The 67833-nt window shown below is 38.6% G+C and overlaps 3 protein-coding genes across 3 annotated transcripts; all 3 read right to left on the reverse strand.

The window, feature by feature from the left end:
- Positions 1 to 918: 918 nt before the first annotated feature.
- LOC311085137 (myelin-oligodendrocyte glycoprotein-like) lies at positions 919 to 4003 on the reverse strand. The gene is made up of 4 exons (XM_084117571.1): positions 3855 to 4003; positions 2337 to 2377; positions 1942 to 2262; positions 919 to 1789 (listed from the first exon to the last, which is right to left on the reverse strand). The coding sequence occupies exons 1-4, from the start codon at positions 3866 to 3868 to the stop codon at positions 1593 to 1595; spliced, it is 573 nt and encodes a 190-aa protein (XP_083973697.1). The 5' UTR covers positions 3869 to 4003; the 3' UTR covers positions 919 to 1592.
- Positions 4004 to 15404: 11401 nt separating this feature from the next.
- Positions 15405 to 18491, reverse strand: LOC311084572 (myelin-oligodendrocyte glycoprotein-like). Its single transcript, XM_084116711.1, has 4 exons — positions 18344 to 18491; positions 16823 to 16863; positions 16428 to 16748; positions 15405 to 16275 (listed from the first exon to the last, which is right to left on the reverse strand). The coding sequence occupies exons 1-4, from the start codon at positions 18355 to 18357 to the stop codon at positions 16079 to 16081; spliced, it is 573 nt and encodes a 190-aa protein (XP_083972837.1). The 5' UTR covers positions 18358 to 18491; the 3' UTR covers positions 15405 to 16078.
- An 11428-nt stretch (positions 18492 to 29919) lies between these two features.
- On the reverse strand, positions 29920 to 33064 carry LOC311085229 (myelin-oligodendrocyte glycoprotein-like). Its single transcript, XM_084117664.1, has 4 exons — positions 32932 to 33064; positions 31338 to 31378; positions 30943 to 31263; positions 29920 to 30790 (listed from the first exon to the last, which is right to left on the reverse strand). Exons 1-4 carry the CDS (start codon positions 32943 to 32945, stop codon positions 30594 to 30596), a joined length of 573 nt encoding a protein of 190 aa, XP_083973790.1. The 5' UTR covers positions 32946 to 33064; the 3' UTR covers positions 29920 to 30593.
- Between the last annotated feature and the right edge of the window lie 34769 nt (positions 33065 to 67833).

Consider the following 67833-nt stretch of genomic DNA (forward strand, 5'->3'; position numbering starts at 1 on the left):
CCATTTATGACTCAAACATCTCCTGATGAGCATACTGACACCTTGTCAGCTCACAGTGGGTGCACCTATAAGCCTGTATCCTATTTTTCCTATTTTCTGTCGGGTCGGATTTTTTGCGCGCTGTCTGCGGATGTGACGTCAAGCGCGTTCATGTTAAACGTTTCAGATCACTCTGCCACCACCGCTAGTTAGCAAACAAACTTAGTTTCTCAAACAATATATGTATTTGACTGTTCTTACCTCTGTAAACATAATGTTGACTTCTTTGCAGCGGATGACTTGTGAAGTGTGCACGTACGAGAGCGAGCAGAAAGGAAGAGCAGTTCCGTTTTTTGGCCACAGGTGTCAGTCGCGAGTTTAAATTTCAGAAAATCGCATGTAGCCTCTTTAAACTGGTGTCGTAAAACATGTAAATGAACAATCTGCTGGAGTCGTGCACATGATGCAAATGTGTTAAAGGTTAAAGACAAAGACTCCATGTACTCATTTGTGGAGTGTGTTTAGTGTAGTTGTGTTCTTCTGACATCAGTCAGATCTCAACCATTTATCTTGTGCACTCTGTATGTACACAGAAAGAAAGAAATTAAATTATGTGATATGTTGAATGTTGAATCTGAAAAAAACATTATCTGATATTTCTGATGGCAACATTCTTCTCATTTGAGAAAATGAAAAATGTTTACTTTTCCAGATGTTTACTTTTAGTAAAAAAAAAAAAAAAAAAAATTATTTTGTTAGTTTAAATAGATTCCCCTCCTGAAGTTCTGTTTGCTTCCGTGTGTTAATAAATTTAATTTTATTTTGTATCAACAATGTTGTTGTGTGTTGTTCCTCCTTTCCCCACAATGTTCTTTATTGCTCCTTCCTATCCCTAGACTGGGAATGAACGTAATATATGTGATAACAGGAATCAATGAATCAGATTTAGTAAAATAAATTTTTATCAAACATAAAATAATACATAAAGAGTACAAAATCCATTTAATACTGGCAAACAATCATTGCGAGTGCGAAGAAGTCAGAAATGACAAAGGTGTGAAAGAAATGACAGAGAAGATTCTTGATGTTAACATTCCATTGTCACCTTTACTTTTTCTATTACATTTGTTTCCTAAGGAGATCAAGTTAAAAAAGAAAGAGTATAAATATGCATTATTCAAACAAAATGGCTTATTTCTTTAAATTGGAAAAATATTTGAGCACCAAGTAGGACGTTGGCTAAAAGAAATGGTAACAAATATGTCAATGGAAAAGATGACTTATATTTTAAGGGACAAATATACAGTTTTTGATGGAGTTTGGGGACCTTTCAGATTGTTCTTAAAATGTGGTGGACTTGGAAAGGTGTTAATAAAAGACTAAGAAAAGAGGAGGTATATAAAATCAATGTAAAATACTGAGAGGCTTTTTGTTTTGTTTTGTTCTTGCTTTCTGTTACATGTAAATGTATATGTTCATGTGTATAGTTAAAAAGTAAAAAAAATACTGGCAAACACAACATGATGAAAGAACACTTGGTGCAGAATTGTTCAGGCAGAAATACACTGACAGTCTCGTTCATTATTATCTTGAGCAAAACATCAGAAAAGCTTTTAGACCTGACTTGTCATTTCTGTCTCTGTTGGTTGTTGTTCAGAAGAGGATAAGGCAGCGTGGATTCTTTTTCTCAAGAGAAATGTGATTAAACCAGCTATAAGCACTATTAACACTACAGGTAATACAATGTAAACCCAGAGCAAAGGCGATGATGTCACCTCATCTGAACCTGTTTCTTCTCTTTCTGATGATTCTGCAACAACAAAAGTGAAGAAAAACAACATTACCGCACTGTAATAAAGACAACAGATCCGGCTATAATTTATATACAGCAGCATTCAGACTGGAGAATCACTAGTGAACATCAACTTTTTAATCATATATTAATAAACAAGATTCACACACCATTGATGATCAGCTGTATAATCCTATGTTCAGATGAGTGTGAGATGAGGCAGCTGAACTCTCCTGCATCAGTGTAAGTGAGACTGTTGAGTTTGATGGAGAAGTTTCCTCTCTCATACTCATCAGGGAATGTTTCAGCTCTGTTCTTGTAGTCTGGGTCCTGTGTCTCTGAATGACGGCCTCCAATTATATCACACACAATCTTGCTGCCATTGTGTCTCCAGTGTACATTAATGTCTTTAAGTTTAAAAACTTTAGTGGAAGAACACGGCAGGAGAACAGAACCGCCAATAACAGCCTCTACTGTTTCCTGCAGAGACACTGAAATCACACAAACATTACTGGAAACACACAGTCTACCATTTATACAGTTTAAGTGTTTGTTTCATCCTCACCTTTATTTATCAGCACTGCAAACACACAGATGAAGCTGAAACTGCAGAAACACACACAAAAAAACGATTTACTTAACCTCAACCAGAAGAGCATTTTGCTAGCAACTTTTAAACATTCATAGAAAGCTCACGCACCCAAATGAATGAAAACCAGGTGCAAGAAAATAGAAGGCACTAAATCTCATCTCAACACAATCATTGAATGGTTTTGCTCTTATTAATCAGAACATCAATATTTGTAAGATTTATTCTATCTGAACAGTTATTGGGTCATTGGGTAACAGTGATCTGTGAATTTGACTGTTTGTGGACAGTTTTTCATGTAGATTTTGTAAAAAAAAAAAAAAAAAATTATATATATATATATATATATTGTTTTTATTTTGAAGTGAACTGTTATGTAAGATTCCCCATCACAACTGGGGCAGAATGTCTTCATTTAAAGTTGGCATGAAACGGAAGTTGCGACAATCTTTTCTTTCTTATTGTGACGTATATGAGTGAAATGGCTTCTCGAATTAAAAAAAAAATGATTTAGTAGGATTTTGTCCATAGGGAATTGATTGTGGGTGGTTGTGGTTTGCTATTGGTCGAACTTATGTGAGTGACAGTTTGTTCTGCCCTCACACAAGGAAACATGAATTTTAAAATAATGATGTGCATGGATGATTCATTTATAATAAATACTGTAATATTACATACAAAAATAAGAACTGTCAATTTTGGTTCCATGGTGAATTTAATCAATACTTATTATAATCCATGTAGTTATTATTTATATTTAACTTTTTCATTAATCATCTTCACCTATGTATAGGCCAACTAAATGGAAACATTCATAGTCTGTTGCTATTATTGATAATTATTTTCATTAAAAAAATATAAAACATATGCCTATAACCTAACTCATATAGTGTGCTTCAGATGAATCTCTCTTTGAATGCATTCTGCCATTTGACCATCATTATTCAACTAAACTGTTAAAATCCATAAAATTACAACTAATTTAGCAAATATTCTAATTATTCCCTTAATACTATATTGGATGTTGCATCATCATCATGTACAGGTTAAAATCTATAAATTGTTGCAGTTTAGCAGTTGATCTTAAGTTGGCTCTTCACCCATCTTACCTTTTTGGAAAACCTGAAATGCACTGTAATGCTAGGCAAATCAAAAATATATATATTAAAACTAACTGCACATGCACTGAGAACGGTAGGCTAATACAAAATGCTAACACTAATGCTAATTTACTAAATTTAAATGTTAGTAGCTTTACTGCAGATACACCTCTTTATAAACCAAGCCATGTTAATGTATTCATGACGTTCAATGCGGTCACCGGTAAAGGTTTGTTTAAACAAAACAGTCGATGGCCAAAGCAGACAAACCAGACCAAAAGCGAAAGCAAACACCAGCGCTTCAGTGCTGTCTAGAAGGATAGGATATAACCTTAAACCTATAGGCTACTACACGCCTTTGTCCAAACAGCGTTTCATTCAGAAATCATCCTACCTGGTGATCATCATAGTGCCCTGTAATTATTCACATACATTGTTTTAAAATATATAACGTATAAATATTTATGAAATTAGGATCAGATGCTACTTTTAAACAGAAAGTAGGCTATCCCAAAACTTCCGCATTAATATTCCATGAGTCATTTCTATGGTCATTTCGTAAGTGACGTCAACCTGACTTCAACGCACACAGATTAATATCAAGTGTTTTACCATCCATCACGTCCAACACATTAACCATATTGTAGCCTATATTATATGTAAATTATAAAATGTGGCTAAAACCAGATTAATTGCTTCCTTGGTCAACCAGCATTTTTTTTTAAAAGACAATCACGTCGACAAGATGACTTGAGTGTGAGAGGGAAGCTTCGTAGACTCATCTGAGAAAACAAGAAAGAAAGACAACAATATTGGAAGTCTTCCATGAATTTGCCTTTCAAATTTTTCTTTTCTTTATTGATATTTACAGATGCAGCTGATAAAAGATAAAACAGCACTCAAGGAAGAAAGAAAATAAATAAAGGCTAACATAAGAACTTACATGTAGGCTATTTATTTTGTGTTGTTTTTGTTTTTTCATTTCTATAGACTCAATCCAGAAAGATTTGCCTCATATCCTCTTGCTTTTCATTCTGATGTGCTGTAAGTGCTGTAAGCATCTGAACTTTCTCTGAAAATGAACAAAATACAATAGTGCACATGTGCACACACAAATATAGTTATCTCACAGGACAAGAATGCAGTGACGCCCTCATTCTTGAGCTACAGGTGAACTGAAAGAGAGAGAAGCATAACAAACATACAGCATGGACTAATTTGCATTTCAAATTGTAGACATACAGGCTTCTTTCAGAAAAAAATATGTATGCATACAGGTTTGAATGCATGTGTTTGCTAGTGTTTTAACTGTTTGGCACATAAATATTTGCTTTTGTTATTTAATTATTTATTCATTCATTTATAATTTTAACACACACACACACATAATTATTTAAGTCATTATTTAAAGTAGATACTGCAGTTCTCTGCTGCCCTCTAGAGGCTGAAAACTGCAGTTCTCCACTCGATCCACACACTGGAGATCTCTGATCTCACCACTGGATGGCAGCTGTTACTGACTGACTCTCTCTGTGTTTCATGTGATTGGCTGTTAAGTGTAAAATATCACAATTTCATGCGCACACACTCACTCAAGATTCATCATATACACAAGATCAAACCTTGAGTTGACAGAGAACGTTTATGAAACGTGACCCACACCATGTTGGATTAGTTTGGTCTTGTCTACCAGCTCAGTAACTGTGAGTTTGTTCACTCCACAGAATCAACAATGAAGTTTTGTGTGACAGTAACAGATCCAGATCTGGAATCAGGAGATTTAGTCGATGTTTCTCTCAGTTTAATTAAACACAAACATGTCACTATAATATGATTAACAATATCAAAGGTCTTATGAAAACAGTTATTAAAGCACAAAAATAATTTTGAGAAGTGATAATGGGGCATTAGATGTTGTGGTCAGAGTTTTTGACTTCCTCTGCTTGATGTGGAAGGTTTTTGTCTTCCTGTGTTTTCTTCAGAGCTGCAGTAGATTCATCTTAATGTTGTGTGGAGGGAAACAGAATCATTCTGAAGTGTTTTAATCAAGACAAGAACAACATGAAGATCATTCAGCTTCAGCTCTGTGAGTTTATATGAATATATTTACATATGCTTTGTCATTCATTGTTTTGTTATTGGTTTACAATGATCTTAATTATAATGCTATTGTATTTTTTATCTTATAGATGTATTAATCTGTTGTCGAGCTGCAGTCTCAGATCAACTCACTGATTTGGGATCAAATGTGACCATAAATTGTGATCTTGATGAAAATGAGGTTTATTGGATTTTACTGAAAACACCAGATCCTCCAACAGTGATTCTAATGTCAAATCCAACAGGAGCTTTTTACTTTAAGAAAACATTCAGAAAGAAATATTCAGTACAATTTAAAAACTGTCTGTTTATTAATAATGTGACTGCTGATGAATTAGGATTTTATTACTGTATGAACACACGCACACCTCCAAAACTCAGCAACAGCACCAGACTGCACTTCACCGGTGAGTTCATTTACTCCTCTATTGATCATAATGATGATTATTTTTTTACACATGAACAACATAATTATTTATTTTCATTGGTTGTTCCTCACAGATATTAATATAGTATAAGCTAGATATTATATTCAGATGTTTAAAACAGTTGCTGTGCTCCAGACTGTTACTGTAATTATGAACACTTTCTTTCCAGAATCAACTCAACTAACTGAGTGTCACAATCACACAGCGCTGGAGTTTATTGATCAGAATCAGACACAATGTCAGATTATTATCATCATATCTGCTCTGATGAATGGGCTTCTGCTCATTGTGCTGATCGGTGAGTGACACTTAAATATTAAATATAAACATGCCATTTATAAAATAAAAAAATATCAATATGATTCTCCTCTCCAGTGAGTGGCGATTTAGTTATTGCGTAAAAGTTCTTTGTTTTTGTTTATTTTGACTATTCAGCAATTAATTTGGCAGTTTTGCGTATTCAAATACAACGTTTTATTTTAAGAAAGAATAATTCAACATTTGGTAAATATTGAATCTAATTTTGCTGTTTTATTTTTAGGACTATTAAAAGTTTTTGTTGTTGGAAACAGAAGATCTGCTGAACGATCACAACTCAACACTGATCTACAGCAGACGCGAGTTATACAGCATCAGGAGGACTTACAGGTGAAATATTGCAAACCATCATTAGAACTCAAATTTATTTCTGTCTTGATAATTATTGAGAATTCTTGTTGACTTGCTGTATTTCAACACTGTCAAAAGTGTTCAGTTCACTTACTTAAAATTCAGTTAACCCATTGCCTTAAAATTATTAAGTAAATAAAATGAATGCTTAATTGAAAAAATTAAGTTATGTGAACTTGACAATTCCACATTAATTAATGTTTTCGATTAAGCATGAGGTTTATTTACTTAATAATTTTAAAGCAACGGTTTTCCTAAAAAAATTTAAGTTAAGTCAACTGATCACTTTTTACAGCGAACAAACTTATTGTTTAGATTATGAAATTCATTTCAATTCAGCAACAACTGCAGCTGATCTACTAATACTGTCTTCCTCTTTGCTCTTTCAGTATGCTGAGGTGGATTTTACCAAGATCCGGAGAAATATTCACTCCAGCCAAATCAACAGCACATAACCTGCCGCTCTAAACAGCTCTAAACCTGCCGAAGTCATGAACACACGAGTATGACTGATCTATATCACAAGCTGAAAATGCAAGTTTTTGTTGTTTTTTACAACTTAAAACAGTGTGTGCATTCATTCTAAGTGGTACTTTGGAAATCTATTGTTCTTTGTCGTTTACTCAAACATGTTCATGTTCATCTGGGTGAGATTTCATGCAATCTTTAGAATATTATTACAATTATTATAATTATAATTATTACTGAAATATTTACTTTAACAAAAATCATTCAAATGTAGTGACAAGAAAATGTTTTCAGTACTTCGAGATCTCAGAGAGATAATTGCTGGAATATGAAGCAGTGATTCATGATTATTTATTCATCTGGGTTTTTTCTCTCTCTCTCTAATGTTTGCATATCATCCTTATGACAAAAACATTTTTCAAAAATGTTCTTCAGCCTTGTGACATGAATGAACACTGCACACTTTTGCACGAATTGGTTTTTGTATACTGGTAACTTTTTTTTTTTTCAGTAAAATTGTTTAAATGATTTACTATATTTTAGTATATAATTTAAATTAGTGTATTGATATCTTGTTTTTTGAAATCACCAAGAGCTTGCAAAGTCCACAGTGGTGTAAATCCAATTATTATTTTGTCTTGTGGAATATAATGTGAATATCTGTTATGTGAAAGAGTATTAAATAAAAAACATAATGCAAGTTTTATTTTTTAAAATGATCATACTTATTATATAAATGTTTTTACATTCAAAGGCTAAACCGTGTGGTTAAACTGAAGTGCTAAACCGAAACCACTAAACGTGCTAAACGTGCTAAACGTGCTAAACATTCCACTGGTTTGGTCACTAAACAACCAATAACAAACAGAGTCTCTCACCTTTGTGTAGAGTTGAGGTTGTTTAATCATGAACCGAGTGCAGTGTTTCCCCAATACCTTTATGTGTTCATGTATCTCAGTTCTCACAGTTGTATACACCTCAAATGGAAACAACAGCACTGCACTACGTCTGCTGGGGTTTAAACACTCTTTGTCTGAATATCTATAGATCAACCCATTTAATATCCAGAGCATCAGACAACTGTGTTGTAACATGAAAAGCACCTTCACACTTGAAAGTTTCTATGGCTGTGAATGGTAAGACTGCAGTCAGTCTGCAAATGTCAAAGCGGTAACACTTTATAATAACATTCAGTTGTAAGTCATTTATAAGTGGTTAGTTAAAGATGAACTAATAATTTACAGAACATTCATAAATGATTAGCAAGTGATATGCTAACATGTTATTTATGTTTTGTAAATTCTGTTACAAGTCATTTACAAGTGATTAGTAAATGATTAACTAATCATTTATGAAACATGACTATGCATTAAAAAATTAAGTAATATGTTCATTATTTTATGTATGTTTTGTAGATTCAGTTATAAGTCATTTACAATTAATTAATTTACAAAATACAACTAATCATTTACAAAACATGACTTATGCGTTTCATAAATGTTTAATAAATGATATAAAAAAAATTTGTATGTTTTGCTCACATCAGCTGCACAGTGGTTAAAGACTCCATGTGTTTCAGAGAAGACAGCTGTCTATACCCTCAACAGTCAGCACTTACACTGCACTACACACTACCGTGTTCAACACCTGTTATAGATGTGTAAACGCATGAATAAATCATTTACAACACTTTCTGCATCCCCTAATCTAAAGTGTAAACTATTCATCTCTTGTAAATGTGTTACACATCATTCGTAGATTACCACTTCAAGAATCAATAAGGCATAAGATCTACAAATGTTATCTACGAATGATGTGTAACACATTTACAAGTGATGAATTGTTTACACTTTAGATTAGGGGATGCAGAAAGTGTTGTAAATGATTTATTCATGCGTTTACACATCATTGTGTTGAACACTGTTACTTACCTATTACAAATTATCTGTACGTGTATACAAGGCATTTACAACACTTTCTGCACCCTCTAATTGCTACATACATACAAAAAAATAACAATTTATTAAACATTTATGAAACGCATATTCATGTTTTGTAAATGATTAGTTAATCATTGACTAATCAATCGTAAATGACTTCTAACTGAATCTACAAAACATGCATAAAATAATTAACATATCACTTATTAATCATTTATGAATGCATAGTGATGTTTCGTAAATAATTAGTTAATCATTTACTAATCACTTGTAGATGACTTACAGAATTTACTAAACATACATAAAATGTTAGTGTATCACTTGCTAATCATTTATGAATGTTTTGTAAATGATTAGTTCATCATTAACTAACCACTTATTGATGACTTACAACTGAACGTTATTTTAAAGTGATGCGGGAAAACGCTCTCGGTTACTAACGTGACCTCGGTTCTCTCTAGATGAGGGAACGAGTGTTGCGTAAGCTAGCTTACGCTACAGGAAAATCCCTTTTCTCGAGAATACTGAAGCCAAAAAATTATCCTTAATTTTTGCATTAATTTAAAACGCATTGCTGCACAAGCAGACCTAGGCGAGGCAGCTCGCGCACCTATTGGTTGCTCTGCAGCAACTGCTGCAACCTATAGAGGGACTGCTCGTGGCGTAAGCACCAATGAGGGCGTGGGCACCCGTGCACGTCACGTCCCGACAGAATGGGCGTGGCTATGTCTATATAAGCTGAGTGCGGATAGGTTGTTCTTTGGTTTTTCATACTGCAGCGAAACCAGAACGTAGCACAAGCACGGCAGGGTTACGCAACACTCGTTCCCTCATCTAGAGAGAACCGAGGTTACGTTAGTAACCGAGAGCGTTCTCTTACGAGAGTACTCTCGTGTTGCGTAAGCTAGCTTACGCTACGGGAACCCAATGTAAAACGCCGTGCGTGCTAGTGTCGTCCACGCATATATTACCAAGGGCATGTGCCCGGGGTACACATAATAGTGGGTAACATCTAGGCCAACGGAATGTGGGCCTTAGAATATAACATAACCATCCCTGAGATAATGGAATGGGTGCTTAGCACAGTATAACAATCAGGATCGACATCAGTCAGCCTGAACTGCATGATAGAATGATTTAATACATTTTTGTCAATCAGGTGGGACATCTGAGCCGACGGGACAGATGTAAGTATAGAATTACAGTCAGGAAGGACCTAAGTCAGCCTGATCTGTCGGTTTTAGTCCCGTGCTGGCAGCACGCTTATAATATACAGTCTACGCTGCGCTGAATCGAGCAGAGCAGTGGATATTACGTTTAGACTGACAACAGCTTAGCCTGTAAGGCAGGAACTTCCAGGTTGTAAAACCTCATAAATGTAGACGGAGAGGCCCAGCCTGCCGCCATACAAATATCCTGGAGTGAAACTCCACTGGACCAGGCCCATGAAGAGGCCATGCCTCTGGTGGAATGGGCTCTGATGCCCAGAGGACATTGAAGGCCCTTAGACTCATAAGCCAGAGCAATAGCGTCAACTATCCACATGGAGAGGCTCTGTTTCGACGTGGCTAGCCCTTTAGTGCGGCCACCAATTAGAATTAGCCAGTCGTCCAAATAATTCAGTATTCGCATCCCCTGTTGTCTTAGGGGAGTGAGCGCCGCGTCCATGCACTTCGTGAATGTACGAGGTGCTAAAGATAGACCGAACGGCAGGATGGTGTACTGATAGCTCTGGCCCTCGAAGGCGAATCGCAAGAAAGGCCTGTGATGGAGCGTTATTTGAATCTGAAAATAGGCATCCTTCAGATCCACTGAGATAAACCAGTCCCTCGGGCGAATTTGCGCGAGGATTTGTCTGGTCGTGAGCATTTTGAACGATCTCTGCATGAGGGCTTTGTTCAATTGCCTGAGATCTAGGATGGGTCTGAGACCGCCATCCTTTTTGGGGACGAGGAAATACCTGCTGTAGAAACCTGACTGGCTCTGCATCAGAGGGACGGTTTCTATAGCCCCTTTGTACTGACTAAACGAAGTCTAGTACTGGTTGCTAATACAGCTGATTAATTTTAGACGTGTGCCCGTACACCTCACACAAAACAAACGGAAAATTCAGTAATGTTAAGTATTATCTAGCAAGTTTATTTTCCTCCATATATCATACAGCGGCAATATCTTAACTCATAATACATGTAACAAAAACAACAAACCGTATTGTTCACCACAAAGGCAAGGCACAAAGGCACAGTCGAAAAACTGTTTGCTTACCAATCAAATCAGCAACACCTGTGTCTGGGTTTCCTCTAAGTTAAATGGCCTACCCGGGCTGATCCGAGATCAGCTGAGCCAACAAAGCACATAAAGCCACCTGGTGGCACAGGACAAAATTACATAAAATACAAAATGAATATGGCTCATACACCCTTTTTTCAGCAGTTTTGCTATCTCGGCACGAAGTAGATGTGCTACTTCGTCTTTCACCGTAGTTTCGACCCTGGCTCGAGAGCGTGGGGGTCTGCGAGCGAACTGCAGCGAATAGCCTCGCTTTATAGTGTTCAGCACCCATTCTGACACGCCCGGGATCATTTCCCATGCTTTCATACTTAAAGCTAGAGGGAGAATGGTATCTGGGCTCTGGTCGCTGTGTGTGTGTGGCGCATAGCATGCAGTATTTGCTAGTGGGCGCGCGCTCTCTACACACAGAACACATTTTGTGTTTATTGATGGGGGCTCTGAGTGAGTGTGTGTCACAGAGCGACCAGTGTTTGTGAGTAGGAGTGAGCACTGTACAGTGGGCACATTTTTATTGATGTGGGCCGTGAATGAGTGTGTAACACTGAATGGGCCGTGCTTATGTGCAGGGGTGAGCACTGGGAAGTGGGCACATTTCCTACATTTATAACACATTCAGCGTGAGCCAGCCAGACAGATATAATGCTCTTTTTGAGATTTATCTGGGTGGCCTTGAAAACGGCCTTTGGGTACAGGCGAGCAGGTTGTGTAACGGGCTCGTTGGCTGTAAAATACACTTCTCCAGTCGCCTCTATTGAGGGAACTGAGAGAGCGAAACGTGCTGTCTTTGATGGCGGTCTGGCCGCGGCGGGACTCGACCATCTTCGTCTTCTCAGTGTGGTCAGGAAGACTTTGAGGGCTCAGGTTTCAGCGCTATTTTGGGCCTGGGTCCCCGGGGGGGGAGGCGGCCTGTGGAGGCTTGAAGAGCGCGAGCGCTGCTGAGACTCTCTCGGCTGACGGCGCTGTGAAGCTGGCGGCGGAGGCGGCGGTGGCGCTGTGTTCTGGTTAGGCGGCTGCTTTTTTGAGCGACCTGTCGCGGAACTAGAGCGTCTTGGAATGGCTTGCGGCATTTTCTGCACTTCTGAATAACGCTCCGCGAAGCCTTTGACTGCCAGGCCGAAGAGATCGGATGGAGACACAGGCGCAGGAAAGTGCACAGGAGAGTGGCTCTGTCGGACTCTTTCATGTCGGACAAGGTTAACCACAAGTGTCTCTCGGTGACGGTGAGAGACGCCATATTTCTCCCGATGGCCTTGTCTTTCGCGCCGTCAACGTTAGAGAGCGTCGAAGAGACAGATGGCCACAGCCTGGCAGAAAATGCCGCCCTCCAGCTTTTAGATAGTTTCTCGTGGAGTTCCAGCAGGAAGGGAGCGGGCCTTGTGTGAGGCGTCGAGCGTCGCCCGAGCAGAAAACAGCCATCAAGCCTGCTGGGCGCGGGTTCCTCAGGCAGAGACCAATCGAGGCCAAGGTCCTCCACGGCCTTGGTGAGGAGGCGGAGAAGTTCAGCGTCGAAGCTAGCCCGCACACCGCTCGACTCTTGCAGAGAAAGGGCGGGGTCCGGATTGGAGCCCGACCATCCTTCACTCTCCTAAGTGAGAAGAGAGCAGCTGTCCTCTTCCGCGTTGTCCCCGTCAGACTCGTGATGCACGGCGGGGGCGGTAGGGCACTGGCCGGCCGTGAACGAGGTGGGGGACTCAGGGAGCAATGCACACGGGGAGTTAGCCGGCATGCTATCGCTCACAGGGATGACCTCTGGCGTTCTCTGTGAATGGCACTTTTTACGGCGCGGCCCAGACGAGAGAAGCGGAGGGGCGGGGTCCACGTCGAAGGAGGCTAGTCGAGCCCGCAGGGTCGACATAGCCATGTCCTCGCATTCCGGGCAGCCGCCCTTGGAAAGCGCGTGGTCCGCATGGTTCCATCCCAGGCAGGGAACGCACAGGATGTGGCGGTCCCCGTCGCTGAGGGTGGCTCGGCAAGAGCCGCACTTGGAAAAATGAGGCATTTGCAACAACGCCTCAGCTCTTTTAGGAAGACGTGTGTCGCGGGGCGAACACACTCAATGCAATACAATAGTAGGAAAGGATATGGGCACCGGATAGCGCAGCAGGAACGGCGGCTGAAGTGGCGAGAAGATGGCCGGCTTCTGGTCTGCGAAGCAGATGGCTCGTCCCGCTGAAAAGGCTCGTCGACGGCGCAGGCTTCTTCCAGAGAGCAGCGATGTGATGTGTACACTTCGCTGAAGAGATGAAAATCAAAGAACAACCTATCTGGACTCAGCTTATAAAGACATAGCCACGCCCATTCTGGCGGGACGTGACGTGCACGGGCGCCCACGCCCTCATTGGTGCTTACGTCACGAGCAGTCCCTCGATAGGTTGCAGCAGTTGCTGCAGAGCAACCAATAGGCGCGTGAGCTGCCTCGCCTAGGTCTGCTTGTGCAGCAATGCGTTTTAAATTAATGCAAAAATTAAGGATAATATTTTGGCTTCAGTATTCTCGAGAAAAGGGATTTTCCCGTAGCATAAGCTAGCTTACGCAACACGAGAGTACTCTCATAAGAGAACTGCTGTAGCACGTCAATAGTAACTGGTCTCAAAAAGCTTTTCAAATGTGATTAATAAGTAAAAATGCATAAAAGTCTTAAAGACTGTATATTGATATTTATTAAGTAAGGGATAATGTAGAGCGAGGCGGTTGTTATAGCGAATACAACCCCGAATCAGCCTGAAGGGGTTGTATTCGCTATAACAACCGCCTCGCTCTAGATTATCCCGCTTATTAGCCTGAAGGGGTTGTATTCGCTATAACAACCGCCTCGCTCTACATTATCCCGCTTATTACATGGCTACATACCAAATAAATAAATAATTTGACATAAAATATTGATTTAAAAACGATTGTATTGCTTCTGCTAAAGAAAATAGTCTGTTCCGTCTCTGCGGTTAGAATCCTGCGTCCATAGCAACGCTCTGTTTTTCATGGCAACGTTGTGTTATACTTCGCAGCGGTCTGTTATCAAGAAATATGACCGCATTCTATATTGGAATTCAACCAAGCCATGTAATAAACAAGGTTAAAGAGGCTACATGCAACTTTTTCCCCAAAATAAACGTAACAATAGCCTTTTTATTTGACCATTTATGACTCAAACATCTCCTGATGAGCATACTGACACCTTGTCAGCTCACAGTGGGTGCACCTATAAGCCTGTATCCTATTTTTCCTATTTTCTGTCGGGTCGGATTTTTTGCGCGCTGTCTGCGGATGTGACGTCAAGCGCGTTCATGTTAAACGTTTCAGATCACTCTGCCACCACCGCTAGTTAGCAAACAAACTTAGTTTCTCAAACAATATATGTATTTGACTGTTCTTACCTCTGTAAACATAATGTTGACTTCTTTGCAGCGGATGACTTGTGAAGTGTGCACGTACGAGAGCGAGCAGAAAGGAAGAGCAGTTCCGTTTTTTGGCCACAGGTGTCAGTCGCGAGTTTAAATTTCAGAAAATCGCATGTAGCCTCTTTAAACTGGTGTCGTAAAACATGTAAATGAACAATCTGCTGGAGTCGTGCACATGATTCAAATGTGTTAAAGGTTAAAGACAAAGACTCCATGTACTCATTTGTGGAGTGTGTTTAGTGTAGTTGTGTTCTTCTGACGCCAGATCTCAACCATTTATCTTGTGCACACTGTATGTACACAGAAAGAAAGAAATTAAATTATGTGATATGTTGAATGTTGAATTTGAAAAAAACATTATCTGATATTTCTGATGGCAACATTCTTCTCATTTGAGAAAATGAAAAATGTTTACTTTTCCAGATGTTTACTTTTAGTGAAAAAAAAAAAAAAAATTCTTTTGTTAGTTTAAATAGATTCCCCTCCTGAAGTTCTGTCTGCTTCTGTGTGTTAATAAATTTCATTTTATTTTGTATCAACAATGTTGTTGTGTGTTGTTCCTCCTTTCCCCACAATGTTCTTTATTGCTCCTTCCTATCCCTAGACTGTGAATGAACGTAATATATGTGATAACAGGAATCAATGAATCAGATTTAGTAAAATAAATTTTTATCAAACATAAAATAATACATAAAGAGTACAAAATCCATTTAATACTGGCAAACAATCATTGCATGGCAGTGCGAAGAAGTCAGAAATGACAAAGGTGTGAAAGAAATGACAGAGAAGATTCTTGATGTTAACATTCCATTGTCACCTTTACTTTTTCTATTACATTTGTTTCCTAAGGAGATCAAGTTAAAAAAGAAAGAGTATAAATATGCATTATTCAAACAAAATGGCTTATTTCTTTAAATTGGAAAAATATTTGAGCACCAAGTAGGACGTTGGCTAAAAGAAATGGTAACAAATATGTCAATGGAAAAGATGACTTATATTTTAAGGGACAAATATACAGTTTTTGATGGAGTTTGGGGACCTTTCAGATTGTTCTTAAAATGTGGTGGACTTGGAAAGGTGTTAATAAAAGACTAAGAAAAGAGGAGGTATATAAAATCAATGTAAAATACTGAGAGGCTTTTTGTTTTGTTTTGTTCTTGCTTTCTGTTACATGGAAATGTACATGTTCATGTGTATAGTTAAAAAGTAAAAAAAAATACTGGCAAACACTACATGATGAAAGAACACTTGGTGCAGAATTGTTCAGGCAGAAATACACTGACAGTCTCGTTCATTATTATCTTGAGCAAAACATCAGAAAAGCTTTTAGACCTGACTTGTCATTTCTGTCTCTGTTGGTTGTTGTTCAGAAGAGGATAAGGCAGCGTGGATTCTTTTTCTCAAGAGAAATGTGATTAAACCAGCTATAAGCACTATTAACACTACAGGTAATACAATGTAAACCCAGAGCAAAGGCGATGATGTCACCTCATCTGAACCTGTTTCTTCTCTTTCTGATGATTCTGCAACAACAAAAGTGAAGAAAAACAACATTACCGCACTGTAATAAAGACAACAGATCCGGCTATAATTTATATACAGCAGCATTCAGACTGGAGAATCACTAGTGAACATCAACTTTTTAATCATATATTAATAAACAAGATTCACACACCATTGATGATCAGCTGTATAATCCTATGTTCAGATGAGTGTGAGATGAGGCAGCTGAACTCTCCTGCATCAGTGTAAGTGAGACTGTTGAGTTTGATGGAGAAGTTTCCTCTCTCATACTCATCAGGGAATGTTTCAGCTCTGTTCTTGTAGTCTGGGTCCTGTGTCTCTGAATGACGGCCTCCAATTATATCACACACAATCTTGCTGCCATTGTGTCTCCAGTGTACATTAATGTCTTGAAGTTTAAAAACTTTAGTGGAAGAACACGGCAGGAGAACAGAACCGCCAATAACAGCCTCTACTGTTTCCTGCAGAGACACTGAAACAACACAAACATTACTGGAAACACACAGTCTACCATTTATGCAGTTTAAGTGTTTGTTTCGTCCTCACCTTTATTTATCAGCACTGCAAACACACAGATGAAGCTGAAACTGCAGAAACACACACAAAAAAACGATTTACTTAACCTCAACCAGAAGAGCATTTTGCTAGCAACTTTTAAACATTCATAGAAAGCTCACGCACCCAAATGAATGAAAACCAGGTGCAAGAAAATAGAAGGCACTAAATTTCATCTCAACACAATCATTGAATGGTTTTGCTCTTATTAATCAGAACATCAATATTTGTAAGATTTATTCTATCTGAACAGTTATTGGGTCATTGGGTAACAGTGATCTGTGAATTTGACTGTTTGTGGACAGTTTTTCATGTAGATTTTGTAAAAAAAAAAAAATAAATTATATATATATATATATATATATTGTTTTTATTTTGAAGTGAACTGTTATGTAAGATTCCCCATCACAACTGGGGCAGAATGTCTTCATTTAAAGTTGGCATGAAACGGAAGTTGCGACAATCTTTTCTTTCTTATTGTGACGTATATGAGTGAAATGGCTTCTCGAATTAAAAAAAAAATGATTTAGTAGGATTTTGTCCATAGGGAATTGATTGTGGGTGGTTGTGGTTTGCTATTGGTCGAACTTATGTGAGTGACAGTTTGTTCTGCCCTCACACAAGGAAACATGAATTTTAAAATAATGATGTGCATGGATGATTCATTTATAATAAATAAATACTGTAATATTACATACAAAAATAAGAACTGTCAATTTTGGTTCCCTGGTGAATTTAATCAATACTTATTATAATCCATGTAGTTATTATTTATATTTAACTTTTTCATTAATCATCTTCACCTATGTATAGGCCAACTAAATGGAAACATTCATAGTCTGTTGCTATTATTGATAATTATTTTCATTAAAAAAATATAAAACATATGCCTATAACCTAACTCATATAGTGTGCTTCAGATGAATCTCTCTTTGAATGCATTCTGCCATTTGACCATCATTATTCAACTAAACTGTTAAAATCCATAAAATTACAACTAATTTAGCAAATATTCTAATTATTCCCTTAATAATATATTGGATGTTGCATCATCATCATGTACAGGTTAAAATCTATAAATTGTTGCAGTTTAGCAGTTGATCTTAAGTTGGCTCTTCACCCATCTTACCTTTTTGGAAAACCTGAAATGCACTGTAATGCTAGGCAAATCAAAAATATATATATTAAAACTAACTGCACATGCACTGAGAACGGTAGGCTAATACAAAATGCTAACACTAATGCTAATTTACTAAATTTAAATGTTAGTAGCTTTACTGCAGATACACCTCTTTATAAACCAAGCCATGTTAATGTATTCATGACGTTCAATGCGGTCACCGGTAAAGGTTTGTTTAAACAAAACAGTCGATGGCCAAAGCGGATAAACCAGACCAAAAGCGAAAGCAAACACCAGCGCTTCAGTGCTGTCTCTGGAAGGATAGGATATAACCTTAAACCTATAGGCTACTACACGCCTTTGTCCAAACAGCGTTTCAGAAATCATCCTACCTGGTGATCATCATAGTGCCCTGTAATTATTCACATACATTGTTTTAAAATATATAACGTATAAATATTTATGAAATTAGGATCAGATGCTACTTTTAAACAGAAAGTAGGCTATCCCAAAACTTCCGCATTAATATTCCATGAGTCATTTCTATGGTCATTTCGTAAGTGACGTCAACCTGACTTCAATGCACACAGATTAATATCAAGTGTTTTACCATCCATCACGTCCAACACATTAACCATATTGTAGCCTATATTATATGTAAATTATAAAATGTGGCTAAAACCAGATTAATTGCTTCCTTGGTCAACCAGCATTTTTTTTAAAAAGACAATCACGTCGACAAGATGACTTGAGTGTGAGAGGGAAGCTTCGTAGACTCATCTGAGAAAACAAGAAAGAAAGACAACAATATTGGAAGTCTTCCATGAATTTGCCTTTCAAATTTTTCTTTTCTTTATTGATATTTACAGATGCAGCTGATAAAAGATAAAACAGCACTCAAGGAAGAAAGAAAATAAATAAAGGCTAACATAAGAACTTACATGTGGGCTATTTTTTTGTGTGTTGTTTTTGTTTTTTCATTTCTATAGACTCAATCCAGAAAGATTTGCCTCATATCCTCTTGCTTTTCATTCTGATGTGCTGTAAGTGCTGTAAGCATCTGAACTTTCTCTGAAAATGAACAAAATACAATAGTGCACATGTGCACACACAAATATAGTTATCTCACAGGACAAGAATGCAGTGACGCCCTCATTCTTGAGCTAAAGGTGAACTGAAAGAGAGAGAAGCATAACAAACATACAGCATGGACCAATTTGCATTTCAAATTGTAGACATACAGGCTTCTTTCAGAAAAAAATATGTATGCATACAGGTTTGAATGCATGTGTTTGCTAGTGTTTTAACTGTTTGGCACATAAATATTTGCTTTTGTTATTTAATTATTTATTCATTCATTTATAATTTTAACACACACACACACATAATTATTTAAGTCATTATTTAAAGTAGATACTGCAGTTCTCTGCTGTCCTCTAGAGGCTGAAAACTGCAGTTCTCCACTCGATCCACACACTGGAGATCTCTGATCTCACCACTGGATGGCAGCTGTTACTGATTGACTCTCTGTGTTTCATGTGATTGGCTGTTAAGTGTAAAATATCACACTTTCATGCGCACACACTCACTCAAGATTCATCATATACACAAGATCAAACCTTGAGTTGACAGAGAACGTTTATGAAACGTGATCACCGTGTTGGATTAGTTTGGTCTTGTCTACCAGCTCAGTAACTGTGAGTTTGTTCACTCCACAGAATCAACCCTGAAGTTTTGTGTGACAGTAACAGATCCAGATCTGGAATCAGGAGATTTAGTCGATGTTTCTCTCAGTTTAATTAAACACAAACATGTCACTATAATATGATTAACAATATCAAAGGTCTTATGAAAACAGTTATTAAAGCACAAAAATAATTTTGAGAAGTGATGATGGAGCATTAGGTGTTGTGGTCAGAGTTTTAGACTTCCTCTGCTTGATGTGGAAGGTTTTTGTCTTCCTGTGTTTTCTTCAGAGCTGCAGTAGATTCATCTTAATGTTGTGTGGAGGGAAACAGAATCATATTGAAGTGTTTTAATCAAGACAAGAACAACATGAAGATCATTCAGCTTCAGCTCTGTGAGTTTATATGAATATATTTACATATGCTTTGTCATTCATTGTTTTGTTATTGGTTTACAGTGATCTTAATTATAATGCTATTGTATTTTTTATCTTATAGATGTATTAATCTGTTGTCGAGCTGCAGTCTCAGATCAACTCACTGATTTGGGATCAAATGTGACCATAAACTGTGATCTTGATGAAAATGAGGTTTATTGGATTTTACTGAAAACACCAGATCCTCCAACAGTGATTCTAATGTCAAATCCAACAGGAGATTTTTACTTTAAGAAAACATTCAGAAAGAAATATTCAGTACAATTTAAAAACTGTCTGTTTATTAATAATGTGACTGCTGATGAATTAGGATTTTATTACTGTATGAACACACGCACACCTCCAAAACTCAGCAACAGCACCAGACTGCACTTCACCGGTGAGTTCATTTACTCCTCTATTGATCATAATGATGATTAGTGCAGTTATTTACTTACTTATTCACTACTTCAGATTTTTTTTACACATGAACAACATAATTATTTATTTTCATTGTTTGCTCCTCACAAATATGAATATATTATAAGCTAGATATTATATTCAGATGTTTAAAACTGCAGTCGTTGTGCTCCAGACTGTTACTGTAATTATGAACACTTTCATTACAGAATCAACTCAACTAACTGAGTGTCACAATCACACAGCGCTGGAGTTTATTGATCAGAATCAGACACAATGGCAGATTATTATCATCATATCTGCTCTGATGAATGGGCTTCTGCTCATTGTGCTGATCGGTGAGTGACACTTAAATATTAAATATAAACATGCCATTTATAAAATAAAAAAATATCAATATGATTCTCCTCTCCAGTGAGTGGCGATTTAGTTATTGCGTAAAAGTTCTTTGTTTTTGTTTATTTTGACTATTCAGCAATTAATTTGGCAGTTTTGCGTATTCAAATACAACGTTTTATTTTAAGAAAGAATAATTCAACATTTGGTAAATATTGAATCTAATTTTGCTGTTTTATTTTTAGGACTATTAAAAGTTTTTGTTGTTGGAAACAGAAGGTCTGAACGATCACAACACAACACTGATCTACAGCAGACGCGAGTTATACAGCATCAGGAGGACTTACAGGTGAAATATTGCAAACCATCATTAGAACTCAAATTTATTTCTGTCTTGATAATTATTGAGAATTCTTGTTGACTTGCTGTATTTCAACACTGTAAAAAGTGTTCAGTTCACTTACTTAAAATTCAGTTAACCCATTGCCTTAAAATTATTAAGTAAATAAAATGAATGCTTAATTGAAAAAATTAAGTTATGTGAACTTGACAATTCCACATTAATTAATGTTTTCGATTAAGCATGAGGTTTATTTACTTAATAATTTTAAAGCAACGGTTTTCCTAAAAAAAATTTAAGTTAAGTCAACTGATCACTTTTTACAGCGAACAAACTTATTGTTTAGATTATGAAATTAATTTCAATTCAGCAACAACTGCAGCTGATCTACTAATACTGTCTTCCTCTTTGCTCTTTCAGTATGCTGAGGTGGATTTTACCAAGATCCGGAGAAATATTCACTCCAGCCAAATCAACAGCACATAACCTGCCGCTCTAAACAGCTCTAAACCTGCCGAAGTCATGAACACACGAGTATGACTGATCTATATCACAAGCTGAAAATGCAAGTTTTTGTTGTTTTTTACAACTTAAAACAGTGTGTGCATTAATTCTAAGTGGTACTTTGGAAATCTATTGTTCTTTGTCGTTTACTCAAACATGTTCATGTTCATCTGGGTGAGATTTCATGCAATCTTTAGAATATTATTACAATTATTATAATTATAAGTATTACTGAAATATTTACTTTAACAAAAATCATTCAAATGTAGTGACAAGAAAATGTTTTCAGTACTTCGAGATCTCAGAGAGATAATTGCTGGAATATGAAGCAGTGATTCATGATTATTTATTCATCTGGGTTTTTTCTCTCTCTCTCTCTCTCTAATGTTTGCATATCATCCTTATGACAAAAACGTTTTTCAAAAATGTTCTTCAGCCTTGTGACATGAATGAACACTGCACACTTTTGCACGAATTGGTTTTTGTATACTGGTAACTTTTTTTTTTCAGTAAAATTGTTTAAATGATTTACTATATTTTAGTATATAATTTAAATTAGTGTATTGATATCTTGTTTTTTGAAATCACCAAGAGCTTGCAAAGTCCACAGTGGTGTAAATCCAATTATTATTTTGTCTTGTGGAATATAATGTGAATATCTGTTATGTGAAAGAGTATTAAATAAAAAACATAATGCAAGTTTTATTTTTTAAAATGATCATACTTATTATTAAAATGTTTTTACATTCAAAGGCTAAACCGTGTGGTTAAACTGAAGTGCTAAACCGAAACCACTAAACGTGCTAAACGTGCTAAACATTCCACTGGTTTGGTCACTAAACAACCAATAACAAACAGAGTCTCTCACCTTTGTCTAGAGTTGAGGTTGTTTAATCATGAACCGAGTGCAGTGTTTCCCCAATACCTTTATGTGTTCATGTATCTCAGTTCTCACAGTTGTATACACCTCAAATGGAAACAACAGCACTGCACTACGTCTGCTGGGGTTTAAACACTCTTTGTCTGAATATCTAGATCAACCCATTTAATATCCAGAGCATCAGACAACTGTGTTGTAACATGAAAAGCACCTTCACACTTGAAAGTTTCTATGGCTGTGAATGGTAAGACTGCAGTCAGTCTGCAAATGTCAAAGCGGTAACACTTTATAATAACATTCAGTTGTAAGTCATTTATAAGTGGTTAGTTAAAGATGAACTAATAATTTACAGAACATTCATAAATGATTAGCAAGTGATATGCTAACATGTTATTTATGTTTTGTAAATTCTGTTACAAGTCATTTACAAGTGATTAGTAAATGATTAACTAATCATTTATGAAACATGACTATGCATTAAAAAATTAAGTAATATGTTCATTATTTTATGTATGTTTTGTAGATTCAGTTATAAGTCATTTACAATTAATTAATTTACAAAATACAACTAATCATTTACAAAACATGACTTATGCGTTTCATAAATGTTTAATAAATGATATAAAAAAAATTTGTATGTTTTGCTCACATCAGCTGCACAGTGGTTAAAGACTCCATGTGTTTCAGAGAAGACAGCTGTCTATACCCTCAACAGTCAGCACTTACACTGCACTACACACTACCGTGTTCAACACCTGTTATAGATGTGTAAACGCATGAATAAATCATTTACAACACTTTCTGCATCCCCTAATCTAAAGTGTAAACTATTCATCTCTTGTAAATGTGTTACACATCATTCGTAGATTACCACTTCAAGAATCAATAAGGCATAAGATCTACAAATGTTATCTACGAATGATGTGTAACACATTTACAAGTGATGAATTGTTTACACTTTAGATTAGGGGATGCAGAAAGTGTTGTAAATGATTTATTCATGCGTTTACACATCATTGTGTTGAACACTGTTACTTACCTATTACAAATTATCTGTACGTGTATACAAGGCATTTACAACACTTTCTGCACCCTCTAATTGCTACATACATACAAAAAAATAACAATTTATTAAACATTTATGAAACGCATATTCATGTTTTGTAAATGATTAGTTAATCATTGACTAATCAATCGTAAATGACTTCTAACTGAATCTACAAAACATGCATAAAATAATTAACATATCACTTATTAATCATTTATGAATGCATAGTGATGTTTCGTAAATAATTAGTTAATCATTTACTAATCACTTGTAGATGACTTACAGAATTTACTAAACATACATAAAATGTTAGTGTATCACTTGCTAATCATTTATGAATGTTTTGTAAATGATTAGTTCATCATTAACTAACCACTTATTGATGACTTACAACTGAACGTTATTTTAAAGTGATGCGGGAAAACGCTCTCGGTTACTAACGTGACCTCGGTTCTCTCTAGATGAGGGAACGAGTGTTGCGTAAGCTAGCTTACGCTACAGGAAAATCCCTTTTCTCGAGAATACTGAAGCCAAAAAATTATCCTTAATTTTTGCATTAATTTAAAACGCATTGCTGCACAAGCAGACCTAGGCGAGGCAGCTCGCGCACCTATTGGTTGCTCTGCAGCAACTGCTGCAACCTATAGAGGGACTGCTCGTGGCGTAAGCACCAATGAGGGCGTGGGCACCCGTGCACGTCACGTCCCGACAGAATGGGCGTGGCTATGTCTATATAAGCTGAGTGCGGATAGGTTGTTCTTTGGTTTTTCATACTGCAGCGAAACCAGAACGTAGCACAAGCACGGCAGGGTTACGCAACACTCGTTCCCTCATCTAGAGAGAACCGAGGTTACGTTAGTAACCGAGAGCGTTCTCTTACGAGAGTACTCTCGTGTTGCGTAAGCTAGCTTACGCTACGGGAACCCAATGTAAAACGCCGTGCGTGCTAGTGTCGTCCACGCATATATTACCAAGGGCATGTGCCCGGGGTACACATAATAGTGGGTAACATCTAGGCCAACGGAATGTGGGCCTTAGAATATAACATAACCATCCCTGAGATAATGGAATGGGTGCTTAGCACAGTATAACAATCAGGATCGACATCAGTCAGCCTGAACTGCATGATAGAATGATTTAATACATTTTTGTCAATCAGGTGGGACATCTGAGCCGACGGGACAGATGTAAGTATAGAATTACAGTCAGGAAGGACCTAAGTCAGCCTGATCTGTCGGTTTTAGTCCCGTGCTGGCAGCACGCTTATAATATACAGTCTACGCTGCGCTGAATCGAGCAGAGCAGTGGATATTACGTTTAGACTGACAACAGCTTAGCCTGTAAGGCAGGAACTTCCAGGTTGTAAAACCTCATAAATGTAGACGGAGAGGCCCAGCCTGCCGCCATACAAATATCCTGGAGTGAAACTCCACTGGACCAGGCCCATGAAGAGGCCATGCCTCTGGTGGAATGGGCTCTGATGCCCAGAGGACATTGAAGGCCCTTAGACTCATAAGCCAGAGCAATAGCGTCAACTATCCACATGGAGAGGCTCTGTTTCGACGTGGCTAGCCCTTTAGTGCGGCCACCAATTAGAATTAGCCAGTCGTCCAAATAATTCAGTATTCGCATCCCCTGTTGTCTTAGGGGAGTGAGCGCCGCGTCCATGCACTTCGTGAATGTACGAGGTGCTAAAGATAGACCGAACGGCAGGATGGTGTACTGATAGCTCTGGCCCTCGAAGGCGAATCGCAAGAAAGGCCTGTGATGGAGCGTTATTTGAATCTGAAAATAGGCATCCTTCAGATCCACTGAGATAAACCAGTCCCTCGGGCGAATTTGCGCGAGGATTTGTCTGGTCGTGAGCATTTTGAACGATCTCTGCATGAGGGCTTTGTTCAATTGCCTGAGATCTAGGATGGGTCTGAGACCGCCATCCTTTTTGGGGACGAGGAAATACCTGCTGTAGAAACCTGACTGGCTCTGCATCAGAGGGACGGTTTCTATAGCCCCTTTGTACTGACTAAACGAAGTCTAGTACTGGTTGCTAATACAGCTGATTAATTTTAGACGTGTGCCCGTACACCTCACACAAAACAAACGGAAAATTCAGTAATGTTAAGTATTATCTAGCAAGTTTATTTTCCTCCATATATCATACAGCGGCAATATCTTAACTCATAATACATGTAACAAAAACAACAAACCGTATTGTTCACCACAAAGGCAAGGCACAAAGGCACAGTCGAAAAACTGTTTGCTTACCAATCAAATCAGCAACACCTGTGTCTGGGTTTCCTCTAAGTTAAATGGCCTACCCGGGCTGATCCGAGATCAGCTGAGCCAACAAAGCACATAAAGCCACCTGGTGGCACAGGACAAAATTACATAAAATACAAAATGAATATGGCTCATACACCCTTTTTTCAGCAGTTTTGCTATCTCGGCACGAAGTAGATGTGCTACTTCGTCTTTCACCGTAGTTTCGACCCTGGCTCGAGAGCGTGGGGGTCTGCGAGCGAACTGCAGCGAATAGCCTCGCTTTATAGTGTTCAGCACCCATTCTGACACGCCCGGGATCATTTCCCATGCTTTCATACTTAAAGCTAGAGGGAGAATGGTATCTGGGCTCTGGTCGCTGTGTGTGTGTGGCGCATAGCATGCAGTATTTGCTAGTGGGCGCGCGCTCTCTACACACAGAACACATTTTGTGTTTATTGATGGGGGCTCTGAGTGAGTGTGTGTCACAGAGCGACCAGTGTTTGTGAGTAGGAGTGAGCACTGTACAGTGGGCACATTTTTATTGATGTGGGCCGTGAATGAGTGTGTAACACTGAATGGGCCGTGCTTATGTGCAGGGGTGAGCACTGGGAAGTGGGCACATTTCCTACATTTATAACACATTCAGCGTGAGCCAGCCAGACAGATATAATGCTCTTTTTGAGATTTATCTGGGTGGCCTTGAAAACGGCCTTTGGGTACAGGCGAGCAGGTTGTGTAACGGGCTCGTTGGCTGTAAAATACACTTCTCCAGTCGCCTCTATTGAGGGAACTGAGAGAGCGAAACGTGCTGTCTTTGATGGCGGTCTGGCCGCGGCGGGACTCGACCATCTTCGTCTTCTCAGTGTGGTCAGGAAGACTTTGAGGGCTCAGGTTTCAGCGCTATTTTGGGCCTGGGTCCCCGGGGGGGGAGGCGGCCTGTGGAGGCTTGAAGAGCGCGAGCGCTGCTGAGACTCTCTCGGCTGACGGCGCTGTGAAGCTGGCGGCGGAGGCGGCGGTGGCGCTGTGTTCTGGTTAGGCGGCTGCTTTTTTGAGCGACCTGTCGCGGAACTAGAGCGTCTTGGAATGGCTTGCGGCATTTTCTGCACTTCTGAATAACGCTCCGCGAAGCCTTTGACTGCCAGGCCGAAGAGATCGGATGGAGACACAGGCGCAGGAAAGTGCACAGGAGAGTGGCTCTGTCGGACTCTTTCATGTCGGACAAGGTTAACCACAAGTGTCTCTCGGTGACGGTGAGAGACGCCATATTTCTCCCGATGGCCTTGTCTTTCGCGCCGTCAACGTTAGAGAGCGTCGAAGAGACAGATGGCCACAGCCTGGCAGAAAATGCCGCCCTCCAGCTTTTAGATAGTTTCTCGTGGAGTTCCAGCAGGAAGGGAGCGGGCCTTGTGTGAGGCGTCGAGCGTCGCCCGAGCAGAAAACAGCCATCAAGCCTGCTGGGCGCGGGTTCCTCAGGCAGAGACCAATCGAGGCCAAGGTCCTCCACGGCCTTGGTGAGGAGGCGGAGAAGTTCAGCGTCGAAGCTAGCCCGCACACCGCTCGACTCTTGCAGAGAAAGGGCGGGGTCCGGATTGGAGCCCGACCATCCTTCACTCTCCTAAGTGAGAAGAGAGCAGCTGTCCTCTTCCGCGTTGTCCCCGTCAGACTCGTGATGCACGGCGGGGGCGGTAGGGCACTGGCCGGCCGTGAACGAGGTGGGGGACTCAGGGAGCAATGCACACGGGGAGTTAGCCGGCATGCTATCGCTCACAGGGATGACCTCTGGCGTTCTCTGTGAATGGCACTTTTTACGGCGCGGCCCAGACGAGAGAAGCGGAGGGGCGGGGTCCACGTCGAAGGAGGCTAGTCGAGCCCGCAGGGTCGACATAGCCATGTCCTCGCATTCCGGGCAGCCGCCCTTGGAAAGCGCGTGGTCCGCATGGTTCCATCCCAGGCAGGGAACGCACAGGATGTGGCGGTCCCCGTCGCTGAGGGTGGCTCGGCAAGAGCCGCACTTGGAAAAATGAGGCATTTGCAACAACGCCTCAGCTCTTTTAGGAAGACGTGTGTCGCGGGGCGAACACACTCAATGCAATACAATAGTAGGAAAGGATATGGGCACCGGATAGCGCAGCAGGAACGGCGGCTGAAGTGGCGAGAAGATGGCCGGCTTCTGGTCTGCGAAGCAGATGGCTCGTCCCGCTGAAAAGGCTCGTCGACGGCGCAGGCTTCTTCCAGAGAGCAGCGATGTGATGTGTACACTTCGCTGAAGAGATGAAAATCAAAGAACAACCTATCTGGACTCAGCTTATAAAGACATAGCCACGCCCATTCTGGCGGGACGTGACGTGCACGGGCGCCCACGCCCTCATTGGTGCTTACGTCACGAGCAGTCCCTCGATAGGTTGCAGCAGTTGCTGCAGAGCAACCAATAGGCGCGTGAGCTGCCTCGCCTAGGTCTGCTTGTGCAGCAATGCGTTTTAAATTAATGCAAAAATTAAGGATAATATTTTGGCTTCAGTATTCTCGAGAAAAGGGATTTTCCCGTAGCATAAGCTAGCTTACGCAACACGAGAGTACTCTCATAAGAGAACTGCTGTAGCACGTCAATAGTAACTGGTCTCAAAAAGCTTTTCAAATGTGATTAATAAGTAAAAATGCATAAAAGTCTTAAAGACTGTATATTGATATTTATTAAGTAAGGGATAATGTAGAGCGAGGCGGTTGTTATAGCGAATACAACCCCGAATCAGCCTGAAGGGGTTGTATTCGCTATAACAACCGCCTCGCTCTAGATTATCCCGCTTATTAGCCTGAAGGGGTTGTATTCGCTATAACAACCGCCTCGCTCTACATTATCCCGCTTATTACATGGCTACATACCAAATAAATAAATAATTTGACATAAAATATTGATTTAAAAACGATTGTATTGCTTCTGCTAAAGAAAATAGTCTGTTCCGTCTCTGCGGTTAGAATCCTGCGTCCATAGCAACGCTCTGTTTTTCATGGCAACGTTGTGTTATACTTCGCAGCGGTCTGTTATCAAGAAATATGACCGCATTCTATATTGGAATTCAACCAAGCCATGTAATAAACAAGGTTAAAGAGGCTACATGCAACTTTTTCCCCAAAATAAACGTAACAATAGCCTTTTTATTTGACCATTTATGACTCAAACATCTCCTGATGAGCATACTGACACCTTGTCAGCTCACAGTGGGTGCACCTATAAGCCTGTATCCTATTTTTCCTATTTTCTGTCGGGTCGGATTTTTTGCGCGCTGTCTGCGGATGTGACGTCAAGCGCGTTCATGTTAAACGTTTCAGATCACTCTGCCACCACCGCTAGTTAGCAAACAAACTTAGTTTCTCAAACAATATATGTATTTGACTGTTCTTACCTCTGTAAACATAATGTTGACTTCTTTGCAGCGGATGACTTGTGAAGTGTGCACGTACGAGAGCGAGCAGAAAGGAAGAGCAGTTCCGTTTTTTGGCCACAGGTGTCAGTCGCGAGTTTAAATTTCAGAAAATCGCATGTAGCCTCTTTAAACTGGTGTCGTAAAACATGTAAATGAACAATCTGCTGGAGTCGTGCACATGATTCAAATGTGTTAAAGGTTAAAGACAAAGACTCCATGTACTCATTTGTGGAGTGTGTTTAGTGTAGTTGTGTTCTTCTGACGCCAGATCTCAACCATTTATCTTGTGCACACTGTATGTACACAGAAAGAAAGAAATTAAATTATGTGATATGTTGAATGTTGAATTTGAAAAAAACATTATCTGATATTTCTGATGGCAACATTCTTCTCATTTGAGAAAATGAAAAATGTTTACTTTTCCAGATGTTTACTTTTAGTGAAAAAAAAAAAAAAAATTATTTTGTTAGTTTAAATAGATTCCCCTCCTGAAGTTCTGTCTGCTTCTGTGTGTTAATAAATTTCATTTTATTTTGTATCAACAATGTTGTTGTGTGTTGTTCCTCCTTTCCCCACAATGTTCTTTATTGCTCCTTCCTATCCCTAGACTGTGAATGAACGTAATATATGTGATAACAGGAATCAATGAATCAGATTTAGTAAAATAAATTTTTATCAAACATAAAATAATACATAAAGAGTACAAAATCCATTTAATACTGGCAAACAATCATTGCATGGCAGTGCGAAGAAGTCAGAAATGACAAAGGTGTGAAAGAAATGACAGAGAAGATTCTTGATGTTAACATTCCATTGTCACCTTTACTTTTTCTATTACATTTGTTTCCTAAGGAGATCAAGTTAAAAAAGAAAGAGTATAAATATGCATTATTCAAACAAAATGGCTTATTTCTTTAAATTGGAAAAATATTTGAGCACCAAGTAGGACGTTGGCTAAAAGAAATGGTAACAAATATGTCAATGGAAAAGATGACTTATATTTTAAGGGACAAATATACAGTTTTTGATGGAGTTTGGGGACCTTTCAGATTGTTCTTAAAATGTGGTGGACTTGGAAAGGTGTTAATAAAAGACTAAGAAAAGAGGAGGTATATAAAATCAATGTAAAATACTGAGAGGCTTTTTGTTTTGTTTTGTTCTTGCTTTCTGTTACATGGAAATGTACATGTTCATGTGTATAGTTAAAAAGTAAAAAAAAATACTGGCAAACACTACATGATGAAAGAACACTTGGTGCAGAATTGTTCAGGCAGAAATACACTGACAGTCTCGTTCATTATTATCTTGAGCAAAACATCAGAAAAGCTTTTAGACCTGACTTGTCATTTCTGTCTCTGTTGGTTGTTGTTCAGAAGAGGATAAGGCAGCGTGGATTCTTTTTCTCAAGAGAAATGTGATTAAACCAGCTATAAGCACTATTAACACTACAGGTAATACAATGTAAACCCAGAGCAAAGGCGATGATGTCACCTCATCTGAACCTGTTTCTTCTCTTTCTGATGATTCTGCAACAACAAAAGTGAAGAAAAACAACATTACCGCACTGTAATAAAGACAACAGATCCGGCTATAATTTATATACAGCAGCATTCAGACTGGAGAATCACTAGTGAACATCAACTTTTTAATCATATATTAATAAACAAGATTCACACACCATTGATGATCAGCTGTATAATCCTATGTTCAGATGAGTGTGAGATGAGGCAGCTGAACTCTCCTGCATCAGTGTAAGTGAGACTGTTGAGTTTGATGGAGAAGTTTCCTCTCTCATACTCATCAGGGAATGTTTCAGCTCTGTTCTTGTAGTCTGGGTCCTGTGTCTCTGAATGACGGCCTCCAATTATATCACACACAATCTTGCTGCCATTGTGTCTCCAGTGTACATTAATGTCTTTAAGTTTAAAAACTTTAGTGGAAGAACACGGCAGGAGAACAGAACCACCAATAACAGCCTCTACTGTTTCCTGCAGAGACACTGAAATCACACAAACATTACTGGAAACACACAGTCTACCATTTATGCAGTTTAAGTGTTTGTTTCATCCTCACCTTTATTTATCAGCACTGCAAACACACAGATGAAGCTGAAACTGCAGAAACACACACAAAAAAACGATTTACTTAACCTCAACCAGAAGAGCATTTTGCTAGCAACTTTTAAACATTCATAGAAAGCTCACGCACCCAAATGAATGAAAACCGTGCAAGACACAAAATAGAAGGCACTAAATTTCATCTCAACACAATCATTGAATGGTTTTGCTCTTATTAATCAGAACATCAATATTTGTAAGATTTATTCTATCTGAACAGTTATTGGGTCATTGGGTAACAGTGATCTGTGAATTTGACTGTTTGTGGACAGTTTTTCATGTAGATTTTGTAAAAAAAAAAAAAAAAAAAAAAATATATATATATATATATATATATATATATATATATATATATATATATATATTGTTTTTATTTTGAAGTGAACTGTTATGTAAGATTCCCCATCACAACTGGGGCAGAATGTCTTCATTTAAAGTTGGCATGAAACGGAAGTTGCGACAATCTTTTCTTTCTTATTGTGACGTATATATGTATATAGTGAAATGGCTTCTCGAATAAAAATAAAAATGATTTAGTAGGATTTTGTCCATAGGGAATTGATTGTGGGTGGTTGTGGTTTGCTATTGGTCGAACTTATGTGAGTGACAGTTTGTTCTGCCCTCACACAAGGAAACATGCATTTTAAAATAATGATGTGCATGGATGATTCATTTATAATAAATACTGTAATATTACATACAAAAATAAGAACTGTCAATTTTGGTTCCATGGTGAATTTAATCAATACTTATTATAATCCATGTAGTTATTATTTTAATCAATACTTATTATAATCCATGTAGTTATTATTTATATTTAACTTTTTCATTAATCATCTTCACCTATGTATAGGCCAACTAAATGGAAACATTCATAGTCTGTTGCTATTATTGATAATTATTTTCATTAAAAAAATATAAAACATATGCCTATAACCTAACTCATATAGTGTGCTTCAGATGAATCTCTCTTTGAATGCATTCTGCCATTTGACCATCATTATTCAACTAAACTGTTAAAATCCATAAAATTACAACTAATTTAGCAAATATTCTAATTATTCCCTTAATAATATATTGGATGTTGCATCATCATCATGTACAGGTTAAAATCTATAAATTGTTGCAGTTTAGCAGTTGATCTTAAGTTGGCTCTTCACCCATCTTACCTTTTTGGAAAACCTGAAATGCACTGTAATGCTAGGCAAATCAAAAATATATATATTAAAACTAACTGCACATGCACTGAGAACGGTAGGCTAATACAAAATGCTAACACTAATGCTAATTTACTCAATTTAAATGTTAGTAGCTTTACTGCAGATACACCTCTTTATAAACCAAGCCATGTTAATGTATTCATGACGTTCAATGCGGTCACCGGTAAAGGTTTGTTTAAACAAAACAGTCGATGGCCAAAGCAGACAAACCAGACCAAAAGCGAAAGCAAACACCAGCGCTTCAGTGCTGTCTGTAAGGATAGGATATAACCTTAAACCTATAGGCTACTACACGCCTTTGTCCAAACAGCGTTTCAGAAATCATCCTACCTGGTGATCATCATAGTGCCCTGTAATTATTCACATACATTGTTTTAAAATATATAACGTATAAATATTTATGAAATTAGGATCAGATGCTACTTTTAAAACAGAAAGTAGGCTATCCCAAAACTTCCGCATTAATATTCCATGAGTCATTTCTATGGTCATTTCGTAAGTGACGTCAACCTGACTTCAACGCACACAGATTAATATCAAGTGTTTTACCATCCATCACGTCCAACACATTAATCATATTGTAGCCTATATTATATGTAAATTATAAAATGTGGCTAAAACCAGATTAATTGCTTCCTTGGTCAACCAGCATTTTTTTTAAAAAGACAATCACGTCGACAAGATGACTTGAGTGTGAGAGGGAAGCTTCGTAGACTCATCTGAGAAAACAAGAAAGAAAGACAACAATATTGGAAGTCTTCCATGAATTTGCCTTTCAAATTTTTCTTTTCTTTATTGATATTTACAGATGCAGCTGATAAAAGATAAAACAGCACTCAAGGAAGAAAGAAAATAAATAAAGGCTAACATAAGAACTTACATGTGGGCTATTTTTTTGTGTGTTGTTTTTGTTTTTTCATTTCTATAGACTCAATCCAGAAAGATTTGCCTCATATCCTCTTGCTTTTCATTCTGATGTGCTGTAAGTGCTGTAAGCATCTGAACTTTCTCTGAAAATGAACAAAATACAATAGTGCACATGTGCACACACAAATATAGTTATCTCACAGGACAAGAATGCAGTGACGCCCTCATTCTTGAGCTAAAGTTGAACTGAAAGAGAGAGAAGCATAACAAACATACGGCATGGACTAATTTGCATTTCAAATTGTAGACATACAGGCTTCTTTCAGAAAAAAATATGTATGCATACAGGTTTGAATGCATGTGTTTGCTAGTGTTTTAACTGTTTGGCACATAAATATTTGCTTTTGTTATTTAATTATTTATTCATTCATTTATAATTTTAACACACACACACACATAATTATTTAAGTCATTATTTAAAGTAGATACTGCAGTTCTCTGCTGCCCTCTAGAGGCTGAAAACTGCAGTTCTCCACTCGATCCACACACTGGAGATCTCTGATCTCACCACTGGATGGCAGCTGTTACTGATTGACTCTCTCTGTGTTTCATGTGATTGGCTGTTAAGTGTAAAATGTCACACTTTCATGCACACACACTCACTCAAGATTTATCATAGCCTATACACAAGATCAAACCCTGAGTTGACAGAGAACGTTTATGAAACGTGACCCACACCATGTTGGATTAGTTTGGTCTTGTCTACCAGCTCAGTAACTGTGAGTTTGTTCACTCCACAGAATCAGCCCTGAAGTTTTGTGTGACAGTAACAGATCCAGATCTGGAATCAGGAGATTTAGTCGATGTTTCTCTCAGTTTAATTAAACACAAACATGTCACTTTAATATGATTAACAATATCAAAGATCTTATGAAAACAGTGGTTATTAAAGCACAAAAATAATTTTGAGAAGTGATGATGGAGCATTAGGTGTTGTGGTCAGAGTTTTAGACTTCCTCTGCTTGATGTGGAAGGTTTTTGTCTTCCTGTGTTTTCTTCAGAGCTGCAGTAGATTCATCTTAATGTTGTGTGGAGGGAAACAGAATCATTCTGAAGTGTTTTAATCAAGACAAGAACAACATGAAGATCATTCAGCTTCAGCTCTGTGAGTTTATATGAATATATTTACATATGCTTTGTCATTCATTGTTTTGTTATTGGTTTACAGTGATCTTAATTATAATGCTATTGTATTTTTTTATCTTATAGATGTATTAATCTGTTGTCGAGCTGCAGTCTCAGATCAACTCACTGATTTGGGATCAAATGTGACCATAAACTGTGATCTTGATGAAGATGAGGTTTATTGGATTTTACTGAAAACACCAGATCCTCCAACAGTGATTCTACGGTCAATGTCAACCACGCCATCACCTTTTTACTTTAATCCAACATTCAGACAGAAATATTCACTGCAATTTAAACATCGTCTGGTTATTAATAATGTGACTGCTGATGAATTAGGAGTTTATTACTGTATGAACATACGCACACCTCTAAAACTCAGCAACAGCACCAGACTGCACTTCACCGGTGAGTTAATTTACTCCTCTATTGATCATAATGATTTATGAGGATTTATAATGATCATAATTTACTTATTTATTCACTACTTCAGATTTTTTTTTACACATGAACAACATAATTATTTCTTTTCATTGGTTGCTCCACACAGATATGAAAATATTATAAGCTAGATATTATATTCAGATGTTTGAAACTGCAGTCGCTGTGCTCCAGACTGTTACTGTAATTATGAACACTTTCATTACAGAATCAACTCAACTAACTGAGTGTCACAATCACACAGCGCTGGAGTTTATTGATCAGAATCAGACACAATGTCAGATTATTATTATCATCATATCTGGCCTGTTGATCGGGCTTCTGCTCATTGTGCTGATCGGTGAGTGACTCTTCTTTAGTTTTGAAAATTAAATATAAACATGCCATTTGTAAAAAAAAATATCAATATGATTCTCCTCTCCACTGACAAGTGGCGATTTAGTTATTGTGTAAAAGTTCTTTGTTTTTGTTTATTTTGACTATTCAGCAATTAATTTGGCAGTTTTGCGTATTGAAATATGACTTTATATTTTAAAGAATAATACAACCTTTTGTAAATATTGAATCTAATTTCGCTGTTTTATTTTTAGGACTAGTGAAAGTTTTTATTGTTGGAAACAGAAGGTCTGAACAATCACAACTCAACACTGATCTACAGCAGACGCGAGTTATACAGCATCAGGAGGACTTACAGGTGAAATATTGCAAACCATCATTAGAACTCAAATTTATTTCTGTCTTGATAATTATTAAGAATTCTTGTTGAGTTACTGTATTTCAACACTTTAGAAAGTGTTCAGTTCACTTACTTAAAAAAATTAAGTAAACCCGTTGCCTTAAAATTATCAAGTAAATAAACGTAATGCTTAATTGAAAAAAAAATAAGTTATGTGAACTTGACAATTCCACATTTCTGTTTTTGATTAAGCATGAGGTTTATTTACTTAATAATTTTAAGGCAACGGTTTTCCTCAATTTTTTTAAGTTAAGTCAACTGATCACTTTTTACAGCGAACAAACTTATTGTTTAGATTATGAAATTCATTTTGGTTCAGCAACAACTGCAGCTGAACTACTGTCCTCCTCTTTGATCTTTCAGTATGCTGAGGTGGATTTTACCAAGATCCGGAGAAATATTCGCTCCAGCCAAATCAACAGCACATAACCTGCCGCTCTAAACCTGCCGAAGTCATGAACACACGAGTATGACTGATCTATTTCACAAGATGAAAATGCAAGTTTTTGTTGTTTTTTACAACGTAAAACAGTGTGTGCATTCATTCTAAGTGGTACTTTGGAAATCTATTGTTCTTTGTCATTTACTCAAACATGTTCATGTTCATTTGGGTGAGATTTCATGCAATCTTTAGAATATTATTACAATTATTATAATTATAAGTATTACTGAAATATTTACTTAACAAAAATCGTTCAAATGTAGTGACGAAAATATTTTCAGTACTTCAAGTTCTCAGAGAGATAATTGCTGGAAGATGAAGCAGTGATTCATGATTATTTATTCATCTGGGGTTTTCTCTCTCTCTCTCTCTCTCTCTCTCTCTCTATGTTTTGCATAGCATCCTTATGATAAAAACAGGGTGAAAGCAGGTAACGTTCTTCAGCCTTGTGACATGAATGAACACTGCACACTTTTGCACGTATTGGTTTTTGTGTACTGGTAACTTTTTTATTTTTAGTAAAATTGTTAAAATGATTTACTATATTTTAGTATATAATAAAAAAAATTTATATAGGCTATATTATCAAATTAGTGTATTGATATCTTGTTTTTTTAAAACACCAAGAGCTTGCAAAGTCAACAGGATCATTGGTGTAAATTCTATTATTATTTTGTCTTGTGGAATATAATGTGAATATCTTATGTGAAAGAGTATTCAATAAAAAAACATAATGCAAGTTTTATCATCCTTCTTATTTTTTAAAATGATCATATACTTATTATATAAATGTTTTTACATTCAAAGGCTAAACCATGTGGTTAAACTCAACTAAAGTGCTAAACCAAAACTGCTAAACGTTCCACCGGTTTGGTCACTAAACAACCAATAACAAACAGAGTCTCTCACCTTTGTCTAGAGTTGAGGTTGTTTAATCATGAACCGAGTGCAGTGTTTCCCCAATACCTTTATGTGTTCATGTATCTCAGTTCTCACAGTTGTATACACCTCAAATGGAAACAACATCACTGCACTACGTCTGCTGGGGTTTAAACACTCTTTGTCTGAATATCTAGATCAACCCATTTAATATCCAGAGCATCAGACAACTGTGTTGTAACATGAAAAACACCTTCGCACTTGAAAGTTTCTATTGTGAATGGTAAGACTGCAGTCAGTCTGCAAATGTCAAAGCAGTTTCACATGAATCTAGGCCAGGGGTCTGCAACATATAGCACACGAAGATAGGCCTACTGAATCATGAGCAACAGAGAGAGAGAGAGAGAGAGAGAGAGAGAAAGAGAGAGAGAGTGAGTACATTTTTAGGTGGCCCTTTCTCACAGCAACACTTTTACATACCCGTAGGCCTACTATCTATGGCCAAATAAAAAGTGAAAAGAAATCATAAAATTAACAATCACACTACAGTCTTTGTGAAGTCAGAGCTGAACCCAGTCTCACTGCACTTTTTTGTGATAGATGAACATAGTAGATGTGCATATAAAAGTACTATATGTAATAAGAACAATTAGGCTGTTCCTTTTCATTACAGATCGTACCGCTTCTGTAACCAGTTAATGTGATCTTTTTGAACATTTGCTGGTAAATGGTTTTGAATTTATATCATTCAGAGCTTCTCTGCTTCTCTCTGCAGGTCATTCAGTTCAGAGTGACTCATCACTGTACAGAAAACTGTGGAAAATATATGATTTTATGTGCATTAACATACGCCATTTTATAATCTTGAGATATTTAAAATGGGCCAATATTTATGTCTATACCAGACGCGCGTCAATTTCGCTTCAAACTTTTGCTTTTTACTCGCGTCAATTTCGCTCTGGACGCGCGAATGGATTCAAAATGTTCAAGAGTCCAAATAGACGCGGTATACGCGAATTTGGTGTGAACGTATAGGGAAGGTTTGTGTTTTTTTTTTTTTTTTACTTTAGATTTCATTTGGTTGGTGTCCAAAAAAAAAAAGTACAGAAGACAGACAAAAAAATAAACTCAAAGAAGTGCAAAGAAAAATGTATATCAGTAAAGAAGCACAACAAATGCAGAGCATATGGCTACATGCACCTTTATTCATGAATAATTTATAAATAATAATAAATTAATCACATCTGTCAGAAAAAAGAAAAGAAAAGAAAAACATTTGTCATTGACCCAAAACCTTGTATCAAATTTACTGAATAAAACAAGTTCATTTTAATCAAAGACTACTGTCATGGAACAGAAGAATGCAGACAAAGATCAAATGCAAGAAGAGTTTATTGAAACACCAACGGATGTAAACAGGTGATTGACTGGAATGTAGATCATATAAAATGAAACTGGAAGGAGAATATCTGTTCTTATCTGAAGGCAGGCAGAGATTACAGATAACGAAGGATGGCTTGAAGAGGAGATGATCACTGAAGACTGAGGAAGACAGAAGACTTGACAGTTCTAGAAAGTGATTCACATGTATTTAGGTAGATGTTCAGGGTTGATATTTGAATGAGAAACTGAACGAGTTACAGCAGATTTCACTTTCCATGCATGGAAAGTGAAATCTGCTGTAACTCGTTCAGTTTCTAATCTGCAAAGCGCACACGGTTAAATTAGATCTAGTGTTTAATCTTGTTGGGATTTTTGTTTTCTGTAGAGACTGTGGTTTGGTCTATTTCTGAGGATATGCCAAAGAACATTAAAACTATGTTGCATTATTTAAATGGAACATATTTACAGTCCAGTGTTAGTTAACTATGTGTGTGCTATTGCTATCTAGCTGGCAGTTTTAAGATTCTGATGTTAATGGTTTTATGCAATTAAGTTAAGTTAAGTTACACTGTAAAAAAAAAAATATATATTTAAAATTTTGTATTTTCATGATTTATCACAACTTTTTCATCTTTTGTCAAATCAACTTAGGAGATTGGTTTAATGAATAGAAACTCAAAATATTATGTTATCTTAACCACATTAATTATCTTTGTTGTATTAACTCAAATTTTTAATTTCAATTAACTCAGAATTTTAAGGCAACCAGGTAACTTACTTTTTTAAGTTAAACCAATGATTTTTTAAAAACATATTATTCTTTTTTGTGGCCTTAATTTGAATATGTCCACAGTACTCAGAAATGTTAGTTTTTAAACTTAAATGTTTTACAGATTCCCCTCCTTGAACTGCCACCTTACCGTGGTGGAGGGGTTTGAGTACCCGAACGACCCTAGGAGCTATGTTGTCCAGGGCTATATGCCCCTGGTAGGGTCTCTCGCGGCAAACATGTCCTAGGTGACAGGTCAGACTAAGAGTGGTTCAAAAACCCTTTATGATGAATTCAAAAACAAGGACCGTGACGTCGCCCGGCATGGTGCAGCCAGGGTCCACCCTGGAGCCAGGCCCGGCAACCTGATCCCTGGACACGGAAACTAGCTCTAGAGAGGTGGAACGTCACCTCGCTGGCGGGGAAGGAGCCTGAGATTGTGCGGGAGGTTGAGAGGTACCGACTAGAGATAGTCGAGATCACCTCCACACATGGCTTGGGCTCTGAAACCACACTCCTTGAGAGAGGAAGGACTCTTTACCACTCTGGAGTTGCCCATGGTGAGAGGTGGTGGGCTGGTGTGGGTTTGCTTATAGCCCCCCAGCTCAGCCGCCATGTGTTGGAGTTCACCCCGGTGAACGAGAGGGTCGCTTCCCTACGCCTTCAGGTCGGGGATAGGTCTCTCACTGTCGTGTGCGCCTACGGGCCGAACGGCAGTGCAGAGTACCCGGCCCTCTTGGAGTCTCTGGGAGGGGTGCTGGAAAGTGCTCTGACTGGGGACTCCGTCGTTCTACTGGGGGACTTCAACGCCCACGTGGGCAGCGACAGTGACATCTGGAGGAGCGTGATTGGGAGGAACGGCCCCCCTGATCTGAACCTGAGTGGTGTTCTGTTATTGAACTTCTGTGCAAGTTACAGCTTGTCCTCCCGATGGCATGGGAGGAAGCTGGACAGACTCGGCAGACCAAAATGTACTGTGAGGGTCTGTTGGGAACGTTTTGCAGAGTCCCATCAGAGAGATATTCAACTTCCAACTCCAGCGGAGCTTCGACCGGATCCCGAGGGAGTCTGGAGATATGGAGTCTGAGTGGACCATGTTCTCCCCCTCCATTGTCGACACGGCCACTCTGAGCTATGGCTATAAGGTCTCCGGTGCCTGTCGAGGCGGCAATCCCCAAACCCGACACCGGACACACACTGATGGACACCGGAAGTAAGGGATGCTGTCAAGCTGAACAAGGAGTCCTATCGGGCCTGGCTGGCTTGTGGGACTCCTGAGGCAGCTGACGGGTACCGGCAGGCCAAGCAGACCTTTTCAACCAAGCGGTGGTTGTGGAGGCAAAAAATCGGGCTTGGGAGGAGTTCGGTGAGGCCATGGAGAAGGACTACCGGTTGGCCTCGAAGAGATTCTGGCAAACCGTCCGACACCTCAGGAGAGGGAAGCAGTGCCCTACCAACACTGTTTACAGTGGAGGTGGGCATCTGTTGTCCTCAACTGGGGATGTCATCGGACGGTGGAAGGAATACTTCGATGATCTCCTCAATCCCACCGACACGTCTTCCATTGAGGAAGCAGAGGCTGAGGCTTCGGAGGTGGACTCGTCCATCACCCAAGCTGAAGTCACCGAGGTAGTTAAGAAACTCCTCGGTGGCAAGGCACCGGGGGTGGATGAGATCCGCCCTGAGTACCTCAAATCTTTGGATGTTGTGGGGCTGACTTGGCTGACACGCCTCTGCAACATCGCATGGCGTTCGGGGACAGTACCTTTGGGCTGGCAGACCGGGGTGGTGGTCCCTCTTTTTAAGAAGGGGGACCGGAGGGTGTGTTCCAACTACAGGGGGATCACACTTCTCAGCCTCCCTATGCCAGGGTACTGGAGAGGAGAATACGGCCGATAGTAGAACCTTGGATTCAGGAGGAACAGTGCGTTTTTTGTCCCGGTCGTGGAACACTGGACCAGCTCTATACCCTCTCCAGGGTGCTGGAGGATTCATGGGAGTTTGCCCAACCAATCCACATGTGCTTTGTGGATTTGGAGAAGGCATTCGACTGTGTCCCTCGCGGTGTCCTGTGGAGGGTGCTCTGGGAGTATGGGATCCGGGGCCCTTTGCTAAGGACTGTCCGGTCCCTGTACGACCGGAGTAGGAGCTTGGTTCGCATTGCTGGCAGTAAGTCAGACTTGTTCCCGGTGCATGTTGGACTCCGGCAGGGCTGCCCTTTGTCGCCGGTTCTGTTCATAATTTTTATGGGCAGAATTTCTAGGCGCAGCCAGGGGCCGGAGGGTGTCAGGTTTGGGGACTACACGATTTCGTCACTGCTTTTTGCGGATGATGTTGTCGTGCTGGCCCCATCAGACCAGGACCTTCAGCATGCACTGGGACGGTTTGCAGCTGAGTGTGAAGCGGCTGGGATGAGAATCAGCGCCTCCAAATCCGAGGCCATGGTTCTCACTCAGAAAAGATTGGCTTGCCCACTTAAGGTTGGTGGAGATTTCCTGCCTCAAGTGGAGGAGTTCAAGTATCTTGGGGTTTTGTTCACGAGTGAGGGACGGATGGAACGGGAGATTGACAGACCCCGGGGAAGACCTAGGACACGCTGGAGGGACTATGTCTCCCTGCTGGCCTGTGAACGCCTCGGTGTCCCCCCGGAAGAGCTAGAGGAAGTGTCTAGGGAGAGGGAAGTCTGGGCACCTCTGCTTAGACTGCTGCCCCCGCGACCCGGCCCCGAATAAGCGGAAGAAGATGGATGGGTTTTACAGATTACTTGTTTACTACAATGACAGTAATTCAAATTGCTTAATGTCTGAGAATTACAGTTTACTCAGACTTATATAAACTCCTCTTATTTTAGTTTGTCATTATAAGAGCAGGACAAGAATGCAGTAACACCCTTATTAATCACCTTTCAAAAAACTGAAAGAGAGAGAGAAACAAAAGGGTCAAATATGACTTTCAAATATGACTATAGTTTGTTTGTATGCTTGTTTGTCAATTAACTGATGTTTTTATTTATTTATTTAAAACATTTGTTTCTTTGTTAATTAAAACATTTGTTTTTAAATTATTTAATTCTCACCAAGATGAAAAAGTATGCATAGTGAAAAATAATAGTAAGGTAGTTTGTTGTTATGGGTTATCTTGTTTCTGATTTGGGTGGGTTTTTACACGTGTTTAGTTCAGTTTCCTATGTTTGTTACCATGGTTTTTTATTGGCTATTTGAGTTGTTGCACCTGTTGTTCTTTTCATTGATTACTTTGCCTTGATATTTTAGCCCTGTGTGTTCAGGTCTTTTTCTGCTCTCATTGTGTTTATAGCAGTTGTTCTGTTTGTTTTGTTTTGTTTTGTTTTGAGTTTTGTTAAATCTTTGCACTGCTGCATTTAGATACATTCTTATCGTTTTTTTTGCAACTATATGCTGAGATTTGTCAAGTACTTTAAAATTGTTGCAAGCTTGTTTTTTTCTGACCTTTTCAACTTGTCCATATATGATTTAATAAAAAATACTACAAAAGAAAGACTAACACAGATGTATGTGGCCATACCAAACCAAAGTAAAAGATATGCTGTAGACGGACAAGAGGCTGCAAATGGAAGCTCTCTACTCAATTCACCAAGGTCCACCCACTTACTCTTACTCTGACTGATGTGGGAAACATCTTTTTTGTTCCTATCTTTGATTCAGAGCTCTGCAAAAGAGTTTATCTTAAATGGTGTGTGGATGTAGTGTTTTAATACTCAGCAACAACATGAGGATCTTTCAGCTTTTACTTTGTGAGTTTATTGCATTATTAATATATTTACATGCACTTCATCATAAATTGTTTTACGCTGTGGATTCACAGTGGGTTTATGTGAGTAATTATAATGCTATTGTATTTATTTATTTTATCTTATAGATGTATTAATCTGTTGTCAAGCTGCAGTGTCAGATCAACTCACTGATTTGGGGTCAAATGTGACCATAAACTGTGATCTTGATGAAAATGAGGTTTATTGGATTTTACTGAAAACACCAGATCTTCCAACAGTGATTCTACGATCAATGTCAACCACGCCATCACCTTATTACTTTAATCCAACATTCAGACAGAAATATTCACTGCAATTTAAACACCGTCTGTTTATTAATAATGTGACAGCTGATGAATTAGGAGTTTATTACTGTATGAACATACGCACACCTCTAAAACTCAGCAACAGCACCAGACTGCACTTCACCGGTGAGTTCATTTACTCCTCTATTATTGATCATAATGATGATTAGTGCAGTTATTTACTTATTTATTCACTACTTCAGTTTTTTTTTTACTCATGAACAACATAATTATTTATTTTCATTGGCTGCTCCACACAGATATGAATATATTATAAGCTAGATATTATATTCAGATGTTTGAAACTGCAGTCGCTGTGCTCCAGACTGTTACTGTAATTATGAACACTTTCATTACAGAATCAACTCAACTAACTGAGTGTCACAATCATACAGTGGTGGAGTTTATTGATCAGAATCAGACACAATGGCAGATTATTATAATCATATCTGGACTGATGAACGGGCTTCTGCTCATTGTGCTGATCGGTGAGTGACTCTTCTTTAAGAAAAAAAATTATTTAAACAGCAAATGAAATGTAATTTAGTCAACAAATATATAGAGTATAAATATAAATATGATGCTCTTCATATTCAGCTGATTTTGTCGTAATTGTGAATTTCCCATTATATAGTCTTTTGACTATTATTTGTCTACAATTTAAGAAAGAATAATATAACCGTCTGTAAATATTGAATCTGAATTCACTGTCTTGTTCTTATAGTGTTTGCTGTTGAAAAAACAGACATGTTGGAAAAACACATTGATGATGCTGATCTACTGCAGACACGAGTTACATATCAGCTTCAAGACCCAAACAAAATGCCATCACAATAAAGTAAATGTGTAACCATCATTTAAGGATTTTATGAACAAAGACACAAATTAAGCATTATTATCACATTCATTGGTTAATGTTCTTTCAGATATCAAGTCTAGAAGACCTAGTACTTTAGCTGCATTAAGCAAATTTAAAAATGTGTTTGTATTCTTCAATAAATTAACTAAAAGGATCTTTGGAAATGCATGAGTCACACTTTGTTTTTGTACAGTTTCTATTTTAATGTTGTTGACTTATACATTTGGTGTTCTATGGTAATTTTATTTTAAATTATTATTATTAAGGATTTTTATATAATTTTCATATGAAATATATTAATATGTATATTAATTATTATGTTACTATTATTGTGGATCACTACATATATATGTTACGTATATAGATTTGAATTTTTAATCAACATGCTATGGTGTAGTTAAACTCAACTGAAGTGCTAAAGAAAAACCAGAAACATGTTCCACTAGTTGGTCACTTGTTTATTTGACACCCAATGACAAATATAATCTCTCACCTTTGTCTAAAGTGGAGGTTTAACCTTAAAACACATACCATTACCAATGCTTTTATGTATGTCTGTTCTCATAGTTTTCTTAGCCTCAAATGGAAACAGCAGCATGTATTTCTGCTGGGGTTTAAACACTTCACGGGATGATGCTCCTTGTTCGGTAAATTTAACATAATTTAATTTTAAATTACTATTCAATAAAAATAAAAAAATAAAATATATATATATATATATATATATATATATATATATATATATATATATATACTACTATATATAACTTGCTATATACTTGCTATGTCGATGCACATTTGTTTCTGTAGGGTGGTGGTGACACACCACTCTGAACGATCATAAACGACCTGCAGATGGCAGCAGAGAACCTAAGATACACAGAAATAATGTCTAAAATATAGCTTCAACTGTTATTAATGATTAAATTCACAGTTATTCTCATCAACGCTGCTATAGTGAACTGTGTTATGGAGTATACAGAGTGTACTTTTCCTATTAAGAAAAACTTATTGTCAATATTGACATTGTTCAAACTGTCAATAATGACCTTTGAAATTTACTTTTTTTCTACTATCATAGACTTGCTGTATGTTCTACCTCACTTAGAGATACATTAGATGCAGAACCAGAAACATTCCCAATTATTTAATCTAATTAAAATGATTATATTTTAAAATATTGTTTTATCAAACATACACAGCCTGAACAAAAAAAATCTATATATAAAATAACTCAATGAATGATTGAATAAAATTATTAAATTAGCAAATCGGTTATTATTAATCAGTAAATCAGCAATTTATATAAATGAAAAATAGATTATAGTGACAGATTTGCATATTGACTGCTTGTCTGATCTTCTGGCGATGTTGTAGAATCATAATTTAAGCAAATTTGTATGCTGAAGCTTAAATCTTTCTTGGAAATAACAACTTCACCTACCTGAGAAGAGCATTAAGGTAATATAATCACATCATGTGACACCAGGTTAAACTTGAGCTGGACCTATACGTCATGTTCAAGAGAATAAGGAAGCAACGGTTTCTGATGAAATAATCAGAACAAATGAGAGTTTTCAGAGTTTATGTATGTGAATGTCCTAAAATTAAATGTGTAGTTATGCCTATACCTCATTATTATTGTCAATATCATAATGCTGAAGTATAGCACAAACCCGATCATAACATACTTCTTGACAGGCTGGAAAACTGTGTGGGGCTTTCTGGGATAGTCCTAAAATGGTTCAGGTCATACTTAGATGGGAGAGGTTATTATGTGAGTATAGGAGATCATAAATCTGAGTGGACATCCATGACATGCGGAGTCCCTCAAGGCTCAATTCTTGCGCCACTCCTGTTCAACCTGTATATGCTCCCAATGAGCCAAATAATGAGAAAGAACCAAATTGCTTACCACAGCTATGCAGACGACACACAGATTTACTTAGCCCTATCGCCTAACAATTACAGCCCCATTGACTCCCTGTGCCAATGCATCGATGAAGTCAACAGTTGGATGTGTCAAAACTTTCTTCAGTTAAACAAAGACAAAACTGAAGTCATTGCGTTTGGAAACAAAGATGAAGTTCTCAAGGTGAACGCATACCTTCACTCTAGGGGTCAAACAACTAAAAATCAAGTCAGGAATCTTGGTGTGACACTAGAGTCAGACCTTAGTTTCAGTAGTCATGTCAAAGCAATAACTAAATCAGCATACTTTCATCTGAAAAATATTGCAAGAATTAGATGCTTTGTTTCCAGACAAGACTTAGAGAAACTTGTGCATGCTTTCATCACCAGCAGGGTGGATTATTGTAATGGACTCCTCACTGGCCTTCCCAAAAAGACCATAAGACAGTTGCAGCTCATACAGAACGCTGCCGCCAGGATTCTGAGCAGAGCCAGAAAATATGAACATATCACACCAGTCCTCAGGTCTTTACACTGGCTCCCAGTTAAATTTAGGATTGATTTTAAAGTATTATTACTGGTATATAAATCATCCAATGGCCTAGGACCTCAATATATTGCAGATATGCTCACTGAATATAAACCCAGCAGATCACTCAGATCACTAGGATCATATCAGCTAGAAATACCAAGGGTTCACTCAAAGCATGGCGAGTCCGCTTTTAGCTATTATGCCAGCCGCAGCTGGAACCAGCTTCCAGAGGAGATCAGACGTGCTCCTACAATAGTCACTTTCAAATCCAGACTCAAAACACATCTTTTTAGCTATGCATTTAATGAATGAGCACTGTGCCAATGTTCGTCCGACTGTTTGCACTGTACTGTATTTTATTTTTTATTTTTCTAAACTGTTTTAATTATTCTTATTTCTTTTTATTATTTTAATTTCTTCTATGTAAAGCATTGTTTTTATTTTGAAGTGCACTGTTAATGTAAGATGCCCCATCACAACTGGGGCAGAATGTCTCCATTTACATTGGCATGAAACGGAAGTTGCAAGAGCCTTTTCTTCTTATTGTGACGTATATGAGTGAAATGGCTTCTCGAATAAGAAAAAAAATTATTTAGTAGGATTTTGTCTACAGGGAATTGATTGTGGGTGGTTGTGGTTTGCTATTGGTCGAACTTACGTGAGTGACAGTTGTGTGTTCTGCCCTCACACAAGGAAACATGAATTTTAAAATGATGATGTGCATGGATGATTCATTTATAATAAATACTGTAATATTACATACAAAAATAAGAACAGTCAATTTTGGTTCCATGGTGAATTTAATTAATACTTATTATAATCCATGTAGTTATTATTTAAATGTAACTTTTTCATTAATCATCATCACCTATATATAGGCCAACTAAATGGAAACATTCATAGTCTGTTGCTATTATTGATAATTATTTTTATTAAAAATATATAAAACATATGCCTATAACCTAACTCATATAGTGTGCTTCAGATGAATCTCTCTTTGAATGCATTCTGTCATTTGACCATCATTATTCAACTAAACTGTTAAAATCCATACATTTACAACTAATTTAGCAAATATTCAAATGATTATTATACAGGTTTAAATCTCTAAATTGTTACAGTTTAGCAGTTGATCTTAAGTTGGCTCTTCACCCATCTGACCTTGTTTGAAGCAGTTGTCGTCTTGAGGTTGTGGCTTCATATGCAGGTGAGACGGTCGTTGCATATGGGTCTCGGGAAAAGTGTTTATCTGCACAGAGTAGGAAAGAAAACAAGAGACGACAGAGCAGTATTTCTTCAAGTTGACAGAGAAAGTTTATGAAACGTGACCCACACCGTGTTGGATTAGTTTGGTCTTGTCTACCAGCTCAGTAACTGTGAGTTCCCTTTCGAGAGGTCTCTCCTATTGCGTAAGTAGCTTACGCTATGGGAAAACTCTGTTTTCTCAAGAATATTGAAGCCATTGTTTTAAAACGCAGTGTAGCTGCACAGCACACACAGATGAGTGGCGAGCACGGTCATTGGCTGTGCTGCAGCAACTGCACAAACCTATGACGGGGCGGCTCAGACGCGTAGTCCAATCAGGGCAATTCGCGCCCTGACACGTCAGAGCCAGCCAAGATAGACTGTCAACTTCGCTGAACCTCTGGATCATTAAGCCTTCGCCGCCGTTGATGAGCATCCAGCGGAACCAGCCCCTGCTTCGCAGGCCCGAGGACGCCGGCTTCCTTCGCCGCCTTCAACCGCTGTTTCTGCTGAGCCAATCCGCTCTCTCACTTCCGCTCTCTCTCTACCTTTGCTTGAGCCGTTCACAAAGGATGCCTGAGCGGACAGATACCAGTGAAATAACGCCGGCCCAGTCCCCGCGGGCCTCACGCTCTCTGGATGATTCCCCCTCGCCAGTTCAGTTCACGCAAGCGGACCAGCGCCCCTCTATGCGAGCGGCAGGTCTCATCTCCTTTGGAGCGTCAGATGAGGACAAGGATGACAGCTTTTCTCTCGCTGCATCAGACGTTTGGACGGGCTCCACTTCCGGCCCGATACCATCTACCCAGGCCAGCACAAGGGCAAACTTGGACACTGAGATCGTACGTGTTCTCTCCAGGGCCGTCGAAGACCTCGGGATCGATTGGTCTTCCCCGGAAGAGCCTGCACGCAGCAGGTTAGACAAGTGGTTCCTGCAGGGGCGCCGGCAGGCCCCTCAGCAGAGACTGACCCGTTCTTCCCGGAAGTTCATGATGAGCTCACTAAGGCCCTGTTTACACGAGAACGCTCGCGGATGAAAACGTAAAAATATTTTATCAGATGTGCCTTTCGTTTAGACGGCGACAGCGTTTTTGGGGCTTAAAAACGCGAAAAAGTGAAACCACCCTCCAGAGTGGAAATCTTAAAAACGCTCCGTCGCGTTCCCGTCTAAAGGGTAAAAATGCAAAAGTCAGCTAGACAGTGAAGGTGTGCGGACTTGGTGGTGTTGTGTGGCAGTGCTTCACATTGCCACCTAGCCGCCTGGAGTGCATACTACATCGAATTTCACACACTTTTGCGTCACCATAAGCACGCAGATCCCCCCCCCCCATAACGCCCGTCTAAACGCAGAATAAAAAGTGATAACGCAACGCCACTTTTGCGTTTTCTCTTCAGATCGTTTCCGTGTAAACATAGTCGTGGAAGGAAGGCGCCACACTCAGCTCACCTGAAACATTCTTTTTCCTTGACGCTCTCCTCCGTGGACAGCGCGAAGGATAAAGGCTATGAGGCGATTCCTCCCCTCGAAGAGGCCGTGGCTGCTCACCTCTGCCCCCCACTGCTGCTGGATGGAAGGCCAAAGCCTCTCATCCGTCGAAGCCGTGCCGCACTACTTCAGCTCTCTGCATCGGCAATTCATACAATGGCTGTCCTCCAAGTGTTTCAGGCCAAGCTTCTCCATTCTATGGACGAGTCTGGACCTGACCCAGAGGCTTTTAAGGATCTACACAGCGCCACTGACCTGGCCCTGCGAGCCACGAAGTCGACAGCCCAGTCCATCGGCCGCAGGATGGCAAACCTGACTGTTCTCGAGCGGCACCTGTGGCTCACGCTGACAGACATAAAGGGCGCAGATAAGGCGGTGTTTCTTGACTCGCCTGTCTCCACGAGTGGGCTGTTTCGTCCAGCCGTCAAAGGGTTTGCCGAGCACTTCACCGAAGCTCAGAAGGTGTCGTAGACTATGCGCCAATTTCTACCGAAGCGCTCTAGCTCCGCGTTGAGCCGCCAGAAGAAGGCGCCACCGCCTCCACATGTGAAGGCAGCACCGATTGTCAATCAGCCCCGGCCAGCGACTGAAGTCCGTTCCCTGAGAGGCGGGGACCCCGACCCAAGATTGTATTGGACCCCGAGCCTCGCAAGACTTCCTAGCCACAGGAAGAAAAAGGAGCGCTGTACACATGGCAAGACAGCCTGATGGCCGGGTCCTTATCTCAGAGCGACCCGTCCCCAGCCTCTATTCAACCCCTAGCGGTACAGGCCAAAGTCTGGGAAGCTATCCCCGACATATCAAAATGGGTGTTGAACACAATAAAACATGGCTACTCGCTACAGTTTGCTCGCAGAGTCGCCGCGCTTTTCAGCCATGGTCGAGACGAAAGTGAGAAAAGACGTTTCACATGTTCTCCGCACCGAGGTGCTCAAACTGCTGGAGAAGGGTGCGGTCGAAACAGTTCCCCCCTCACAAAGCGAGTCGGGTTTCTACAGCCGCTATTTCCTTGTCCCGAAAAAGGATGGCGGTCTCCGACCCATCCTAGATCTCAGACACTTGAACAAAGCACTGACGAAGCGCTCGTTCAGAATGCTGACGACCAAACATATCCTTGCGCAAATTCGCCCGGGAGAAAGGCGCTTATTTTCATATCCCAATATCGCCTCATCACAGGCCATTTCTGAGATTCGCTTTCGAGGGACAGGCTTACCAGTACACAGTACTACCATTCGGCCTATCGTTGGCCCTAGGGGTGTCAAAATGTATTGTTTTTACAATGCATCGCGATGCAGACGAGGACGATTCGGTATCGGTTCAGTAATAGACCATAACCGATTATTATGTGTACTGTCACTTTTCTGACGTCAGCACTGTGTGCTTAGTCGCGGCATACAATGGCAGAGGGAGGCGAAACTCAAGTGCGAGCAATAATAAATGTGCCAACCACTTTAAAAGCCGACATCTGGGCACATTTTGGCTTTTATCAACAACATGGTAAGCCCGACCTGGAAAAGACACACGCTGTGTGCAAATCATGTCACATACAAATCAGATATGTTGGGGGTAATGCAACCAACTTGAGAAATCACGTCAGCCGTTTTCACCCCGAGCTGTTAACGCCTGACAGTGCCATTGTTGATCCAGCTCAGCCAAAAATAGATCAAATTATGTCAACTTTGCCGCCCAACTCTGTGAGAGGGCAGAGAATTCGTCCGACTGTTTGTACTGTACTGTACTGTATTTTATTTTTTTATTTTTTCTTAACTGTTTTAATTATTCTTATTTCTTTTTATTATTTTAATTTCTTTTATGTAAAGCACTTTGAATTGCCATTGTGTATGAAATGTGCTATATAAATAAACTTGCCTTGCCTTGCCTTGCCTTACCAGAGCAGTGGCATCTTTTATTGCAAAGGATATACGGCCCCTTTCTGTAGTGGAAAACCCCGGGTTTCGTCACCTGATAAAAACACTGGAGCCGCGATATAAGCTCCCCTCTCGCAGACACTTTTCAGAAAAGATTATCCCGGAACTCTTCCTCAAAACCAAAGCCCAGGTAATGGCGTCAATGAGCCAAGCTCATCGAGTTGCAATAACATGTGATTCCTGGACTTCGGTCGCGACAGAGTCGTATGTGACAATAACGGCACATTACATTAGCGATGACTGGAAGATTTTGTCTCATGTGCTGCAAACGAGAGCCGTTTATGAGTCTCACACGGGTGCTCATCTGGCAGAGCTACTCATGTCGTGGATGAATGGCAGCTATCACATAAGGATGTAGTGCTTGTAACAGATAATGCGACAAACATGATCGCTGCAGCTCAATTAGGAAAATTCCCTCAGGTAAAATGCTTCGCGCATACTCTGAATCTGGCGTCCCAGCGCACGCTTAAAGTGGCCGCGCTCTCCAGGCTTTTGGGCAGAATCCGACGAATATCAACATTCTTTCATCGCAGCACCACAGCGAGCCACTGTCTGAAAGTGAAACAGCAATGTCTTGGCCTGAAAAATCATAAGCTGATAACTGATGTTGCAACAAGGTGGAACAGCGCATACGACATGGTCGAGAGGTTCTTGGAACAACAACCTGCAATTTGTGCCACCTTGCTGTCACCAGAAGTCAGAAAAGGAGAGACAGATCTGTGCACTCTTACTGAAACATGTGACAAATGCAGAGGATGCTGTGAGGGCATTAAAGCCAATGAAGGATGCAACAACACTGATGTCAGAAGAGCGCAATCCAACAGTTTCTCTCATTGCTCCACTAAATGCGCAACTCCTCCAGAATATGACAGACACCAACGGAGACTCACACATGATCCATGAGATCAAGAATGCAATCAGAACAGGTCTCCTGAAGAGGTACAACAGTGAGTCACAGAAGAGGATCCTTCATACAGCCTCTGCCCTGGATCCCAGATTTAAGGGAATGCCTTTTCTCACAGAAGAGGAGAGATTGGAGGTATACAGAGCACTGACAGAGGAGGCTGCATCCTTGGAGGTAATTCTGTTTCTTGTACAATAGGCTATATAAAATTAAAACAAACTTAAACAATCATAATATTAATAATAGGTAAAATTTGTTAAAATGTTATTAAGTAATTAAAATGTATTTATTATTATTATTATATTTTTTTTATTAAAACTGAAAAACAGTTATAATCCTAATTTATTATGTGAGCTGTTGTATTGACTGAGTGCACTGCCACTGTCCTAGTTTAATTGTATTTTCAATTATTTTGTTCAAACACAGAATGAGGGTACATCTAGAAGGACAGATGAAGCACCTGAGGGAACAGGAACTTTAGGAGAAGAAACATCCATGGAGGACAGGACCTCTGCTCCCAAACGAAAGGCCTCATCGCTGCTTGTGAGTTTGCTGGGACAGTCTTTCACTGACACTGAAGATACAGAAGAACCCAAGACCCCCTATGTCATTGCTAAGGAGGAAATGGAGGCATACTGTAAAGCTCCATCTCTGCCTCTCACTGAGGACCCTTTGAACTGGTGGCGTGTCCATGAGGTCACGTTTCCTCTGCTCTCTCGGCTGTCAAAGCGATACTTGTGTATCCCAGGCACAAGCGTGTCTGCAGAGCGAGTTTTCTCCACAGCAGGGGATGTGATCACAGCTAAAAGAAGCACTCTTAAACCAGAGCATGTGGACCAGTTAGTGTTCTTAAAGAAAAACTTACAAATTCCCACATGCTGAGCAGTTTGTGATGTTTCAGGAAGTTCCTGTGCCCAGTGCCGTTATTTTATGTTTGCTTTTATTTTGTGCATTAAAAAACACAGCTGAAGTTTTTTGAATATTGAATATATTCAAGTAGGTTTGGCCTCTTTTCGTTTGTAATTTAATTTAATTTTACAAGAAAGTACAATGCACTATATAAGTATTTAAGTACAATCCCTGCATTATGCACTTTTAGTATTTACTTCTGCGTGTTCTAATCTAAATGCTGCTGTTGTCTTTTGTGCCCAGACTTGAGTTTGTTTGATGTTTGAAACATTCAAGAACTGTGTTTTCAGGTAAAATTAAAGGTTCAGTTCATATATCTGACTGCTTGTATTTATTGACAAAATTGTATACATGTGTAGTAAAATTGAAAATTAAGGATGCAGTGCATCGTCAATGCATCGTGATGCATCGAGATATCGAATTGAACTGAACTGATGACTTGATAATCGTAATCGAACCGAACCGTGAGACCAGTGTAGGTTCACACCCCTAGTTGGCCCCCCGTACATTCACGAAGTGTATGGATGCAGCACTTTCCGCCCTGAGACAGCGGGGAGTGCGAATACTGAACTACCTTGACGATTGGCTGGTTATAGCACAATCAGAGGCACAGATAATAACTCACAGATCTTGGATTATCAGCCATCTAGAATGCCTGTGTCTAAAGATCAACTTTTCCAAGAGCACACTATCTCCTTTCTGGGTATAGTAATAGACTCTATGTGAATGAAAGCGTGCCTCTCTTCAGAGCGCGCGCTCTCTATTTGGCGCCTAGCGGCATCTTTCAGATTCCAGAGGATCCTGGGTCTTTTGGCCTCAGCATCAGCGGTGCTCCAGCTCGGATTACTGCACATGCGCCCTCTCCAACGCTGGCTAAAGAGCCGTGTCCCAGCTCACGCGTGGCGCTCCGGCTACTTACTGATCAGAGTGAATCGCGGCTCCATCAAAGCTCTGACTCCCTGGAAAGCTATCGACTGGTACCAGTCTGGCTTGAGTTTGGGTGTGATTTCGAGGAGAAAGGTTATCACGACAGACGCCTCCAACCTAGGCTGGGGACCCCTCTATGAGGGCAGGCCCGTCTCTGGCCTTTGGTCAAGCCCAGAGAAGCGCCTACACATAAAGTGTCTGGAGATGAGAGTGGACGCTTTAGCGCTCAGAGCCCTGCTCCCTAAAAGACGAACACGTCCTGGTCCGAACGGACAACATGGCGGTGGTGTCTTACATAAATCGCCAGGGCGGCCTCAGGTCGAACACCTTGCACGCCATGGCCAAGAGTCTCATTCTATGGGCTCAGCACAACCTGCGCTCGCTGAGGGTGATGCACATGCCAGGCATACTGAACCAGGGTGCGGATATGTTATACGGAAACAATGTTCCCCAAGGGGAATGGTCTCTCCACCCTCTGACGGATCAACTAATATGGAGCATCTTCGGCATGGCAGAGGTCGACCTCTTCGCCTCCGAAGACGACGCTCATTGCCGATTATTTTTCTCGAAGAACACGGACGCACTCGCCCAAGAATTGGCGAACCATCTGCTGTATGCTTTTCCCCCGATCACAATGCTACCTCAGGTCATCAAACGGATCAGGGAGAGAAAATGTGCAGTGCTTCTTATAGCCCCTCTCTGGAGGACCCAGCTCTGGTTCTCTGAGCTGACACAAATGCTGAAATCTGCCTCATAGCCAATTCTCCTCAGATATCTCCTCAGGCAGGCGAACGGGAGGATCTGGCATCCCCGTCCCGACTTATAGGCCCTTCACGTATGGCCCCTCAATGGGTACCCGGGTGCCTCCCGGATAGGGTGCTGAAAACCATCACTGAAGCAAGAGCGCCCTCGACCAGGTGCCTCTACGCTCAGAAATGGAGGGTGTTCTCTGGCTGGTGTGCCACTAAGAGCCTGAACCCCCTCTCTTGCGAGATACCGAGTGTATTCGCCTTTTTACAAGAGCTTTTGGACGCGGGTCACACCCCCTCCACGCTCAAAGTATATGTAGTGGCCATAACGGCATCGCACGCACCTGTGGCGCTTCCTTAAAGGGGCTAGGAGGCTAAACCCTCCGAGACCCCCCTCTGTGCCTATCTGGGACCTCTCCACGGTCCTGGAAGCACTAAAGAGTGCCCCGTTTGAGCCACTTCAGTCTGCCGACCTGAAGCATCTCTCGCTCAAAACCGTTCTTTTACTGGCTGTGAGTGCGCATCGCAGGATTTTCAGTCAACTCGCTCCGTGTCCAATAATAACAATCCACATACACCATTTTCTTCATGTAAAATCTTCCTTTAATCCACACTCATTAGAAATCAAACAAATAAAAGAAAATAAACAAAATATAATCTTAAATCCTAAATATCATTGATGCAGTAAAGAAAACTGTGCGTCTCCACTCTATTTCCTATAAAGGACACACAACTGCTTCACTTACAGTCGCAATTATTAAAGGGCTAGTGCACAATTTTAACATAACATATTTCAATGCAAATATAGAGAGTATTTATCTAATTGGTACACACAAATAAAGAAAATTTACAATCAAACACAAATATTCAAATACTGAAATGCAACATATAATATGCAATAATTGTCACTGAACATAAGCAAAATTAGGCTCCTACACTGGCGCTCACCTCCGTTAAGAGAGTGGGTGATTTACACGCACTGTCTTCGAGCACGTCCTGTCTTGAATTTGGACCTAACGACTGCAGAGCCGTCCTTAAGCCAAGACACGGGTATATTCCTAAAGTGCTCTCCACTCCCTTCAGAGCACAGGTTATTTCCCTAGCAGCTCTTTCCTCACCAGAGGACGAAAGAGACGCAAATTTACTCTGTCCCGTCAGGGCTCTCAGAGTGTATCTAGAGCATTCTGCCTCGTTCAGATAGTCAGAATAGCTTTTCATGTGCTTTGGCGGCCGCACCAAAGGTCTCGCTGTCTCAAAGCAGAGATTATCGCGCTGGATAGTTGACGCTATAGCGCTGGCTTATGAGTCTAAGGGCCTTCACTGCCCCTTAGGCATCAGAGCTCATTCCACAAGAGGCATGACCTTGTCTTGGGCTTGGTCAAGTGGAATACCCATCGAGGATATCTGTTCGGCGGCCGGCTGGGCCTCGCCGTCCACATTTATCAGGTTTTATAACCTACAAGTCCCTGCTCTGCATTCCAGGGTACTGTCAGTATGAAATGTGTAAGCACAAAACCCCCATAAAACATGGGCCCGATATTATCCGGTCCTGTTTTACACAAACTATAGTTCATATATATTATTATTTATATGTATACTATACATTATATATCATTTATTTAGGTTTGGCCCTCATTAGGCCCACTCCTCCTTTTTTCCCTTATGAAGCCCGTCACTGACCGGCTTATTGGGTTCATACTTTACTCTTAGGCTTCAGGCATCTTGCCTCAGGCTTTTATTAGAGCTAAGTTAAGCACACACAGTGTTTTGAATGGGGTTCCCATAGCGTAAGCTACTTACGCAATAGGAGAGACCTCTCGAAAGGGAACGTCTCGGTTACTAACGTAACCTCGGTTCCCTGAGATGAGGGAACGAGTATTGCGTAACTTGTCGTGCTTGTGCTTTGATCAAGGATCGCTTTAGTCGATTTAACCTAAAGACTTTGACAGACGATGGGCGCAATTTATAGCCTCTGGCCACGCCCATCTTGGCGGGCTCTGACGTGTCAGGGCGCGAATTGCCCTGATTGGACTACGCGTCTGAGCCGACCCATCATAGGTTTGTGCAGTTGCCGCAGCACAGCCAATGACCGTGCTGTGATTTGTGTGTGCTGTGCAGCTACACTGCGTTTTAAAAAATTGGCTTCAATATTCTGGAGAAAAGGAGTTTTCCCATAGTGTAAGCTAATTACGCAATACTCGTTCCCTCATCTCAGGGAACCGAGGTTACGTTAGTAACCGAGACGTTTGTTCACTCCACAGAATCAACCCTGATATTTTGTGTTACAGTAACAGATCCAGATCTGGAATCACGAGATTTAGTCGATGTTTCTCTGCAGTCACTCAGTTTAATCAAACACAAACATGTCACTTTAATATGTTTAACAATAACAAAGGTCTTATGAAAACAGTGGTTATTAAAGCACAAAAATTATTTTGTGAAGTGATAATGGGGCATTAGATGTTGTGGTCAGAGTTTTTGACTTCCTCTGCTTGATGTGGGAGGTTTTTGTCTTCCTGTGTTTTCTTCAGAGCTGCAGTAGATTCATCTTAATGTTGTGTGGAGAGAAACAGAATCATTCTGAAGTGTTTTAATCTCGACAAGAACAACATGAAGATCATTCAGCTTCAGCTCTGTGAGTTTATATGAATATATTTACATATGCTTTGTCATTAATTGTTTTGTTATTGGTTTACAGTGATCTTAATTGTAATGCTATTGTATTTTTTATCGTATAGATGTGTTAATCTGTTGTCGAGCTGCAGTCTCAGATCAACTCACTGATTTGGGATCAAATGTGACCATAAACTGTGATCTTGATGAAGATGAGGTTTATTGGATTTTACTGAAAACACCAGATCCTCCAACAGTGATTCTACGATCATTCTCAACACTAACATCACCTTTTTACTCAAATGAAACATTCAGACAGAAATATTCAGTACAATTTAAAAACTGTCTGGTTATTAATAATGTGACTGCTGATGAATTAGGAGTTTATTACTGTATGAACACACGCACACCTCCAAAACTCAGCAACAGCACCAGACTGCACTTCACCGGTGAGTTAATTTACTCCTCTATTGATCATAATGATGATTAGTGCAGTTATTTACTTATTTATTCACTTCAGACTTTTTTACACATGAACAACATAATTATTTATTTTCATTGGTTGCTCCACACAGATATGAATATATTATAAGCTAGATATTATATTCAGATGTTTAAAACAGTCGCTGTGCTCCAGACTGTTACTGTAATTATGAACACTTTCTTTACAGAATCAACTCAACTAACTGAGTGTCACAATCACACAGCGCTGGAGTTTATTGATCAGAATCAGACACAATGGCAGATTATTATCATCATATCTGCTCTGATGAACGGGCTTCTGCTCATTGTGCTGATCGGTGAGTGACACTTCTTTAGTTTAGAAAATTAAATATAAACATGCCATTTATAAAAATAGGTGGCGATTTAGTTATTGTGTAAAAGTTCTTTATTTAGAATTGTTTATTTTGAATATTCAGCAATTCATTTGGCAGTTTTGCATATTCAAATATGACTTTATATTTTAAGAAAGAATAATACAACCTTTGGTAAATATTGAATCTGATTTTGCTGTTTTATTTTTAGGACTAGTGAAAGTTTTTATTGTTGGAAACAGAAGGTCTGAACAATCACAACTCAACACTGATCTACAGCAGACGCGAGTTATACAGCATCAGGAGGACTTACAGGTGAAATATTGCAAACCATCATTAGAACTCAAATTTATTTCTGTCTTGATAATTATTGAGATTTCTTGCTGACTGTATTTAAACTTATTGTTTAGATTATGAAATTAATTTTGGTTCAGCAACAACTGCAGCTGAACTACTAATACTGTCTTCCTCTTTGATCTTTCAGTATGCTGAGGTGGATTTTACCAAGATCCAGAGAAATATTCGCTCCAGCCAAATCAACAGCACATATGCAGCTCTAAACCTGCCGAAGTCATGAACACACGAGTATGACTGATCTATATCACAAGCTGAAAATGCAAGTTTTTGTTGTTTTTTTACAACTTAAAACAGTGTGTGCATTAATTCTAAGTGGTACTTTGGAAATCTATTGTTCTTTGTCGTTTACTCAAACATGTTCATGTTCATTTGGGTGAGATTTCATGCAATCTTTAGAATATTATTACAATTATTATAATTATTACTGAAATATTTACTTAAATAACAAAAATCGTTCAAATGTAGTGACAAGAAAATGTTTTTAGTACATCAAGTTCTCAGAGAGATAATTGCTGGAAGATTCATGATTATTTATTCATCTGGGTTTTTTCTCTCTCTCTCTAATGTTTTGCATATCGTCATTATGATAAAAACAGGGTGAAAGCAGGTAACGTTCTTCAGCCTTGTGACATGAATGAACACTGCACACTTTTGCACGTATTGGTTTTTGTATACTGGTAACTTTTTTTTATTTTCAGTAAAATTGTTAAAATGATTTACTATATTTTAGTATATAATTTAAATTAGTGTATTGATATCTTGTTTTTTGAAACACCAAGAGCTTGCAAAGTCAACAGGATCATTGGTGTAAATCCAATTATTATTTTGTCTTGTGGAATATAATGTGAATATCTTATGTGAAAGAGTATTCAATAAAAAAAAACATAATGCAAGTTTTATCATCCTTCTTATTTTTTAAAATGATCATAATTATTGTCTAAATTGTTTTACATTCAAAGGCTAAACCGTGTGGTTAAACTGAAGTGCTAAACCGAAACCACTAAACGTGCTAAACGTGCTAAACGTGCTAAACGTTCCACTGGTTTGGTCACTAAACAACCAATAACAAACAGAGTCTCTCACCTTTGTGTAGAGTTGAGGTTGTTTAATCATGAACCGAGTGCAGTGTTTCCCCAATACCTTTATGTGTTCATGTATCTCACAGTTGTATACACCTCAAATGGAAACAACTGCACTACGTCTGCTGGGGTTTAAACACTCTGTCTGAATATCTAGATCAACCCATTTAATATCCAGAGCATCAGACAACTGTGTTGTAACATGAAAAGCACCTTCACACTTGAAAGTTTTCATTGCTGTGAATGGTAAGACTGCAGTCAGTCTGCAAATGTCAAAGCAGTTTCACATGAATTCAGCAACATATAGCACACGAAGATAGGCCTATTGAATCATGAGCAACAGAGAGAGAGAGTACATTTTGAGGTGGCCCTTTCTCATAGCCATGCAACACTTTTACATAGCCGTATAGGCCTACTATGGCCAAATAAAAAGTGAAAAGAAATCATAAAATGACCATTCACACTACAGTCTTTGTGAAGTCAGAGCTGAACCCAGTCTCACTGCACTTATTTTGTGATAAATGAACATTGTAGATGTGCATACAAAAGTACTGAATGTAAGAACATTATGCCGTTCCTTTTCATTACAGATCGTACCGCTTCTGTAACCAGTTAATGTGATCTTTTTGAACATTTGCTGGTAAAGGCTTTTGAACTTGTATTATTCAGAGCTTCTCTGCAGGTCATTCAGTTCAGAGTGCCTCATCACTGTACAGAAAACTGTGGAAAATATATTATTTTATGTGCATTAACATATGCCATTTTATAATCTTGAGATATTTAAAATGGGGCAATATTTATGTCTATAAGGGAAGGTTTGTGGATTTTTTTAACTTCAGATTTAATTTGGTTGGTGTCCAAAAAAAAAAAAAAAAGTATAAAGACAGACAAAAAAATAAACTTGAGGAAGTGCAAAGAAAAATGTGTATCAGTAAAGAAGCACAACAAATGCAGAGCATATGGCTACATGCACCCTTATTCATGAATAATTTATTTAGCTATTAGTCATGATTTAATAAATGAATCACATCTGTCAGAAAAAAAAAGAAAAGAAAAACATTTGTCATTGACCCAAAACCTTACATCAAATTTACGTAATAAAACAACAAATTTAAATCAAAGACTACTGTGATGGAACAGAAGAATGCAGACAAAGATCAAATGCAAGAAGAGTTTATTGAAGAGTCACACAAACGGATGTAAACAGGTGATTGACTGGAATCATTTAAAATGAAACTTTAAGGAGAATGACTGTTCTTATCTGACTGCAGGCAGTGATTACAGATAACTGGAAGGATGGCTTGAAGAGGAGATGATCACTGAAGACTGAGGAAGACAAAAGACTCGACAGTTCTAGAAAGTGATTCACATGTGTTTAGGTGTTCAGGGTTGATATCTGAATGAGAAACTGAATGAGTTACAGCAGATTTCACTTTCCATGCATGCTTTGCACACGGTTAAATTAGATCTAGTGTTTAATCTTATGTTGGGATTTTTGTTTTCTGTAGAGACTGTGGTTTGGTCTATTTCTGAGGATATGCCAAAGAACATTAAAACTATGTTGCATTATTTAAATGGAACATATTTACAGTCCAGTGTTAGTTAACTATGTGTGCTTTTGCTATTGCTATTTAGCTGTCAGTTTAAAGCTTCTGATGTTTAATGAATAGAAACTGAAAATATTATGTTATCTTAACCACATTAATTATGTTTGTTGTATTAACTCAAATTTTTTATTTCAATGAACTCAAAATTTTAAGGCTACCAGGTAACTTACTTTTTTAAGTTAAACCAATGATTTTTTTAACATATTATTCTTTTTTGTGGCCTTAATTGGAATACGTTCACAGTACTCATAAATATTAGTTTTTAAACTTAAATGTATTACATATTACTACTTTACTAGTAGGCCTAATTCAAATTGGTTAATGTCTGAGAATTACAGTTTACTTAGACTTACATAAACTCCTCTTATTTTACTCCTTTATTAATCACCTTTCAAAAACCTGAAAGAGAGAGAGAAACAAAAGGATCAAATATGACTTTCAAATATGACTATAGTTTGTTTGTATATTGTTTGTCAATTAACAGATGTTTCCTATGTTTGTTACCATGGTTTTTCATTGGCTATTTGAGTTGTTGCACCTGTTGTTCTTTTCATTAATTACTTTGTCTTGATATTTTAGCCCTGTGTGTTCAGGTCTTTTTCTGTTTATAGCAGTTGTTCTGTTTGTTTTGTTTTGTTTTGTTTTGTTCTGTTCTGTTTTGTTTTTTTAGTTTTGTTAAATCTTTGCACTGCTGCATTTACATACATTCTTATCATTTTTTGCAACTATATGCTGAGATTTGTCAGGTATTTTAAAATTGTTGCAAGCTTGTTTTTTTCTGACCTTTTCAACTTGTCCATATATGATTTAATAAAAAATACTACAAAAGAAAGACTAAAGCGGGTCGCACACCGGACGCGCAGCTCAGCGCCGCGCCGCGCCACGTCTAGGACAACTCTCACCTGAAAATCCGATAACATCAGCAATTTTCTGATTTCTGTAAATAAATATAAAACTAAATGTATATTGCAGCACAGGGTGAAGTCCGTATATACATTAACTACGATTTGAGACACATAAATGTAAATTTAATATAAAACTATGTAAATGGCGCTCTGTGGCGCGGCAGGATTTTGAACACGGTCCTGAGCCGTTGCTGGGCGCCGCGGTGTACTCTCATAGAGAATAATGTGTTCGAATTTAAAAGACGTGGCGCTGCGCGGCCGGTGTCCGACCCCCTTAACACAGATGTATGTGGCCAAACCAAACCAAAGTAAAAGATATGCTGTAGACGGACAAGAGGCTGCAAATTGAAGCTCTCTACTCAATTCACCAAGGTCCACCCACTTACTCTTACTCTGACTGATGTGGGAAACAAATTTTTTGTTCCTATCTTTGATTCAGAGCTCTGCAAAAGAGTTTATCTTAAATGGTGTGTGGATGTAGTGTTTTAATACTCAGCAACAACATGAGGATCTTTCAGCTTTTACTTTGTGAGTTTATTGCATTATTAATATATTTACATGCACTTTGTCATAATTTTTTTTTACGCTGTGGATTCACAGTGGGTTTATGTGAGTAATTATAATGCTATTGTATTTATTTATTTTATCTTATAGATGTATTAATCTGTTGTCAAGCTGCAGTGTCAGATCAACTCACTGATTTGGGGTCAAATGTGACCATAAACTGTGATCTTGATGAAAATGAGGTTTATTGGATTTTACTGAAAACACCAGATCCTCCAACAGTGATTCTACGATCAATGTCAACCACGCCATCACCTTATTACTTTAATCCAACATTCAGACAGAAATATTCACTGCAATTTAAACACCGTCTGTTTATTAATAATGTGACAGCTGATGAATTAGGAGTTTATTACTGTATGAACATACGCACACCTCTAAAACTCAGCAACAGCACCAGACTGCACTTCACCGGTGAGTTCATTTACTCCTCTATTATTGATCATAATGATGATTAGTGCAGTTATTTACTTATTTATTCACTACTTCAGTTTTTTTTTTACTCATGAACAACATAATTATTTATTTTCATTGGCTGCTCCACACAGATATGAATATATTATAAGCTAGATATTATATTCAGATGTTTGAAACTGCAGTCGCTGTGCTCCAGACTGTTACTGTAATTATGAACACTTTCTTTACAGAATCAACTCAACTAACTGAGTGTCACAATCAGACAGTGGTGGAGTTTATTGATCAGAATCAGACACAATGGCAGATTATTATAATCATATCTGGACTGATGAACGGGCTTCTGCTCATTGTGCTGATCGGTGAGTGACTCTTCTTTAAGAAAAAAAATTATTTAAACAGCAAATGAAATGTAATTTAGTCAACAAATATATAGAGTATAAATATAAATATGATGCTCTTCATATTCAGCTGATTTTGTCGTAATTGTGAATTTCCCATTATATAGTCTTTTGACTATTATTTGTCTACAATTTAAGAAAGAATAATATAACCGTCTGTAAATATTGAATCTGAATTCACTGTCTTGTTCTTATAGTGTTTGCTGTTGAAAAAACAGACATGTTGGAAAAACACATTGATGATGCTGATCTACTGCAGACACGAGTTACATATCAGCTTCAAGACCCAAACAAAATGCCATCACAATAAAGTAAATGTGTAACCATCATTTAAGGATTTTATGAACAAAGACACAAATTAAGCATCATTATCACATTCATTGGTTAATGTTCTTTCAGATATCAAGTCTAGAAGACCTAGTACTTTAGTTGCATTAAGCAAATTTAAAAATGTGTTTGTATTCTTCAATAAATTAACTAAAAGGATCTTTGGAAATGCATGAGTCACACTTTGTTTTTGTACAGTTTCTATTTTAATGTTGTTGACGTATACATTTGGTGTTCTATGGTAATTTTATTTGAAATTATTATTATTAAGGATTTTTATATAATTTTTAATATGAAATATATTAATATGTATATTAATTATTATGTTACTATTATTGTGGATCACTACATATATATGTTACGTATATAGATTTGAATTTTTAATCTACATGCTATAGTGTGGTTAAACTCAACTGAAGTGCTAAAGAAAAACCAGAAACATGTTCCACTAGTTGGTCACTTGTTTATTTGACACCCAATGCGAAATATAATCTCTCACCTTTGTCTAAAGTGGAGGTTTAAGCTTAAACCACATACCATTACCAATGCTTTTATGTATGTCTGTTCTCATAGTTTTCTTAGCCTCAAATGGAAACAGCAGCATGTATTTCTGCTGGGGTTTAAACACTTCACAGGATGATGCTCCTTGTTCGGTAAATTGAACGTAATTTAATTTTTAATTACTATTCTATTATTATTATTATTATTATTATTATTTATAACTACTTAGATATGCTATGTTGATGCACATTTTGCACTGTTTTCTGTAGGGTGGTGGTGACACACCACTGTGAACGATCATAAACGACCTGCAGATGGCAGCAGAGAACCTAAGATACACAGAAATAATGTCTAAAATATAGCTTCAACTGTTATTAATGATTAAATTCACAGTTATTCTCATCAACGCTGCTATAGTGAACTGTGTTATGGAGTATACAGAGTGTACTTTTCCTATTAAGAAAAACTTATTGTCAATATTGACATTGTTCAAACTGTCAATAATGACCTTTGAAATTTACTTTTTTTCTACTATCATAGACTTGCTGTATGTTCTACCTCACTTAGAGATACATTAGATGCAGAACCTGAAACATTCCCAATTATTTAATCTAATTAAAATTATTATATTTTAAAATATTTTTTTTATCAAACATACACAGCCTGAAAAAAAAAATCTATATATAAAATAACTCAATGAATGATTGAATAAAATTATTAAATTATTATTATTTATTATAGTTTATTATAGTATAATTATAGTGACAGATTTGCATATTGACTGCTTGTCTGATCTTCTGGCGATGTTGTAGAATCATAATTTAAGCAAATTTGTATGCTGAAGCTTAAATCTTTCTTGGAAATAACAACTTCACCTACCTGAGAAGAGCATTAAGGTAATATAATCACATCATGTGACACCAGGTTAAACTTGAGCTGGACCTATACGTCATGTTCAAGAGAATAAGGAAGCAACGGTTTCTGATGAAATAATCAGAACAAATGAGAGTTTTCAGAGTTTATGTATGTGAATGTCCTAAAATTAAATGTGTAGTTATGCCTATACCTCATTATTATTGTCAATATCATAATGCTGAAGTATAGCACAAACCCGATCATAACATACTTCTTGACAGGCTGGAAAACTGGGTGGGGCTTTCTGGGATAGTCCTAAAATGGTTCAGGTCATACTTAGATGGGAGAGGTTATTATGTGAGTATAGGAGATCATAAGTCTGAGTGGACATCCATGACATGCGGAGTCCCTCAAGGCTCAATTCTTGCGCCACTCCTGTTCAACCTGTATATGCTCCCAATGAGCCAAATAATGAGAAAGAACCAAATTGCTTACCACAGCTATGCAGACGACACACAGCTCTACATAGCCCTATCGCCTAATGATTACAGCCCCATTGACTCCCTGTGCCAATGCATCGATGAAGTCAACAGTTGGATGTGTCAAAACTTTCTTCAGTTAAACAAAGACAAAACTGAAGTCATTGCGTTTGGAAACAAAGATGAAGTTCTCAAGGTGAACGCATACCTTCACTCTAGGGGTCAAACAACTAAAAATCAAGTCAGGAATCTTGGTGTGACACTAGAGTCAGACCTTAGTTTCAGTAGTCATGTCAAAGCAATAACTAAATCAGCATACTTTCATCTGAAAAATATTGCAAGAATTAGATGCTTTGTTTCCAGACAAGACTTAGAGAAACTTGTTCATGCTTTCATCACCAGCAGGGTGGATTATTGTAATGGACTCCTCACTGGCCTTCCCAAAAAGACCATAAGACAGTTGCAGCTCATACAGAACGCTGCCGCCAGGATTCTGAGCAGAGCCAGAAAATATGAACATATCACACCAGTCCTCAGGTCTTTACACTGGCTCCCAGTTAAATTTAGGATTGATTTTAAAGTATTATTACTGGTATATAAATCATTCAATGGCCTAGGACCTCAATATATTGCAGATATGCTCACTGAATATAAACCCAGCAGATCACTCAGATCACTAGGATCATATCAGCTAGAAATACCAAGGGTTCACTCAAAGCATGGCGAGTCCGCTTTTAGCTATTATGCCAGCTGCAGCTGGAACCAGCTTCCAGAGGAGATCAGACGTGCTCCTACAATAGTCACTTTCAAATCCAGACTCAAAACACATCTTTTTAGCTATGCATTTAATGAATGAGCACTGTGCCAATGTTCGTCCGACTGTTTGCACTGTACTGTATTTTATTTTTTATTTTTCTAAACTGTTTTAATTATTCTTATTTCTTTTTATTATTTTAATTTCTTCTATGTAAAGCATTGTTTTTATTTTGAAGTGAACTGTTAATGTAAGATGCCCCATCACAACTGGGGCAGAATGTCTCCATTTAAATTGGCATGAAACGGAAGTTGCAAGAGCCTTTTCTTCTTATTGTGACGTATATGAGTGAAATGGCTTCTCGAATAAGAAAAAAAATTATTTAGTAGGATTTTGTCTACAGGGAATTGATTGTGGGTGGTTGTGGTTTGCTATTGGTCGAACTTACGTGAGTGACAGTTGTGTGTTCTGCCCTCACACAAGGAAACATGAATTTTAAAATGATGATGTGCATGGATGATTCATTTATAATAAATACTGTAATATTACATACAAAAATAAGAACAGTCAATTTTGGTTCCATGGTGAATTTAATTAATACTTATTATAATCCATGTAGTTATTATTTAAATGTAACTTTTTCATTAATCATCATCACCTATGTATAGGCCAACTAAATGGAAACATTCATAGTCTGTTGCTATTATTGATAATTATTTTTATTAAAAATATATAAAACATATGCCTATAACCTAACTCATATAGTGTGCTTCAGATGAATCTCTCTTTGAATGCATTCTGTCATTTGACCATCATTATTCAACTAAACTGTTAAAATCCATACATTTACAACTAATTTAGCAAATATTCAAATGATTATTATACAGGTTTAAATCTCTAAATTGTTACAGTTTAGCAGTTGATCTTAAGTTGGCTCTTCACCCATCTGACCTTGTTTGAAGCAGTTGTCGTCTTGAGGTTGTGGCTTCATATGCAGGTGAGACGGTCGTTGCATATGGGTCTCGGGAAAAGTGTTTATCTGCACAGAGTAGGAAAGAAAACAAGAGACGACAGAGCAGTATTTCTTCAAGTTGACAGAGAAAGTTTATGAAACGTGACCCACACCGTGTTGGATTAGTTTGTAAAAGTTGGATTAGTTTGTAATAGTTTGTAAAAGAACTCACAGTTACTGAGCTGGTAGACAAGAGTCTACCAGCTCAGTAACTGTGAGTTCCCTTTCGAGAGGTCTCTCCTATTGCGTAAGTAGCTTACGCTATGGGAAAACTCTGTTTTCTCAAGAATATTGAAGCCATT

Source organism: Abramis brama (assembly GCF_963993115.1).
Source record: "Abramis brama genome assembly, chromosome: 6".
In the NCBI taxonomy this organism is placed as follows: Eukaryota; Metazoa; Chordata; class Actinopteri; order Cypriniformes; family Leuciscidae; genus Abramis; species Abramis brama.

Excerpts from the sequence above, each read along its gene's own strand:
- LOC311085137 (XM_084117571.1), bottom strand. Across the intron at positions 2,263-2,336 it reads TGCAGTGCTGATAAATAAAG|TGTCTCTGCAGGAAACAGTA; the intron begins GTGAGGATGAAA and ends GTGTGATTTCAG. Across the intron at positions 1,790-1,941 it reads TATACAGCTGATCATCAATG|AATCATCAGAAAGAGAAGAA; the intron begins GTGTGTGAATCT and ends TTGTTGTTGCAG.
- LOC311084572 (XM_084116711.1), bottom strand. Across the intron at positions 16,749-16,822 it reads TGCAGTGCTGATAAATAAAG|TGTCTCTGCAGGAAACAGTA; the intron begins GTGAGGACGAAA and ends GTGTTGTTTCAG. Across the intron at positions 16,276-16,427 it reads TATACAGCTGATCATCAATG|AATCATCAGAAAGAGAAGAA; the intron begins GTGTGTGAATCT and ends TTGTTGTTGCAG.
- LOC311085229 (XM_084117664.1), bottom strand. Across the intron at positions 31,264-31,337 it reads TGCAGTGCTGATAAATAAAG|TGTCTCTGCAGGAAACAGTA; the intron begins GTGAGGATGAAA and ends GTGTGATTTCAG. Across the intron at positions 30,791-30,942 it reads TATACAGCTGATCATCAATG|AATCATCAGAAAGAGAAGAA; the intron begins GTGTGTGAATCT and ends TTGTTGTTGCAG.